Below are 72,089 nucleotides of genomic sequence, written 5' to 3'. Positions count from 1 at the left end.
CGAAAAAGGGTGATCCATCTTGATGACAAATTCCACGATAACAAGAAATAGAAATTAATCGTTCGATGTCTGCTCATTCTCCCCTCTTCAATTCCTGCCCTTGTGAGGAAGACCTTCAGAAAACCCCTCTAACTCGGGGAAATGAATTGAAGCCCTTATTAAAATGAGTCAAGTCTATGATAGGTACTGATAGTCTTTATGGTGCGCTTATACCCCTTATCAGCAAAGCACCAATGACTTCAGTCTTCTGAAGAAAGGGGCTTAGGGCATATCATCAAAGAAAGAATCCCGAGGAAGGGGGTGAAGCTGAGGTTAGAAAATGTTTCTTCCGCTGTTGCTAGTTCTTCTGTTGTTGGTAGTTCCTCAGGTCGCTTTGTTTCTTTTTCAGAGCCTTTTTATTCTTTCACAAAAGATTTGGCTCAGCGTGGGTAGGAGAAGAACCCGACCCGGTATTATTAAAATATAATAGAGGAAGCAGAACCAAGTCAAGATAATACGGATCGAGCCCTTAGAATCGTTACGTTGTTCGACTGAACTCGTTGGCTCGCTCTATTCGGTCGGAACCCGGTTCGTCGAGAACCTTCTCTCATAGATTCCCTTCATCAAGTCTCATTGCCAGCCTTACCGCTCTTATCCCTTGGTGTCAAAGGGCGAGTTCCTTTCTTGTCTTGCCCAAAAACTTTCTTTATTCTCATTGGAGAAAGACTCTCTCTCTACTTTATTTGACAGGGGCGGAGAATACCTCTATCAATAACAAGAAAAAAGTAGCAATTCCGTTTCAAATGGAGGGAGATCTTTCATATCTTTCGAGATCCACCTTACAATATGGGGTAAAAAGCCAAAATAAGTGATTTGCCCTTATACTTATATAAAAAGAAAACTGATTCTTGAGAACCTCACCCCCCCCCCTTTCACGCTCATGTCACGTCAAGGTATTGCAGAAGAAAAAACTACAAAATCCGATCTAATTTATCGTAATTCACCTCGTTTTCGTGTATGGATAGGGCTAGTTTTGTTAATTTAATTGGTGAACTTTTATTACAAAACATAAAATAAAAAGAGGGATATAAAAGTCGTCAACAAAAATCCACAACTTTGCACGACTCCCTTTGTGATGTTGCTCGCCCTTAATCCATGTCTCATACCATGCTTTTAAATGATGGCTTAATCAAACTAGATATTATTAAAAATAAAAGCTTTATATGACAACCGCATATCTAATGAATAATTTTGATTGGATTATTTTCAACGTAATTTAGAACAAGAGTCGGTGATTGATAATTATTTAAAAATTATGACATATTTGACATTTAGCATATAGACAACTCATAAACATAGCAAGGTCAAAAGAGTAATTAATAATTAAAAACTCTACCCCATAGAACCTTGACCCGTCTACTCGGGTCTTGCTTACATTCCTCAAGTAGGCCACATGGATTGGCCTTCTTCGGCTAGTCGTAGACTAGTGGCGTTACGGAACAACTACCCGACGAGTGGTAATAAGAACAACTAAAGTAGTAGAATTAAATTCTGATCCTTTCTGTATCAAAAAGAGGCCAACTGAGCTCTAAATAGTTAAACCTGCTTTGGTGGCCTTTTGCCCATAGCTAACTTGAGGTACCATGATAGTAAGGCCATAAAAGTTATGCTCTTACGAAATTCTTCTGTTTTTCAGTATGATCTCCATCATAAAAAAATGTTCACCAACTCTTCCATAGTAATCATCCAGTTTGTTCGGGAATGCGGTTTTTCTACAATTTGGCATTAAGAGCTACATATTCTTAGAGAAAGAACAAGGCATTTCACTAGAACAGCAGTAGTAAGACAATGATTTTCTCTCTGTAAATGTTCTGGAGCTACCACTCTATAAGATCAACAAAAACAAACCATTTCCTGAAGTGAACTAAAGCTGCTTCAATCCACCAATGTAAGCTGTTAGACTCTTGCTCAGGGAGTACTTTTTTCGTTGAGAATTTCTTTATCCATTTTATTCCATATTCATCGTGAGGGAGAGAGCGGTAGTCATCTAAGGTTCTCCAATCTCTATCAATCCCATAATGTCATGTCAATACTCTCCTCAACTATCCTAAATGCACTTAAATAATATACACACTTCTCTCAACTACCCCAACTCTCTCTCTCTCTCTCTCATCAGGTACTTGTCACCCATTTGTTTTTCTCTCTAAGGTTGTTCTCTATGGTGGGGGGCTCGAATCCCCTCCATGGTGCCACGTCATCACCACGTAGAAAACGGGGCTTCGAAGCCCTTCTCCATAATGGCCCGCTATGGTTTAAAGGCCCTTGGGCACCCCTATATATGTATGTATGTATGTATGTATGTATGTATGTATGTATGTATGTATGCCTGTGTGAGAGATGGAGAGAGAGAGAGCCCACCTTTACCTCTCTTCCGTGCCGGTCGTTCCAAAAGCGCCCCCATTCCGCGCCCCATAACGTGGAGTCTAACCATCCTTAAAGAATAAGGTGTCGCATACCTCAATGGGGATACCCTACCCGATTCATGGTAACTGAGGGCACCCTCTCCCCCTTATAACAATTTTAGATGCACATTAAATTTATTACATGTTAGAGTATTACCAATAGGTCCTCCATATCATTGTAAGTGAGTTCTCTATGCTATATAAAGTAGTTCTAAATGGTTGTGAGTGAAGAAGATAGAGAAATATTTGTTGTTGAGTAAATTTGGAGAAACACTATTCACTCTCTATAATTTTTTAATGCTTTTTTTAAAGTGATTGCGAGTGAAAGAGAGAGAAAAGAGCATCATAAAAGTATAAAAAAATATTATTTAATTAAAAAATAGAAAGAAAATGTAGTTTTTTAGTGTAATTATAAAAATGGAGATAGTGATTGTCATTTTTGGGTTACATAGTTTTATTTTTAACTAGTATGCTCCCTTCGTGCGTCGCTCGGGGAACTCGGTAATAGACCCAAATTTTTAAATGCGGATATATATACCAAATTTTTAAATGCGGATATCGACACAACAACAAAAGAAGTTTATCTAAATTAAATAGAATTTGGTCAGCATTGGTTTGGCTTATTACAGTATCGACGCGGTATTGACACTCGGCATATAGCTTAGAATACAAAAAAGATATTTTACTCAATATCGTAGCGATTATCATTTCGACACAACAAAAAAGCAATTTGGTTTGTTATGGTATGAGCACTGTACTCAGAGCCGGCTCTGAGAAATGAAAAAAAATTTTGGGCCGAAGGCGAAAACTATTTTGGACCTTAAGTAAAAAAGAGTATTTTGTTGGATTTAAACAATTTAATTTTTAAATTGGTTTACTTGGTTATGATTTGAGCTGTGTAAAAAAACATTAATGTATAAAAATAAGCTTAAACATGTCGAATGAGACTAGAACCCACAACCTTTTGGTTGGTAGTCACACTCCTTTTACCACTAGACCAAGTTAGTTGTTATGTAATTGGGTTTAAATATTAAGTATACATATACATATAGTTTTTCATAAAAATACATACAATTACAAAAAAAATCAGGCCTAACGAATAGTTGAGCCTATGGCCATTGACCACTCTGCCATATGCCATGGCCGGCCTTGACTGTACTGACACTCACCGAAAATAGGGACAAAAGTGAAACAACGTGAAACAAAGATCGAACCAAAACCTAGACACAAATAAAAGAAAAAAGGACCAAACCTGCACATCAACTAACTCTACTGTGGATTTAGATTCAATTATTATATATAGTATAATGGAAGAGATTTGCCCGACTCAGAATACTATTAATTTGATATGGGCTACATGAGTCCCAAATAATTTACTAGATAATTGATAAACGGATATTCTCAACCCACCAAGAGAAACAAGTGATTTCTTGGTCATGAGAATGCTCTTAACAATTTAAGAAAGCAAAATGCATTATATTTTGTTACATGCAATAAAAACAATATAATAATAATAATAATAATAATAATAATAATAATAATAATAATAATAATAATAATATATGAAACCGTAAACAAAGTGTTCCAACGGTAATCATAAACTACATTGTTCACTCCTGACCTTGTTAAACAATATTGGTTTCAAAGATTCAAATATCTTTTTTTTCTTTTGAACAACAATTATTTTATACACAAAATGTTTCACCTCGCTTGTGTATGGTTTTGAACTACTATTATTGAGTCCGCAACAGCAACCACTCTTCGCGTTTCGTCTGACTTTGCCACTTAATTGAATCAATTTGTCATATTTAACTCACCAACCGTTTGGGGATTTGACCATCTAAACAGGTTCTACCGATTTGGCTTCTCTTCTATATCCCAACCAAAGTCAACCCACATTATTAAATAATAAGTTAATAACCATTTTACGTTTGCAAACTGGAATATTTTGGTTCTTAGAATTTGGAAATCAATGGTATTAATAATAAAAAGTCAACCAGATAATTGAAAACGTCGATCCTTGTTTGGATTATAAAATGAAAATAAGATAATTATATTTTATGAGTTACAAAAGGATTATAAGTTTGGAATCTCTATATTTGGTAACAAACAATAAAGCCATTTGCTATAAACAACAATCACGATTGGTTGGTAACATAGATATAATATTAAATAGGTTTTATCTCTTGTATTACGGGATTGTTTTACATTTTTCGTTTTATAATATTTATTTTTTAGATTTAAATTTTCTTTATTGTAAGAAAGTTAATAATATACTTAGGGTTTGATGATAAAAGAGTTTCACAAATAACTGATATGCTATAAATGTTTTGGTCAAAGATTAGTCTAAGGATCAAATAACCAAATTCATATGTGAGGTTTGATGCTTGTATGAATGAAATGAACAAAGTAATCAATGTAAAGGATGAACAACGAGATTTATACGAGGAAAAGCCTTGGCAACTAGTATACCTCCGGCACAAAAACCTCGGGTAGTGAAAACTATCACTACCAATTATATTATACTTCAAAAACGATTACAATGATTGGAACTAAGGCTGAGTGTGAGTACAAAGTGTAAATGATCTTGCTGATAATTCTAAGTATGCTATACGTGTTGCGTGTGTTTAGCCATAGTTCAACATTAATATATACAAAGAGTCTACAATGGAAATAAACTAACTTCCTATAATCTAGGCCACGTTCGTCCACTAATCCTTCATAGCCGTTGCTTCGTGGTAGGCGAGCTGGAAAGACTAAGTAAATGCTTGTTCCGTGAAAATAGGGTAGTCGGTAGACGTATTCAAATACCTGCAAAAAAGATAAAAATATTCTCGAAGTCAACTATTGAGGATCTTTGAACCATATAGGATCCTTAGTTCTGGCAGCAGACGTTTGCGAGTGCTGAGGATAATTGATCTTCAAGGATCAAGGATCTTGGTCCCAACAATTCCCCCAAATATGATAGCTGTGAATGGATAACAACTGTAATGTTTATCCCGAGAGTTTGAATCATAACCGTTGGCGAGAGGATGACATGACCGTCGCCTGCAAATGCATCATTATCCCTATTTAATAGACTAGAGACGCCATATAACTTCCCCTTTCATCGGATTAAAAGTACTATTCCGGCGATAATCATCAGGTATTCTTCTTTTTCTCTCTCGATTTTTTCTTTCATTTTCTCACATCTTTTCTCGCAATCTTCAATTATACCAAAGAGGAACTCGAAAGCCTCCTTTAGTTCGAGTCCTAGGGAAATTGTTCCTGAACTTCGGACCCAAAATCTTCTCAAAGATCCAGCCTTCGAAATCTATAAGTTTACTAATGAGGAAATCGAGAGTATTTCCCGCTGCTTCCCCAATGGTACTGTGTTCAGACCTTATGACCCCAAATCAAAAGCGATCATATTTCTAGTGTCTGGGTTTGTTTTCCGGCACTTCCTTTCTTACTTGGCTTCTCTTATCCTTTTCCTAACCTAAGGTTTCCGTTCACCGGCATGAGCTATATTCAGGCCATGCTGATGATGTTGAGAACCCTACATACCATCGAGAAATTGATCGAAGAACAGAACCATGATTTCACCCTTTCAGCTTTGTCTTGCTTGTATACCCTAGTAACCCATGGTTCCAGCAGATTCGTCTTCAAGAGCAAACCGTTTCAGCCCTTCTAGTCAATAAAACCACTCACAATGATCAGAGCTGGAAGAATCAGTTTTTCTTTGTCCAGAGGGACTCCATCCCGAATGGGAACTCCTTACCCCATTCGCTGGATCCTTAAGGGTAGGATCATGAGAATATGTGATCCTTTGTTTATTGGTTAGAAATTTATTGTTTTTTATGCAGTCTCCAATTTCTCAAGCCTTGCTGCTGATCTCGAAGGAATCAAGAGAGCAAAAAGGTTCCTTGCTTTGGATCCTTTTGACAGAACTTTCAGGACCTTAGGTGAAGGATCATCATCCGACTAAAGTGAAGAAACCGCAAGTAAACAAAAAAGTGATTAAATAAATAGGAAAGTAATAGATTCAGAAGAACTTATCTTTCTCTTCTATGTTTATGTAGGTGTTCAGAAGTCAGGGTAATCGAGCGCTCCAAGCGAGGGTGTCAAAACCCTAAATTCACAGGATAAGGTGAAAACCTTATAAACCTGGAGACAAGCCTAATTAAACTTAGGAGAGCGTTGGCCAACCCGTTTTTTCCACTTGAGGGTCCTATTGCTCGGCATTTCTGCAAACTTGATATATTTGACAAAACATGGTTAATGTAAAAATAATTATAAAGTAAAGTTTTACCAAATAACGGGTTGATGGAACTGATTAGGATCCAGGATCCTTATTAACAAAAATACTTTTTGAGATGAATTGCATTCCAAGCCCTTGGGAGCATGTCACCTTCCATATTCAACAAACGATATGCCCCCTTTCCAGCCTCAGATTCAATCAAGTAGGGACCTTCTCACTTGGGTGCTAACTTTCCATCAGAAGGATTAGTTGTATTTTGGAATGCATTTCGCAGATTCAAATCCCCAACTTCAAATCTTCTGATTATGATATTCTTGTTGTATGCACCAACTATCTTTTGTTGGTAAGCAGCCATTCTGAACCTTGCTTTATCTCTAAGTTCTTCAACAGTATCTAAGTCTTGGGCAAGATTCTCATCATTCGTCTGAGGATCACAGATGCTTATTCTGGCAGTTGGATACACCATCTCAGTAGGGATTACTGCTTCAGTTCCAAAGACTAATGAGAATGGTGTTTGTCATGTGGCTTTCTTTGGAGTTGTTCTATCTGCCTAAAGCACATGGGGTAGCTCTTCAGCCCATTTGCCTTTCTTTGCTCCAAGCTTCTTTTTTAGGTTGTTGATGATGATTTTGTTGCTCGATTCTGCCTGGCCATTTGCTTGTGGGTGAACTGGTGTTGAAGTGATCATCTTAATTCCAAGCTGTCACAAAAGTTAGTAGTTCTTTACCCAATAAATTAGGAACCATTATCACAAATATTTTCAGAAGGAATACCAAATCTAGTAATAATATTTCGTTTATTAAAGGATATAACTTCCTTCTCCCTGACTTGAGGAAATGCTTCAGCTTCTATCCATTTGGAGAAGTAGTCGGTCATTGCTAGAATAAAGACTTTTCCTCCTAGAGCTGCGGGAGTTTGCCAACTATATCCATTCCCCACTTCATAAATGGCCATGAGGAGACAATGGGGTATAAGGGTTCTGCTGGCTGGTGCAGGATGTTGCCATGCCTTTGACAAGCATCTCATTTCCTTGAGTATTCAATAGCATCCTTTTTCATGGTAGGCTAGAAGTATCCAGTCCTTAGGATGCTGGAGAATAGTGCTCTGCCCCTTGTATAATCTCCTTCATGGAAATCCTTTAACACTTCCTGGATCTCGGGTTCTTCGATGCACCTTAAATATGGACCTGCAAGGGATTTCTTGTACAACATATTGTGTATAATAGTAAATTGAGATACCTTGGCTTTGAAAGCTTTGGGGTTTTCGCCTTTCGGGATTTCTCCATTTTGGATGTACTTCGTTATTGGAAGGATCCAAGATGAATGGTCATGAGGGTGATCCTCATGATCTGTAAGTAGATTCCCATCTACTTTCATTGCTTTGCATTCCTCAATTGAAGGAGACAAGACATGAATGATAGGAATTTTTACATCCCCGGGGAGCTTCAAGGCTGAAGCTAGGTTTGCTAAGGCATCAACCCCTGCATTTTCTTCTATTAGTACCTATGTAATGTTAAAATAATCGAAGGATCCTGCAAGATCCTTTACTATATCTAAATATTTAATTAATTTTTCTCCTTTGACGGCATACGAGCCGTTAAAGTGATTGGCAATCAATAATGAAGGCACGTAGATTTAAAGATACCTGATTCTCATACTTTTGGCTAGTTGTATACCTGCAATGACTGCTTCATATTCTGCTTCATTCTTAGTTGCTTGGAATTCACAAGCTATCGAGTGAGGCAGTATGTCCCCCTGTGGTGATTTTAGTAGTATTTCCAATCCTGTCCCTTTAACATTTGAGGCTCCGTCGGTGAAGAGTGTCCATGGATCCTTGGTTTCTTCAAGCTGCTGAACTTCAAGATTGGCTTGTTCCTTGATGTGCTAAAAGTAGTCTAATAAAAACACGTTAATCTAGACACTAAGTAATAAATTATAGACTCTTAACTTGACTAAAACTACTAACCGGCCAGTGAACCGGTCAACTCTAGTACAGCTAAGTAAGTCCGGATATCGAACCCACGAGACTCTTTAAATTATGTAAACTAGCTAATTAGACTCAACTAACACTAACACTGACACGCCTATTTGTTTATTAAAAGGGGGGTTTTACTAATAAACTAATTTTAAACTAATTTAAACTAATTAAGAAAACTAAAGACGACTAAACTTAGAACTTAGACTTAATTCAGATGATGATGAGATAATTACCTAGGCTAGAATCCCCTAAATTTCAGTTGTTAATTAATCGGGAAAATATTTAGTTATGGACTCGGATCGTAAAATAGACACCTAAGAGAAAACCCGAACAGGACCCCTGACCCTTCTGAAGAGACACCTATGGGCTTCTAATAAGTTTTAACGCACACCAGTATTAAAAATCAAGTTTCCTTACGGCCACCTAATTATTTATGACTTAGTTCCTTTATACGAATTCCTACCTTACGACGCGGAAATCAAAGGTAGTTTAATATATTTAATTGATTCAATAGACAATAATTAAATAATCAAGCCTAGACGGACTCCTTACGAAGAACTAAATCTAGCAAGATCAAATAATAAAGAACTATCAATAACCTAGCACTTTACAGATTTAGGTTAGCAGTACACTTAGATTTATTTAATTAATAATTATTATTCCTATGATCTAATCGCGAATCAATCATAATAGTCAAAAACACAAAGTAGATGACCTAATAGCAACCTATCATAATGACAAACAATATTCAAGGTAACTATGGAATAATAACAATTAATCAAACAATCCTAAATATCCATACGCATCAATTTAATATAATTAAACCTTTTACTAAATAATAAACCATAACGATAAATAAATCCCAAATCAAAACATAACGTCAAAGTAGGTTAATCATAAGCCTAGGCAGTCTATAATGTTTAGTCTAACATCATAAAATAAAACAAAACAATAATAAAGGAATTCATGGTGAAAATAAATAAGAACGGAAGATTAAAGGCAATAAAACCCATGGTCTTCGTCCTTGGATGATAAGCACTTCGCTGGCTGATTCCTTGCCTTCAAACCTCCAAAAGATCTCCTCTTGAGCTCCCAAATTCGTCCAAGTCGGCTAGGGTATTCAGGTTATGATTAGGGTTAAGTTTATGGATATTTGTATAGACTTTCAAGGCCCATAAACTTAAAATTAGAGAAGATTCTGGAAATCTAAGCCCATAGACTTAAAATTTGTAGAAGATTCTAGAAAACTGAGCCCAAAGTGCCGCGCGACGGGCCTTCTCCCATTTTGCTTGTTTTCGCTTGTTTTTCGCCCTCTTTTCGACATGATTGAAACCCGGAACCTAAAATATACAAATACGTTAGTAATATACAAATCTTACATAACACCGAACAAAACTAATAAAATATTATATAAAATAAACAAGGGATTTATATATATTTAGCCTTATATCATCCCTCTATGTCACTACTAAAATCGGCCACAAAGTTTGCTAGAGCTTGTGACTTGATCATGTTTCTAGGCTCATACTGAATATCATAAGTACTCAGTTTGACAGCCCACTTAGCCACTCTACCTGACATTTCTGGTTTTCTAAGGACATTCTTTATAGGATAATTAGTTTTTACAATAATAGTATGAGTTTCAAAATAATGTCTTAACTTAATGGAAGCCATAATTAAAGCAAGAATAAGTTTTTCTAGGTGTGAATACATGGATTCTGCATCAAGGAGACTTTTACTTACATAGTAGATAGGGTGTTGGTTACCTTCATGATCCTTTACTAAGACTGAACTTAAAGCAATTAGAGATACAACCATATAAAGGATCAATGGTTCTCCATATACTGGTTTCATCTAGGGCTGTAAACGAACTGAACGAATACGAACAAGACCTTGTTCATGTTCGTTCGTTAAGAAAATAATGTGTTCACGAACGGTTCACGAACACTTACCGAACGAGATTTTATGTCCGTGTTCGTTCATTAAGGAAATTAATGTGTTCACGAACGGTTCACGAACACAAACGAACACAAATAAAATCGGAAAATCCTAGAGATTGAGACTGATGTATTCATCAATGTGAATAATGAAAGCCTGTAAAGGAATCGATTGAACATGAAAAATGGCATGTTAGTGTTCTTTCATTTAACTTTAAAAGAACATAGACACTTAATTAAACAAATATTTATGTTCATGTTCGTTTATTTAAAAAGGGACATTTGTGTTCGTTTGTTTAAAATCTAAATGAACATAACTGAACAAATGTAAATGAACACAAACAACCATAAACGAACTTAAATGAAAACACCTAAATGAACACAAATTAACAAATCTAAAACCTTTAAGCAGATGACCTATCTAGACAATATTTAATTATTTTCTATTGATACATAAACTAACATAAATGAACATAAATAAACGAACGTTCATGAACATAAATGAACGAACAGAACATGTGTTCATGTTCGTTCGTTTAATTAAACGAACACAAGTTTTTTGTTCAAGTTCGTTCGTTTATTAAATAAACGAACATATACGAACTCCCCACCGAACGGTTCACGAATGTTCACCGAACGTTCGGTTTGTTTACAGGCCTAGTTTCATCAGAGCAGGGGCCGAGGATAAGTAGTTCTTCAGAGCGGTAAGGGCAGCTTCATGTTTCTCCATCCACTCAAATTTTTTGTTTTTCTTCAAAATGTTATTGAAATCTTTGCATTTCTCTGAGGACTTCGAGATGAACCTGTTTAAAGCTGCTACCCTTCCTGTTAATCTTTGAACCTCTTTGATGTTTGTTGGGGACTTGAGGTTTATGATAGCTTGGATCTGCTCCGGACTCGTTTCTATTCCCCTTTTGGTCACCAAATATCCAAGGAATTTTTTGGCCTTGACGCCAAATACACACTTAGAAGGATTCAGCTTCATATTATATTTTTCAAGGATGTCAAATGGTACTCCTAAATCCTTGAGGTGGTCTTCGGCCCTCTTCGATTTAACCACCATGTCATCAATATAGTCTTCCATGGTATCACCTAACTGATCCTTGAACATCATATTGACCAGTCTTTGATGCGTGGCACCTGCATTTCTAAGACCAAACGTCATAGCAATATAAAAATATATGCCCGCAGGGGTTATAAATGCTGTATCTTCTTAATCAGATGGTTCCATCTGAATTTGTTGAAATCCTGATGAAGCATCCAGAAAAGTCAGCATTTCATGACCTGCGGTAGCGTCCACCATAGAGTCAATGTGGGGAAGAGGGAAAGGATCCTAGGGACATGCCTTATTCAAATCAGTAAAGACGACACATACCCTCCACTTTCCATTTTTCTTTTGAACAACAACCATATTGGCTAACCAATTTGGATACTTTACCTTTCTAATCATACATGCTTTCAACAGTTTCTGTACCTCTTCTTGGATGATTGCATTTCTTTCTGGTGCAAACTTCCTTCTTTTTTGATGAACAGGCCTGAAAGAAGGATCAATTCCAAGTTTATGAGTTATAATGTTCTTAGAAATACCTGTCATATCCTCGTGTTTCCATGCAAAAGTTGATTTTCTTCGTTGTAAGAAGGATATTAGATCCTTTTTGATGGATCCTTCAATATCCACTCCAATTAGGACTTTATCATCACGATCCTCTGGGTCTAAGACTACTTCCTTAGAATCTTGTTCCCTAGTCTCCATGATGTTCCTCCTTGCTTTCTATAATTGCTAGGCTTCCCTTAGCATCTTTGTAGGCTTCATTGAAGAAGTAAAACAATCTTTGGCGTCTTGTTGGTCACTCTCAATTTTTGCTATTTCCCATGGAGTAGGCAACTTTACACACTGATGGTAAGTAGAGGGGACTACCTTCATTTCATGTATCCAAGGCCTGCCAAGAATAACATTGCAACAAGACAAAGTATCAATAACACAAAATTCTTGGATAGAGTTTACTCCTTCGATATAGATGGGAAGTTTGATGTCCCCCAACATGTTCTTTGTTTCTCCACTGAATCCTACAAGGACTGAGGATCTTGGGACAATTTCGGATTTTGGAATAGTCATATTTTTGAGCACTTCCAGCCGAATGATGTTGACGGAACTTCCACCGTCAATGAGGATCCAACAAACATAATGGTTAGAAATAAACAAAATAATGACCAAACCGTCATGATGAGAATCCTAGGTCCTGGACTTATTTCTTCCAAACAGCTCCTTTAGATAGCGTTTGTTGAGGAGGTAACTGATTTCCCTCCTCAAGGCAATACAATCTTTCGTCAAGTGACCGAAATCTTCATGAAAAACACACCATTTTGATTTATCTTTGGGGGCAGGTTCCTTCTCATTCTTTCTTGGCCATCTTGCTTTATCTCCCAAGCTTCTGACAGCCAACATTAATCCTCTCATATCCATAGAGAAGCAATAATCGGATATCCTTGGACAGTCTTCATCGTCCTCTTCTTCCTCCACAGCATTGATCTTTTGATTATTTGGTTTGGAACATGGTTTGGAATTGTTATTCCTGAAGTGGGATCCTTGTCTCTTGTCTTGAGATACATTTTTTGTTGGAGTGTTCAGTTGATCTTGTATCCTCTAATCTTCCTCTAACCTGATGAACCTTAGAGCTCTATTCCGAACTTCATCTAGGTTCCTACAAGGGGTCATAACAAGATCTTGATAAAATGGAGAGTCCTTTTGTAATCCCATTTTGAATGCATTAACAGCTGTCGGGGCATCCAGGTTGGGAATCTCCAAGGCCTCTCTCCCAAACCTTGTAAAGAATTGTCTAAGGGGTTCCCCACGAGGTTGGGCAATCCTATATAAATCACTAGTTAACTTTTCAAATGATCTACTACATGAAAACTGACTATTAAATAGGTTAATCAAATGTGAAAAAGAAGTAATCGAATAGGGAGGAAGACTTAGCAGCCATTTGAGGGCAGATCCTGTGAGTGTTGATCCAAAGCCTTTGCATAAGCAAGTTTCTTTCAGCTTATCCGGAATACGATTAATTTGCATCCTCTCTCGTTATAAGGCTATGTGTTCCTCAGGATCAGTGGACCCATCATACAATTTAATGCTAGGGGCGGTGAAGCGCTTTGGTATTTCAGCATCACAGATTGGAGGAGCGAATCTGGATATGTTATGGCTTCCTGTCGGTAACTTCGGGATGGGTTTGATAACTCCTGGTACACTGGATATCATGTCCTTGAGTTTCTTTAATTCTCGGGCTATGGCTTGATTGATTCCCGCGTCTTGCATACCACCATGATTAGTGCAAAAGGATAAGTTATTGTAAGTGTTGCCTCTTGTGTGATCAAAAGATCCCACTCCATAGCTGTGTCCGGGATATGCTGTTTTAGCGCCTGGAGCTGGTCTAGCAGGAGCATTGGTCTGCATGGGTATGAAGTCCCCTTCGTGGACCTCGGTTGGCCTTGATCGTGGCTCCTTCAAAGGTTCTTTTCCATAAGGGTTGTAGAATCCTAGGTGCTGATGAATGATGGATTCTGTCTGGAAGCCCAAGGATCCTGGTTGAAAGACAGAGGATCCTTGAAGCTGGTGGGTAGAAGATCCTTGATGGAAACCTGAAGGTCCAGACTGTAAGGTGGAGGATCCTTGTGAGAACTTGCTAGAGGATCTTAAGTATTGACTCGAGGATCCTTGCAGGATGGATGATCCTTGTGAATGTTGCGTAAAGTATCCTTTTTGGAAGAGATTCTAGGATCCCTGTTGAGGATAAGAGGATCCTGGGAACCTTTGACCTGGGAAATCTGGAGTGTTGAAGTCAAGTATCTTTGGGATGATAGGACTCGTGATTTTAGTAGTCTTCCTAGTTCTCTTGATCTCCTCAATCTCATGGAGGATCCTCTGGTTGGTCTTGTTCTATTCCTCCATATAGTTTTTCATCTGTGCACATAAAACAGAAACATCATTGTTAATAGTTACCGTTTGGGAGACAGTGGTGGATTTTAATCCAGAGAAAATGGCAGTCTCCTTCTTCTAAACAACAGTTATGGGCTTTTGTGGCTTCGTAGAGGAAGGTAGTGGCGACAAAGACATTTGAGCCGAAACACTTGAAGCAACGGTTGTAGAAACAACTTTTCCCTGAGAGGCCATTGAGTCATAAATTTGAGTATAGGAATTGAATAGAGGTAGAAAATTTTGGGACTAAAGCAGAAATGGCCCCAAGGTGGGCGCCAAATCGTTTTGGTCAAAAATCGGTTTAAGGATCAAGTAACCAAATTCGTTTGTGAGGATTAGTGCTTTTATTGATAAACTGATCATAGTCACAATTTTAAAGGGTGAACAATGAGATTTATACAAGGAAAAGCCCTTAGCAACTAGTATACCTCCGACACAAAAACCTCGGGTAGTGAAAACTATCACTACCAGTTTATATTATGCTAAAAAATGATTACAAAGGTTGGAATTACGACTGAGTATGAGTACAAAGTGTTCTTGTTGAGAATTCTAAGTATGCTAAATTGTTGTGTGCGATCAGCCATAACTCAATGTTTATATATACAAAAGTTTACAATGGATACTAACTAATTTCCTATAAACTCGACCACGTTTGTTTACCACTTCTTCATGACCGTTTGCGAGGGAGGATGAGCTGAGACGACTTGGTAAAATATATCTTCCATAAAAATAGGATTGTTGGTAAACACGTTTCAGTACCTGTAAAAAATAGATTAAAACATATTTGAAGTTAACTGTTGATGATCCTTGAACCATACATGATCCTTAGTCCTGGAAACGGATATTCGCAAACGCCGAGGATAGTTGATCTTCAAGGATCAAAGATCTTGGTCCCAACAGTTACGTCCTTTGTCACTAACTCAGTTAAATTTTTTTGTTAAATCTGGTCATGTGCCTTGCACATGAGGGTATTTTTGTAATTTTATATATAATTTATTTCATAATTAAAACTAACAAATAAAATACACAAAGTGACAAAACTCTTTCTATCTCCCTCTTTCTCTCTCTCATACGCTAATCTGTTTCACCCTCCCTAGCCACCGCCACCACCACCACCACCACCAGATTCAATTTCACGACGGCCATCGCCATTGTCTCCAACGCCCATCGCCATCTCGAACTAAGCCACCATAATTGCTACCACACGACCGCCACTTCGAACCACCACCATCTCTTCATCACAGGACCACCACACCAACCACCCACCTGCAATAACCTCTTACTGTTGCTGGTAATACGAAGTGGGAGAGGGGTTAGCCGGTGAGACAAAGCGGTCGATTCCTGCCTACACTCCCATATCTTTCGCATTTTCCATCGACCAACACACACCCAACCACCACCATCTCGTATCGCAGCCACCAGACCCTTTCGTTTTCCGGCGACCTCGAGAAGCCGCACAGCCACATAAAACCACCATCACCACCGTGCTCCCAACATCACCACAATCTGGAACCACTTACATATTTCCCCACCTCAATTTTCATCTCTGTCGGCAATTTTCATTGGAAATATCAGAGTTTCGTCGGAAAACCCAAATCGGAAAACCGATCATCGCGTAGCAGTAGAAGCCATCAGTTGTTGCCGGTTGTCTCAAAACCTATAAGTAAGATTGAATTAAGATCTAACTCAGATCCGGCTTCACTTCGATTTGGGGTTGATGGTTTGAATAGAATCGACCTCATCACCTCAAATCTCTCTTTATGACTTTAAACCCTAGTCCAGCGGTGGTGATGGTGGCGTCCGTTTGAAACGGTGGTGACGACGGCATTCGTTGTAGATGTTGGTGGTGGCGGGGTTCTTTTTAGTTGGTGGTGTGGTGGTGGTGGGTGATGGCGATGGAGGTCGAGGACGGTGGTGGCGATGGAGGGTAAAGACTGTGGCAAATGGGTATTTTGATGAAATCTGTTTATAAATATATTATGTGTATATAATATATTTATAAATATATTATATTTATAAATATTTTAATGAAATTTGTTTTTAAAGTAAAAGGTATTTTGGTTTTTAATCTTTTAAATAAATTTAGTTAATTATTAAAATATTTTTTAAACAAATGGGTAAAATGACCACACTGCTCTCATGTGCAAGGCACATGACCAGATTTAATAAAAAAATATTACTGAGTTAGTGACAAAGGACGAAACATGAAAGGAATTTGAAACATTAAATATGTCTTCTGCCATTTTTTTTGTTAAAGAACGTTTATTAAAAAAACGTTTAAATATAAAGTATGTGTTTTGCTATTTTGTAATATAATAAACTATGTGTTCAAAACGTAAGAAAGTTAAAAGAAAACGTATGTTTGGAGCAATAATATCGGAAGGAAATGTGGGAATCGATCTTGCTGACGTTGGCAGCGACCGCCGGCAATAATATCGGCAAAGTTATCCAGAAGAAAGCTACTCTCATTCTCCCTCCGCTCTCCATCAAACTCAACGTTCTCTTTCTTTCTTAATATTATTTCTTCTTAATTTACGAATCTCATGACGCAAATGCTTCTCAAATTTCAACTTACTCATGATTTGTTTTGTAGGTGGTAAGAGCATATGCATCTAACAAGCCTTGGCTGATAGGTTTTCTTATGGATATATTTGGGGCATTGCTCATGTTACGAGCATTATCTTTAGCTCCTGTAAGTGTTGTTCTTTATTGCTTTATATATATACTTATTATTATTATTATTATTATTATTGTTGTTGTTGTTGTTGTTGTAATGGTTAGATTTTGTAAACTTATAACTGAACATTTAAAAAGAACGGATTTTCTTGATTCGTGTTTGTTCGTTAAGAAAATGAGCATGCTTCTTTTGTTTATGTTCGCTCATTTATATTCTAACTGAACATAAACAAGCAGACATAAGCAAACGAAAAAATGAGCGTGTTCTTGTTTGTTTTGTTTGTCTATTACCCAAGGCTTGGCTCTAAAATTTGATTGGGCGATAGGTTGCTACTTGGCGGGCCAATTAGTATTGGTATAAATTTAAATTATTATGCAAACAAATATAAATAAATGAACAACGAATGAGCATGACATTCATGTTCGTTCATTTATGAACGGTTCACTGAACTTCAGTTCGTTTACCAGCCTACATTATGCTGTTTTTACAAGCATATGGATTGAGAACTTGTATCTTACTTTTTGATATGTTGTAGGTCTCTGTGATTCAACCGGTTTCTGGATGTGGGCTTGCTATTTTATCCATATTTTCTTATTTCTACTTGAAAGAAGCTATGAATGTTGTTGACTGGATGGGAATTACATTGACTGGATGGGAATTACATTGGCTGGCCTCGGTACCATAGGTAATGTGAGTTTCAAAAGCTGTCTTCTAAGAAAACTATATGTTTTTTATTATATTAAAATTAAGTTATTATTGAATATGCAGGCGTTGGTGCAGGAGGAGGAGCAAAAGGCGTCCACAATATCTATCTTACACTTACCATGGCTTGCGTGTGGTGTTGCATTTTTGTTTGTAGGTATCTTATTATCTTCAATAAATATTTACTTTTAGGTTTATGCTGTGTAATATGGTATATGTCGGTTGTGGGCTCAAACCGAACCAAGAACCGTAAATTTGTTTACTGAGTTTTTGAAAACCGTTCGCTTTTAGGTTCTTTTGGTTTACCATTTGGGCTTGAAATTTTTGGGCTAAAAAAATTAATCCTTTTTGTTAATTAATGATTAATAAATTATTATACATTTGAGCTAAAATATTTGGGTTCATTTTATTTTGATTCGGTTATTTCGTTTTTATCCGTTACGGATCGGTTTTTTTGTTTCATGCATAACCCTTCTCTCTTCCCTTTGGTGAATTTGTTGACTGTGTTAGTTAAACAATATGTTGTGAGTATACACGGTTAGTTTTGACGGTTCGTGTTTGTTCCACTTTTATTTTATTTCATTCTTTTGTGTATACATTTTGTTGTCTATATGTACACATGCACATTCTATATACATATTATTTGTGTATTTACATGTTATGTTAGGCTCTCCTAAACGGATGGCTTCGTGTTTACAGACGTCAAAGAAGAGAACAAGAGCTGGTATTTTAATTATTTCCTCCCCGTTTATTTATGCATTGAATGTCTATAAAAAAAGCTTATTTAGTGATTTATTGTTTTCATGGTTATAGATGCAATCTGAAGTTATTGAGGAGATCATATATGGCTTGGAGTCTGGCATTTTATTTGGGTATTACTTTAAAACTATGTGTGCTTCCGGCTTTGTTTATCAGGTCTTTTAGCACCTCACATTTACTCTCCTTGCTATATCTTAAACTAATTTAAATATATAGTGATTATTCTTATTATTATTATTATTATTAAGCAGACACGTGAGTTGAAACACGGGAGGGCGGTTGTAGTGTCCACGTGTGCTGCTAATTGTGACAGGTGTACTTGCTGGTATGTTTGCTCTCGGAGAACGGTTGCCTGAAAGTCCAACTTCTCGTTCTTGGTTTTTGCTTGGATGGTAAATTGGTAATATCAATTTCAACTCGTTTATAGATAAATGATTGATTTGGGTTATTTTTTTATATCTCAAACGGGTTGAATGGGTAGTGTTTACAAAGTTCTACGAGCCAAAAGTTGGCTGAATAGGGACGTGGCCGGTTTTGGGTTCAAACTGAACATTTGGTTTTTGGGTTTTGAAAACGGTTTTGTGTGTTTTTTGGGTTTTACCATTTTGGGTAGAAAAATATTGGCCCAGATAACGATTTTTGGCCTAAAACTTTGGGTCTAAATACTTTCGTTAGTTGATAATTAATTGATTGATTTTTGATTACTCTCTTTTGTTAACTTATAAATTACTTAATGTTAAACTTATAAATTAGTTAAGGTTGAAATTTACAAATGTAATCCGTAAATTTAACAGTACGGTTTCAATTGCATGCAAAACCGAAACTGAACCGGAAGTTTGGTTTTTATAAAGGGATATTGGTTTTTAATGCTACCAACTTTCACCCGTTGGTTGATAACACTCCCAACTTCGATTTGCTACCCATCACTCCCAACTTTCATCCTGTTTGTTTTTGTCCTCCCTCACTAATGGACAACCAACATTGTTAGTGGAATCATGATTTTCCGGCGAATCCCTATTTTCGGTGAAGCAAATGATCAGAAACAGATAGAGGGAGGCGGCGCGGCTAGGGTTTCCGGCGAATCCTGGTTTTTAGGTGAAGCAGATGACCTGAAATAGAGAAAAGGGAGGCTGCACGACTAGGGTTCCGCCGAAGCCAGTGGCTGACTCTGATTCAGGGTGGTTAAGACATCTACCGAAGGCACCTGCAGCAACTCCAAGGTCTAATTGACGCAAAGAGAGTACCAATTGATAAGACGCAAGGGCGTTCCGGCGGTTGTGAAGTGCATCCGACAATCTGGTGTTATTTCTGACGGGATTCCACTAACGGCGTTAGTCGTCCATTAGTGAGGAGTGACAAAAACAAATGGGGTGAAAGTTGGGAGTGATGGATAACGAATCAAAAGTTGGGAGTGCTATCAGCCAATGGGTGAAAGTTGGGATTATTAAAAACCAATATCCGAAAGTGGCAACCTATAGAGAGAAGACATGCTAGCTCTCTCAAAAGTCGAGATCCGAGCTCAAACCCGAGCACTATTATCCAAACAACAACTATCCATCATTTGGTAACATCTCCTTCAAAAGCTAAAGCTTGATTTATTTAGGCTAAAGGTCCTACTATTGTATTGACGTTGGTGAGTGATAAAAAATTATGTAGTCAAAGTATTACTTTTTGTGGTAAAGAGGTGTTCCAAATTCATATTCAAGGGTTTTTTTTATTCAACATTCTCCCCTTGGATTCTAAAGAGAGAAAGGAACTTGTTATTATTGAAATTGAATTAACAACAAGCAGCTTATTATGAATAATTATTGATATGGTTATCAACACCTAAAATAGACCGACTTATTCTCCAAGTTTCCTCATCCCTATATATATTCCATTGTATATTATTGTATGAATATCTAACGAATGAAATCTCTCTCTTTCTCTCTACATCTTCTTCTCTTATGTTATAGCTATTAGGCTTGTTTCACAACACATTATCAGCACGAAAGTGCTCTGACTAGAAACCTTATATAGCCGCCGAGATGGATTTTGCAGCCACCTATTAAAACAGCCTCTCGTTTCGTCTCACTATATGTGATAAGAATGAACCGTCTTGATAGCCCAGCAAGTCGTCATCTGTATTACAAATTCAGTGTAATGATTTTCTAACAATATTTTATTCTTTGCATATATTTTATTTTATTTTGAAAATTGAACATGAATCGTCTTTACTCTTTATCAACTTTACTCAAAACTATATATTATTTCTGCTTTAGTAAACGGATTTTCTAGGGAAACTGCCCCAATTGCTAAAACACTGCCTAATACGCTGCGTATAGAGCTATACGCGGCGTATTGGGCGGTGTTTTTGGAAAACACCGCCAATTTTGTCTTATTATGTTTTTCTTATTTATTTTTTGTTTTTTATTTTGTTATTATTGTTATTGTTATTTATCATTATTATCATTATATTAATTATTTATTTAATATTTAATATTATTTCGGTGAAAACAATTAACACATATATATACCAAAAATCATTGTTATATTGATAAACTGTACAAATAAAAGAAAATACGACAATTAGAACATAAAAATCTACGGCAGGAAGTCGTCCATGTTCATGACCAAGCCGTTGTCGTGGCCCCCTGTCACACCCCGACTAGCACAATGCGGAAGCGTAAAACGGGAATGTAACAGACACCTCTGGTATCAACACATTGTTTATAAAGAAACATTACAAACTAATTTACAATATATTACATTTCTTTGTTCTATCATTGTTTTACAGTCTAGGTGGTACAAACAAAACTAATTCGTTAACTAAACGTTCTTACTACCAACACCCTTGCTTCTATTCACATAGCATCGACCACACACTTCAGGCAAGTAACAGATCACCAAATTACTCCGATTTAGGTACACCTGAAAAGCAGTTTAAAACGGGTCAACTACTAGAGTTGGTGAGTTTCACGAGTTTCAAGAAAACAGTAATGAGTATTCACAAGTTAACACTTGTAATCATGAAATAAGTATGTATGTATGTAAATGATGTATGTGATGTAATTATGCTAAGCTACAGTGAAGCCTTGACTGTATGTGCTGCGTGCATCCATTTCCCACGCTCAATCAACCACTGTGGCTCCCCTATCGCCCAAAACATGCCCCGGTAGCTTTGTCTAACACTATATAGCCTGTTTGTATAAATATGGTCATGTGAAAACGGCGCTATGTGACACGGCAACCAGGCCGATTCAGTTTGGGTTTGTCAAACCAATAGTACTATTCACAAGCCACCGACTCGAAGTTAATCACTGTGATCGTGGGGACTTTCGTGTGTTAGCACTTAGATAATTCACATCAGTACATGTTTCAGGTATGTATATGTAATCAAACATGCTTTTCACCTAAAAAGTTCGTAAAACAGTTTAAAAGCGGGGTCATGAAACTCACAGTTTAGTAGATTATCAATACTGTATCAGCTCGTGTTTTGTTCGGTCCGCTATCAGTAGTTCCTATAATCAATATTATAATAATATTAATATTTTAATATTATTATAATCTCAATACTAAACTGGGCTGTATAACTCATCTGGGTGTAGCTGGAACGCCCAGAAAGTGGCAATAGGCTTAGGTTGTGATGTTGTTCAATGTCTAATACTTAAAACTGAACTTGGCTCAGATTCCCGTTTTCCCAGCTGGGCCAAGTTGTTCGTTTACACGTTCAGAAAACAGTTATGGGAAAATAAGCTTGGGTAAATGTATTGGTTAATAACATGATTAAGTTATAAATAAGGATCACCTATTAGGGTCCCGGATTAGCCACGAGGCCCGTTTCCGTTTATTCAGTTTGATTTAAGAAGAAACGCGCACAATCCACCCGGATTGTCCAGGTTTCTCATAGAAAAGTTCATTTTTATTTAATTAGTTCAAAAATATGATTTTTGATCACTCTTGGTGTTTTGATATTCCCACAGGTTCGCTAGTCGCAAACTTGCCGGTTTTTATAAAAACTGAATTTGTTTAATATTCAATTTAGCATAATTAATTAACCGTTAATCGTTAAATTATGAAAATTTAACCACTTATCAATTACAATATGTAGATTTTTATAAAAATATTTCTGGAATTTATTTACTGATTTATTAATTTATAAAAATTCATTTTATCAGCTATATTTCGCCTGAAAATCGTACGTTTACCACAAACAATTTCCAAAAATTCCAAAAAATTTCCTGAATACTCAAATCATTTCCCAAAACAACTTGTATCAATTCCAGAATGTAAAAAGCTCGTGCAATATTTATTTTCGGCCCAAATTCGGTTGTAAAATTCACACGAACGCAAATAAACAAAACATCTTTAAACTTCTCCAAATGATCCCAAAATTCATATGTAATCAAAATACATCAAATCTGAGTTCCCAGAAAATGTTCATAATTTTTGAAGTATTTTAGCTATTTTTCCCAAATAAACGTCCCAATTTGGTAATAAATTCGTCAAATATTCTCGGATGGTCGAAAAATTACCAAATTTGAAAAGTGACTCATTGACATGGTCCCTGATGTCCCTGCAAAATTTCAAGTCCTAACAATATGAACATCACAACCTTAACCTAAGTAGCCCATAAGCGAGTGTTTCGGCATTACCTTGGCGGGTTTGGCTCGTTTCCGACTTTTTAATCAAGTTTTCAGGTTCGTGTGCTTCTAAGCAAGCTAGGTACAAGTCCTATATCACAAACAAGCAATATTTCATCAACATAACAGCCCTTAACTTAGGGTTTCGGCTAGTGCACAAAAACGAACTTTTGAACTGTAAAAACGTCGTTTCAACCCTTTAATCCGTGTTTATGGCCAAAAAAATTATCAAAACAGGTTCCTTACCATGTGTATGATCAATACATGTTTATGGACCATTTTTAGGATTTTTACACGGTTAGGAATGATTTTTAGTAATCAAGACATGTTTTTATGGTATTAAACAAGTTTAAACAAGTATAAAAGCTACTTATTTAAGCTCCTTACCTTAGGGTTTGAAGGTTTTCTGTCTGGAGCAAAAGATGTGTCGAGAATTTTCAAGAAATGAGGTTGAAAATGGCTTGAATCTAGTTTATATGTGAAAAGAAAATGAAGGGGGTGGGGTGGCGGCTGCGGCCGGAGTCCATGGGCCCCTTTTTTTGGCCCATTTTGGCCCAAGTTTCTGATTTCTCAAGCCCAAATACGAAAAGCCCGGTCCAAATTTAGTTCGGGTTCGGTTTTTGGCGCGAAAAACTTATCGTGTGCGTTAAACAGCGCGAAAACAAGTGTTTTTCGGCTAGTTTTGTGTAAAATTATAAAAGCATACTATATATTTGTAAAAATCAAAAATATTTTCACGGATCGCTTAAAACATTTCAAATAAGTGTTTGGTAAGTCTTTTTCGGCTCAACGGATGATACAATGCTTGGTTTGTAACTATCTTTTGCTTTTAAATTTATAGCGGGTAGTTAAACGAGCATATTTTCGTTTAACTTATTTGCTATCAAACTAAGGCCATATTTCTAATGTTTTAGCTTGTATTAAACGTATATCACTTATAGATGGCCCCCCGAGGTATCTGGGTCATAACCCGACCCGTTCGGTTAATCGTTCGTTTGTTATGCAAAAAACATTTATTTGCTTAATCGGTAAATATGTACTGAGGTGTACCTTGTTTTGGCTCAAATGTCACACCCCCAAACACCGCGCCAACTGGAACGTGCTGCGTCGGCCCCTAACAAAAAAACCATAGAAATACGTTTAATACGAAGACGAATTAAAAGAAACGATAAAACGATAATATATTAAAACGTACCTGAGATGCGCCCGGATCTTCATGTCCGGCACGACCGTCGTCCGAATCCCCGCCGGGCCCCTCCAGTTGGCGTAAGGCACACTTGCCCCCGCCCCGGCCACCAGTCGGTCGTATGGGCGATTGGGCCCGGGGAACGAACACACAATGTGCATGCCGCCGCAACGGATGCGGTCCAGCTCGCTCGGAGGGGTCGGATCGATACGTAGGCCGTCCACTAGGGCTCCATGGCCCAGAGATATCGCGAGCTGGGTGACGTACCCGGCACCCATCAAGGACCCTCGTCCCTGCCTGAATTGGTAGTCGACAAAAGAGTCTGCAAACCCCCTAGCGAGGTTGCAGTGCATGTGAGTCAGCAGACACCTAAAAAAAAACAGGTCGCGTAGGCTGCAGTGCTCCGCGACCTGATTGCGACCCGCGATGGACGTCGCAATCAGCCTGTGTTGGTACGTGTGTAATATAATATAATATAATATAATATAATATAATATAATATAATATAATATAATATAATATAATATAATATAATATAATATAATATAATATAATATAATATAATATATATTACGTTATATTAACCAATACAATACATTTTAAGAACGTACCTGTGTAGCGGGTCCCTAATAGCCAAGACCTTGGACTTGGTGTCCAAGGGCCTATCCCCTAAGTCCTGATCGCTGATGGCCCTCCACCATACCTGTAGGTCGTCCTCCGGCATTTGGTTGATGCTCTCCGTGTATATCAGGCTGGTCACCTCCTGCTCGGTGTCTAAGCCCAGAACAACCGCGAACTGCTCCATGGAGAGATGGACGTCCTGCCCGAACATGCGGAAGGAAACCTCCGACTGTGTCGTATCGACGTCTGGCACCCTCATCCGAGTCTCGGGCGTACCAGACGCACGGGGCCTGCAATAATATAATATAATATAATAAATATATTAAAAACATAACAACGTGGAGTAAACTTACGTAACGTGTATCGTGGAGTAAACCTCCAGTGTGAGCGTCACAGGACTCCAAAAACGACCAGGATATAACCGTGTTGGGAAACGGGTACATCTGGCGTAGGTGAGTGTATCGTGTGTGGGCGTCAGAACCCTCCTCGAACTGCACATGAGGGTAGGTGATCAACACGTCGTCACCCGGTGGGGGTCCCAGCCCCGACTGCTGCTCGAGCTCCCCCTCAATCTCGTCGTCCCCAAACTATAATAATAACAAATAATAATAGTAATAATAATAACAATAACAATTACAATAATAACAACAACAACAATACTACTACTACTACTACTACTAATAATAATAAATAATAACAATAATAATAATAATATTAATATTAATAAATACTAATAATAAATATTAATAATAATATTTATAATAAAATAGATAATGTTAATAATAAAAAATAAATAATAACAATACTAATAATAAATTACATAAAAATATATATATATCAGAGGCAGCGTATAGGGTTATACGCCGCCGCTGATAGTCCCTGCAAACCGACGGCCGGACTCCGGCCATATTAAGGCGGGACTTCGGCCGCCGGTTTTATCCATCCACACAACAGCATCATCATCATCACATCATCAACAATACATCATCATCATCATCATCTTAACATAATCATCATCATCATCATCAACATAATATTAAAAAATTACGTCCATGTCGTGTCGGTGTCGGGTTAAATCTTCTCGGCTCGTGTCGTAATCCGGTCGGTGTCGGTCCAATATAGACTCGTGTTTGGATGCTCGGATGCTCGGGCGGGAGTTTGAAATTTGAAATAAAGTGGCAGTTAAGCAGTCGGCGTTCAATATAAGGGGCACAAATTATAACATCCTAGAAAATCCCATAATTTTTTTGGACTAAAAATGTCAACTTTGAAAGTTGAGTGATTAAAAATATTCACAAGACAAGTAATGGGAAAAAATGAGATAAGGAAAATAAAGATATATCAGAAAATAAGGAAATTCAATCCCACATGGAAAGATGGAAGAAAATGGAAGCATTCTACATGGTATAGATAAGGAAGATAACTTTCATCCCACATGAAAACAAGAAAAGAAATGGAAGCTCTTTATAAGGAAGCAAGTTTCCATAGAAATGTTTTAATGTGGCTAACCACTCTCCATAGTCCTAGCGGAGGGTGCGAAGCACCCGACGTGCACGCGCATGGACTTGGATTCGGACTTGGACTCAGGCAATGGGCGTAATGTGGCGTTTTCATGGCGCACTTTGCATTTCGCACGCTCGCATCGGCGCGAGCCGCATAAGGGCCGCTTTATTATTTTTGTAAAATGGAAGTGTGACCAAGAAGTGGCAAGTTATCAAAGATGAAGGACCAAAAGTGAAAAATCTGATTTCAGGAACCATCGCGCTACGCGATGAGCCCAGGAACAACACCATCGCGCTACGCAATGGGGTTGTATGAGTCACCAAACACGTGTCGCATTGGGGGGGGGGGGACACGTGGCAGACGCTAGGGCTGAGTCAGCATAACACGTGCCTGACATCGTGCTACGCGATGCCCAAGTAGAAGGGACCTTCGCGCTACGAGATGGTACCCAATTTCGGCTATAAAAGGGGATGCTCATGACATTTCCATTCTCACACCAAACACCACTACTTTCACATAGTTAGCCTCGTTTTGCGTACCACGCCTCGTAGTACGTTCCAAGCCTAGAAGTTCCGACGATTTGAACCTCAATACGCGATAGAGAGTAGAAGTACTGCCCGTACAAGCTTAAGCATATAAACTCCGAATAACCGTGTAAGGTAGGGGTTCTGCCTAAATATTCTTTTATTGTTATTATATTATATGGCTTAGACCATAGTCAGGGGTATAGCCCAAACCTTGATCATAGTTATGTTTACAAAAGCTTTATACATGCAAAGGTTATAGCTAAAATAATGTTTTTTCATGATTAAGAAACATAAGCTTTTACATATAAAAGGATATAGTCAGAAATAGTTTCTTCATAATTAGGAAACATTATATGCAAGAGATATAGTTTTCTTCATAACTAAGAATCACAAGATTTTACATACCAAGGTTATAGTCATTCAATGTTTCTTCTTGAAGAAGAAACCTATCAATAGATGTTTCTTCATTAAGAAGAAACTCAACTCATGATTTGTAAACAAATGAAAAGAATATGGATCTAAATATTTTATTCAAACAAATGATCAATCAAGGTTTAAAGCTATAAAACCAGACTAAAGGTCTGTAGCTGGATCAAGAGATGATCCGGGTATTTATATAAACATATTTTATTATAGGTCAATCATCATTCATTCACAAAGGTTTTCAAACGAGATCACCACATCATTCAGACAGTCAATCACACGTGAATACATTAAACGTTTATAAACAGTCAAAACTATTTATACTTTATAAGATAGACAGGTTGTTTGTCTTATAAAGTCAGTCAAAACATTTGCATGAGATTACGTGATCTCTAAAACGTTGTAATACAAATGAGAGAATAAGAACAACTCAGACCGAATACACATGTGTCTGGATCCAAACATAACTGTTCAGCCTAACAGTCAAAGGCTACGTGGTCGCGGGCTAACGGTTATAACTTGTCCTCTGGAATGGGCTTTGTGGCTCGGAGACTTGTGTGTGTGTAGGGCAGTATTCCAAATACCGGAAGTAGAAATATTTCTGCTGAAATGTGTTAAGAAATCTATATTTGTATTATAATTGTTATTTTAATACTTTTAGAGTCTACGATTCACCAGCAAATCACTGTATTTTTCCCCACATTACAGGAAAACAAGCATAGTATAGATAGCAAGGCATAAGAATCATTTATGGAGTTAGATGCTCGCAGGTGGAGATGGCTCAGTTTTAAATAATTAAAATATTGTAAACAAAAATAAATAAGATTTGTAAACCAAATACTTGGATATTTATTATTCAAGAGATTTATAAAATAAATTTATATTTTATTATAATCAAATACTTCCGCTCAATAACCGCAATTCTGATGTATTTACAAAACAGGTACCAACTACGGGTGTCACACCTAGGCCCTAGTTGGGGTGTGACACAAATACGCCGCATATAGACCTATACGCGGCGTATTCAGCCTATTTTTATTATTTATTAGAATTATTAGTATTTATTATTTATTAGTTATTAATATTAATATTAATTTGTTATTTAATTATTATTTATTATTATTATTATTTTTATTATTATTCTTATTTTTATTTTATATTATTCAGTTATTAATATTATTATTATATATTCATTTATTATTATTTATGTATGTATATATGTGTGTGTGTGAGTCTATATACATCCATTGATACATTGTATTTTATAAGCTGTCTAGATCTACGTTAGAGGGTTTCCTTTGCCAACCCTGGCATATCTCTTCGTACTCCTTCAAACGCTGTCCAAACCGTGTTTTCCATTCGAGCACCTCCGGTACGGCGCTTCTTGCCCAATTAGGGTTTGGCGTAGGCATTGGGAAATCCCCTACCAGATATATATCCAGTGATCACCTCCCCAGTTAGCGATGCCTATGACTAGTGGATCCGGGATCAAGTCAGGACCGATTCTCAATAGGAAGTAAGATTCGGTTTGATTGCCAGCTAGGTTGACTAATACACACGCGTATGTTTGAGCAGCCATGTGCCCGTGACCGGGTAAGCTGAACCAACGACTCGGCGGCGCCGGTTTGACCGTGTTGGAGTACGGAATGCTGGAATGAACCCAGCTGTACAATCTTTCATCCGCTTTCCTGAACATCGCCCTCCACCACCCTTCGTTCGTTTCCAGCTCCACCACCGTTCATACCCGACATACTCCTAACAAAACGTAATGTAGTAGCATGTGTTAGTAAAAAAAACTACCAAATTCATACTAAATAAATATATAACGAAACCTGGTTCAAGTCGGGTAACCACGATGTGCCAGGCTGATTGTTAGCGGCGAAACCCGGCTCCTCCTCCGGAAGTAAATGGTTAAACCAAGACATTCTAGGTATATATAGTACAAATGTTGTGTTGTTTTTTGGTTGAACATCCAGAGGCATATGATCCGCTTTATAATAGAGAAAGGAAAGGAGGGGAAGGGAGGGGAGCCAGGCTCCTCAATAATTCAGCAAAAGCAATAAGCCGCGTATAGATCTATACGCGGTGTATAAGGTACGAGTTGACAATCTAGCCCAGCTTTTGCAGGGCAGGTTGTCATCAAACTAATACGCTGCGTATATGTCTATACGAGGCGTATTAGGGAGCTTTTCTAGAAAAACCCACCAGCTTGTCTTATTATGTTTTTATTTTTTTTTCTTTTCTTTTTTTTTGTTATTTATTGTTATTTATAATAATTATTATTAATTTTATTTTATTTATGAATAACATATTATTATTCACAATTCGGCAAAGGGTGTTCAGTAGCAGGGCTTATATGGGAAAATTGATATTGCGAAACGACCTTTCAATTTATTGGCTCCTGTCGTTATGGAAAACTTGAATCAGTTACAGTGATTACCTTGGAAAAAACTGACATTGCCAAACGAACCCTTTCTTGGCTGCTTTCGTTATCGGCATCTCAAATCCGCCTATTCGATATCTTCAAACTCCAACGGTCTTGACCTTCGGCCACCACCGGCAACCGTAGTTGTGTTCACTCAACACATATCCGTCGTCACTAAGCTTAAGCTTAGGCTTGTTATTAGTTTTATTTTTAGTTGGGGGTATTCTAAGTTGATCATCTTGCGTATATTAAAGAATTATCGGCGTATATATATACACGTATATATACGTATATAATATATACGTACGTATATACGTATATACGTATATACGTACGTATATATTATATACGTATATATACGTATATACGTATATACACGTATATATATAGTAGATGTGCGGTATAAGAATTCATTGCGCCTACATAACCAGCACCAGATCGAGATGCTAGTTTGATAAGTTTAAATCTCTTTGATCCGCGGTATCCATTAACGGCAGCAAGAACGTGAGCCCATACTTTGGACAGATAAGTGGAAATTCGGTCATTGCTCCAGTTTAACGAGCACCAGACTAAGATATTAGCCCGGACTTACCTGAACCGGTTGACACGTATGCTGACGTAGATTTAGGCTCAGTGTTGACGCTGATATTAACACGTTTGCTAATACACAATGAAAGCACAAACTCAAACAACAATCCATACAATAGCAATTCTCTTCAACGACCAGTCAAACAAGAAGAAGAGAAAAATAATGAAGACAATTGCTATTGTATGGATTGTTGTTTGAGTTTGTGCTTTTATTGTGTATTATGCCGGTGATAACGAAAGCTGTAAACAAACGTGTTAATATCTGCGTCAACACCGAACCTAAATCCACGTCTACATACGTGTGAACCGGTTCAGCTAAGTCCGAACTAATATCTCAATCTGGTGCTCGTTATGTTGGAGCAATGACCGAATTTCCACCTATCTCTCCAAAGTAGGGGCTCCCATTCTCGCTGTCGTTAGCGGATACCGCAGATTCGAGAGATTCAAACTCATCAAACTAGTATCTCAATCTGGTGCTGGTTATGTCGGCGCAATGAATTCTTTTACCGCACATCTACTATATATATACGTATATATATATATACGCCGATAATTCTTTAATATACGCAAGATGATCAACTTAGAATACCCCCAATTAAAAATAAAACTAATAACAAGCCTAAGTTTAAGCTTAGTGATGACGGATATGTGTTTGAGTGAACACAACTACGGTTGCCGGTGGTGACCAACGGTCAAGACAGTTGGAGTTCGAAGAAATCGAAGAGCCAGATTTGAGATGTCGATAACGAAAGCAGCCAAGAAATTGAAAGTTCGTTTGGAAATGACAGTTTTCCCAAGTAAGCCACTATAACTGATTTAAGATGCCCATAACGAAACCATCCAATAAATTAATAGTTCGTTTCGCACTGTCAATTTTCCCAAATAAGTCCTGCTACTGAACGCCCTTTATCGAATTTCGAATAATAATATGTTATTGATAAGTAAATAATTTAATATTAATAATAATCATAAATAACATTAATAATAACAAAAGAAAAGAAAACAAATAAAAAAAAGAAAAAAAACCATAATAAGACAACACTAGTGGGCTTTTCTAGAAAAACTCCCTAACATAACCAGCACCCGTTTGATATAATACAATATAACATAATATAATATAATAATAAAATAATTATATTATATTATATTATACAATACGCTATACGAACGTACCTCTGAACGTCTTGCGTCGCCACTTAACTCCGGCATCTGAATCTTTGGCGTATATCAGGTACCTAATAATAATAATATTTTAGTACTAATTATAATATAAAAATTAATGCTTTAATACTAATAATTATATGTTTAGAATAATAATAATATAATAATAATAAATATTTTAATAGTATTTTAATATTATTATTTTAATAAGATTTTAATAATAATAATAATAATATAATAATTTATATTTTATTAGTATTTTAATATTTTTATTTTAATAATAATAATACTATTTTAATAAATACAATAATAGTATTTTATTTTATTAACAATAATATTTTCATAACAACAATATCTTAATAATAATATTAATATTTTAATAGTAATAATATAATAAAAATTTTAACAATAACGGTAACAGTACGGGAAATCTATTTTAAGTTTGGGAGGCCCGATGAAATAGGGTTACCATAAAACAGTTTAGGCTCATATAGGTGGTGTCTATATAGTAGGCATGGTGTAGTATAACGGTCGGTGCCTTGACAAATTTCAAAAGTAAAGCATTCACCAAATATCTGTCCTAACATCTACAACTATGTCCTAACATGTACTAAATAAATATAAAACGAAACCTGGTTTAACTCCGACTGACCGTTAGCGCCGTCCGGCATCTTCTTGTCCGACTCCGGAAATATATGGTTGTTGGTGTTGGTTGAATGAAGAGGGTGAGGGTGAGGGTGAGGGTGAGGTAAAAAAAAAGGAAAAGAGAAATGGTGGAGAGGGAGGGGAGGGAGCCGGGCTCCAATAATATACAAAACCCAATACGCCGCGTATAGGCCTATACGCGGCATATTAGGGTACGATCCGACAACCCTATGACAGAGCCAGGCTAGGACGTCAAATCGTATCCTAATACGGCCTATAGGCGGCGTATTCATGGGTGTGGTGAGTGTCCCTAGCAGGACCCTTAGTAAATTACTAAACCAAGGTAAATTCAATTAACGATTTTTCCTTTTTATAAATCTTTTGATATTTATTAAATCTTCTAATTAGTTTAAGTAATAAAAGAAACTTATTTGTTTTACTACATATCATAACAATTACAAATATATTTTTACAAATAAGGTATGAGATTTAACTACATATAAGGATCGATTTCTTTATGAAAAGATTCATAGTGATTTTTTTATAAGTCTTCCTGAATCCTAAAAATTAATCGCTCGTATGAATATGGTAAAAAGAAAATTATGTTAAACACATGATTTGTATCATGACTTGCATTTAAATGCGTTGTTCGGATTGCGAGAATTTTGGTATATTCCGTATGTTAAACAATTATTGAAGAGCCTACCCATAAGACGGGCTCATGGGCATGCCTCAGCCTAGTAACCCACGCAAGGCCCAACAAGGTTGGGCCCAATAGCACAAAAGGTTCTAGAAGATGGCTTGGAGGGAAAATGGTTTGCGAGGGAAACTCATGCAACATGTCCAATCCAGTGTGTGGCCCGAGACACGCATGATCCGGGATAAGGGATAGTAACCAGGAGATAAAGATCTTCGAAGGAAGCAAGGCCCATGGGAAAGAAGAGCGGACCAAAGGACCCAGCCGGAAGTAATAGAACGTAGGTCTTTGTATGTACTCGTTCTCCTTTATAAATAAAGAGGAGATGACATTTGTAATATTCATTCACCCCATATACCAATCACACCACACACTCTTGCATTGATCCCATTCTTGTAAATCGTTAGGAGCCCTCCCCGGTCAGCCGAAATAGGATCCAGCAATTATGTTAACCATATGATTTGTATTATGAGTATTATCCACAACTAGAATTAAGGTTATTAACTTGTTCATTATGATTTTAATTTATTGTCTTTTGTTTTATTTAAAAGGAGTCACTATTTTTGTGTTATTTATAAATATAAAAGTTAAATTAAAAGAAAAAAACTCTTAACGTGGAAGTTATTGGAACAATTGTTATGACTCTGTTTTTTTTTATTTGTTCTTCCACGATCGTAACCGTTATTATTTTAAAAGTTTTAAATTATTGTTTAAGTTATATAGGGGTGAGATCCAGTAAAAACATATCTTAAAGAGAAAACATAAAACTTCTGAAAACTATTTTTAACTTTTTTTTAAATTTTTTTTGAAGTTTATTTTATTTTCCATTATTCTTATATGTTGTTATTGGTTGAAAAAAAAAAAAACTCTTGTCGGTAACCTCGTTGGTGTAGCGCATGTGTAATGGTATGCATTGCATATATGCAAAAGTGTTTGTATTGTATAGAATACAACACTATTGCACATATTTGATACACACTATTGTATATATGCAATATAAGATTAATATGCACATCGAATACACATTAGTACATATGTGTAATACAACATTAACGCACATGCGCACTACATCGACTTTTATTTTATTATCATTTTTATCCATACAATACAACACTACACAACATATACAATACACAAATATTGAATATATGCAATTAAACACTATTAAACTTAAAAATACATAGTAATACACATGTTTAAGATATGTTTAATACGTATGTGCAATACAACGGATTTTTTTATTTTATTTTATTTTATTTTTTTCGAGCAAATGGTAAGAAATTATAAGAATAATGGCAAAAACAGAATTTTGAAAATATTTTTTTATTTTTAATTAAAAATAATTCTTTAGGAGTTTTTAAGTTTTGTCTCTAAAGATGAGTTTTCTCTTGATTCTCTCCCTATATATTTCTACCTATTCTAATAAAAGAAAATAATTGTGCCACATGTCATCACTATATTTCATCTAACAATTTTTTCCCACTAAAACGCCTTTACTTTTATATCTTATAGATATTTAATTATAATAAATATATATTTTCTATGTATAAGTTAATCATAATAGCTAGGTTATTAGGTTATATCTTGATAAATTTTATATTTAAATTCAAATTCAGTTATAAGTTTATATATCATCTCCAAATTTAAGTCGTTTTTATTTGATATAAAATCAATTTGTTTAACTAATATAATTTATTTCAATGAAAAAAAGATCAGTTTGTTAATAATATATACAATAATCATATTACAATAGTAAAAAAAATGAAAACATTATATTAAACAATATTTGATTTAAATAGTTTCATTTTGGATTCTCACAGTGTTCCTTGGAATTTAACAATATTTGTTTGATTTTATTTTCATTGCTTTGATTTTGAATTTGTTTTGACAAGTTTGCTTATTATTTGATTTATATGATTATTAAGGGGTTTTTTATATTTCGCTGAATTGATTCGTACTTAATTCTCATCTTGAATGTGTTTTTATCTTAATTGAATGACTTTATTGTTGTTTTCATGATGTGAATTTGGGTTATGTTTCATTCTTAATGCATAGAATAAGCTAAGCTACATTTTTAACTAAAAGGAAACAAGTCAAAAATACCCCAAAATATGTGTTTAAGTGTACAAGTACCTTTTAATGTTTTCTATGAAAAAAAAAGATATTACTTTGTAGTGTTATAGATTGTGATCCTATTTAGCATATTATTTACGGACATTATGGTATTTTTAAAATTTATCTGGTAGGTTCCACAATTTTGATTTCAATGACATAGTTGGTATTTAGTTTTAAAATTTCAGTAATAAGATTAAGAAATATATATGTAATATATTTTATTCACATATATTATGTACTTATTGATTAACTTTATTTATAATTTTACTATTTGGATCATCCCGTGTAACACACGGGGTCTAAAACTAGTATATATATATTGATGCTCATAAATTGAGTGACATATATATGGATTTTGTTACTCCAAGAGTTTGATGTGGAGATCCGTGACAAGAAGGGGAGCGAGAATGTTGCGGATCACTTGTCCAGATTGGTGGGAAAAGAAGAGGAGGAAGATGAGAGAGCCATAAACGTATCGGTTCTGGATGAGCAATTGTTTTCTGTTTCAACTTTACCATGGTATGCTGATATTATTAACTTTCTTGTTGCATATACAATTCCAGAGTTTTGGCCGAGGAAGAAGTTGCGGCATTTCCTCTTTCAGGTAAAGCATTACGTGTGGGAAGATCTGGATTTGTTCAAGGTTGGCGCAGATCAAGAGATGAGGCGTTGTATACGGAGGAAGAGCTTATAAATGTGTTGCGTCATGCTCATTCATCAGATTGTGGAAGTCATTTTAGCGGTCAAAAGTCGGGGCACCGAGTGCTTGCATGTGGATTTTATTGGCATACCATTTTTAAGGATGCGGCAGCGTTTGTGAGAAATTGTGTTAGATGCCTACAAATGGGTGGCATCTCAAAGAGGGGCGAGATGCCCATGCAACCGATCCTAGTTGTTGACATTTTTGATGTTTGGGGGATTGATTTCATGGGCCCGTTTCCTAATTTGTGGTAAGTTGTACATCTTGGTGGCGGTCGATTATATGTCTAAGTCGGTAGAAGCAATCGCCACCAAGACAAACGACCATACCGTTGTTCGTAAATTTGTCCAATCCAATATATTTTCACAATTTGGTGTTCCTCGCATCATCATTAGTGATGGGGGTTCACATTTCAAAATTTTAAATTTTGGCAAATTACTTAAACAATACGGTGTAAACCACCGAATTGCCACTCCATATCACCCTCAAATGAGTGGGCAAGTGGAGGTTTCCAATAGGCAGATAAAAGAGATTTTACAAAAAACAGTATGACCCGATCGTAAAGATTTGTTAAACAAACTAAATGATGCTTTATGGGCTTACCGCACTGCTTATAAACTGCCTATTGTAACCACCCCTTATCAATTGGTTTATGGGAAAGGGTGTCATTTACATGTTGAACTAGCCCATCGTGTGTTATGGGCGGTTAAGAATATTAGTCTAGATTATGAGTGTGCAGGTAAACAGATAAAGTTGAACTGGAAGAGTTGGAAGAATTGAGAGATTAAAAATAAGAGTATGCATCCGCTTACAAAGATAAGATGAAAAGGGTTCATGATGCCAAGTTGCGAAGAAAGACATTTGAAGAGAGGCAACGAGTTTGGCTCTATAACTCGTGATTGAAACTTTTCCCGGGAAAGCTGAAGAGCAAATGGACGGGACCATATCAAGTTAAGCGAGCTGGCAAGTTTGGAGAGGTCGAGATCGAGGATTTCGATGATCATCTGAAGCAAGTCGTCAACGGGCATCGTTTGAAACAATACTTGGAAGATGCGGATTTGAACAAGGAGATACATGAGTTGGAAGTTTGCTTCATGGCGGACGAACCGACTTATTCGGTTAACTGAAAGAACCAAGGAATGCAGAGCTGTAAACATTCAATTCAGCACTAACCGGGAGGCAACCCGGTATTTTGTAAGTTGTATTTTTTGCATTGAGTCTTGTTAGTTTAATTGTTTTCCTTGAATGCGCAGTGTTAAGCAAAGATCGAGTGTGGGGACGCGGCATTGTTGATTGTCCTAAAGAGCTTTTGGTAAGCGATATTGTTGCCAGAGGGAGCCCCAGGTAAGTGTTTGATGGGTACTTGTTGACCAAATTGGTGGCGGGGGAAGATAACCAAGAAAACGTAAAAGATAGAAAATTTTTTATCACTAAAAATCATCGTTTTTCCTCTGTGAAAAGTATGGTTCGCACTGGGCGAACCAGTTTTCTAAGGTGTCCTTCGCGTAACATTTCAACAGTATTCATTTTCTTCGCGCGACGCTAAGAAAATTAATTTTGGTTTTTCTCGCGACGCGAAGTAGAAAAACCCTAGAACTTTCTTTTTGTCTTTCGTGATACGCGAATTGCACTCTTTAAACCTCCTTCGCGCCGCCTGAAGGAAAGTAAATTTGCAAAAAAAAAAAATATATTGTATTCGAAACCGTCATTTATCCCTACACTGCGTAAGATCAGATTTCCTTATCACATAACCGCATCACCAATCCACCGCCATCACTCACGTACCCATCGCCGTCACCATCACCGGCCGTCACCGACACCACTAGCTTACCTATTTCATCACCTAATTCTATTTCCGATCCAAGGTACATTGGTTATTTTAATTAGAATTGGTTATTGGTTATGGTAAGTTTTGATTTCAGTTTGATTATGCTTGTTTGACTGTTTGATTTCGGTTGTCGGTTTGTTGATGTGTGATAATTTGAAAGTTTTAGTGCGGGTTGACGGGTTTGGTTTGTTAAAAATGGGTATTTTAAAGACGGGATTATCCAAGTTTTAGGTTGTTTATCATGAGCTTTTTCCCAATTTTGATCAAATGGGTGGCTGAGTTTTACGTTTCGGATCGCTGGAATTATTTTCAGCCAATGTTTTTGAGATTGTTGAAAACTTGGGTGCATGCTTTTTTATGTTGGTTTGTCAGGTCGTTAAAAGCTAGTTGAACTCGGTTTTGGGTTTGGTTGTAGTAAGATAGTGATAAACCGATAAAGTTTAAACAAAAGTTTCTAAATTGTGGGTTGAAGTTCTTCAAAAGTGACTGGTTTGGGTTAAACATGGGACCGGGGTTAGTTGTGTTTGTTTGAAATGGTCTTTTCATGATTAAAATGCTTTACATGTGTATTTTCGAGGAACGTTGAAGTTATTGAGTCTTTTATTATTAAGTCATGATTGTTCAAATTAAAAAAAAAACTTGAAAAATTACAAAAATATTTTTATTGTTCGTTTTTGTTTCATTTTTGAGTGTATATTTTATTAATATTTTATTAGTGGGGACAGTCGCGACCGGAATGCTATACGGTTGTCACCCAAAGTTTGTAGTGACAAAAACTGATTATCTTAATTTAATTGCAGATGCCACATGAAATGGGAGGAACAGGAGCTGCTAAGAGGAAGAGGTCGAAGAGACAGCAGGGTTTCGACTATACGACACAGCAGTACTCGAGGCCAGCTGTTCACTACGAGGTGGATGAGATACCTGTTGATGGAGCAGCAGCTGAGACTATCACTAGTGGAGAGGATTTTCCATAATATCATTGAGGTTCAGCATGAATGCACTAGAGAGGGAGATTTACTAGGATTTCTGATGTGGGGTTGTTACGTCACCGGACATTTGATTGGGATGTATTGGCCACACTCGGACATGTTGAGTGGGTTAGAGGTTATTTGGACCCTCGTTGGTTGAATGGGTTGAGGTTTGAGCAGATCCAATACGAGGAGTTGGTATATGAGTTATATGCGACGTTTCGGTATAAAATTGGAGACTTCAATGAGTCACCTGCAGTTTCTTTTTCTCTGGAGACAGATATTTGAGATGATTGTGCCTCGATTTGCTGTGGTGGCTGGGTTGTATAGTGAGGCGGCTGTGCAGACTCAGGCTTTTAGAGAGAGTATACGAGGAGTTACCTCTAGTACCCGTAGTTACTGGATGTCGACTGTTGATTTGAGAGCTTTTTGTAGTACTATTGCTGAGGGGTCACATTCGAGTAGTGTTGTTTCATTTTCCATTCGTGATCCCGTACACAGTTACATTCATCGTGTTATCGCATCCACTATCCTTAACCGTCAGTCAGGCCACAATAAGTGTAGTAATCTTGATCTTTTGTGTTTGCTTAGGACTGTTGGAGGTGTTGAGGTGAATATGGCTACATTGTTGTTGACATCGTTGGGTCGAGGAGGTCGCAAGGCTAATACAGCTGCGACGAGGTTGGCTTTGGGGCTGATTATTACGGGAGTGGCCCGGTTTTTAGGTGTGTTTGGGAAATATCCGGTGGAGTATTTGAAAGAGGGGCCAAATACAGGTGTGGTCGGTGTTGAGGATACCTAAAAGGAGGGCATATTTACATATGATGAACCACCGCAGTGGGTTGCGGTGAGGGATGTTGGACAGGCTGCTGGTTCTCATAGGAAGTGTGTGGAGAGGCCACCTGCTAAGCCACGTCTGCATCAGCCATGCCAGCCGAGACAACCACCACCACAGCAGCATCGACAGCCTGTGACTTTGGATTATGTGTTTGAGAGGCAGTTGCAGATGCATGACGAGTTGAGGGGTTAACATGATGAGTTTCGTGGTTATCAGGATGAGAACATAGGGTATTTTAGGACCATGTTTTACCACTGGCAGATTCCATTGCCGGGTTCGTTGCAGCAGCCATTGTCTGGTTCTGGTGGTTACGGAGATGTTGACGGAGGATACTATGAGGCTGGAGGGTCTGGATCTGGCAAGGCCGGTGATGATGATGAGTAGATGATGACGGTAGCAGCCGCCACAACCGATATTTTGGGTTTATCTTTCAATTTTATTATCGTATGGTCTGTACTGATATTATTATTATTATTCTGCTGCTAAAGGGAAAATGAATGGGAGGTTCGGTTGGGTAATAAATATGGACTTTTATATTTGGTTGGTTTCTTGTATATTTTTGTTGTAGTTGAACTTTGTGGGTGTAGTTCACTATAAACCTTCACGAGACCATAATCGCCACTCGGGCTAACGGGGGGTTTAAAGAGCTTGTTGCATACGCTAAATGCAATCGTGATTCCTACAAAAGTGAGTTAGGTCTTTTAACATTTTTACTCGTTTAACAAATTTGATTATGAGATTTATTTAAACTCGGTTGGTAACTAAAAATTAACAGTTTTGCAAACAGTTTAAAAGACCTATTTTAATACTTGTGAGAAGCGTGCTTCTACATTTTTTTGAGTTTGCAGATATCGTTTTGAGTGTTAAGGAAAGAGGTTCACCGAGAGCACGAGAGTCATACATGAGCGTTTTATTTCTTATCAGGTGATTTCGTTTTCATTCTCTTCTTTGTTTTGCTAGTTTTTGTGTTAAGAGTGTAATTGTATTCGTGTATAATTAGTAAGAACCATCACATTAAGCCTGGTTTTAAAATTGCCCAAGAAATGAATTTTAACCCCGTCCCTATTGATGTTCTTTTGAATTGTTAAATTTTAAACATTGAGGATAATGTTTGCCTCAAGTGTGGGGATATGGGAGAAATTGAAATTTTATAAAGTATCAATGTTCCTTGAATTAAGAGTTTTTGCAAAATAAATGGAAAATGATAGAAAATTGGGGTTTGTTTTTCAAAAATATTATATATACGAGATAATAAAAATGAGGAATGCACTTAATTTGGGATGTGTCGGTAGGCTCAGCTTTAAGAATGAAAGGATATTTTTGTTGTTGACTTAACGGAACCTTTAAATTGCTTGTTTTTTAGTCAAAAACACCATCTGTTTGTTTAGCTAACCCTGTGTAAGGACTGGAATGAAAGATTGGGCCATACTCAATCATTTTGTTAGATTTGATCACCAAAATAAATTTTAAAATATGAATAGACTATTGAACAATGCTTGGATAGGCTTAATGTTAGAGTATGCTAGATGGCTTGTGATATAAACATAAATAAAAATACTACTAGTTTAAGTGGTTAACACTTCATAAGCGTATGGTTTTATAGGCTTAACTCCTATATTGAAGAGATGCTCCGGGGTTCGGAGACCATGGGTCTATATGCGGTATGTCATCTGGGTATGCATATTTCCAAAGTGGATTTATGGATATTAAAAAGCTAAAAAGAGCAAACCCGCAGTTTTCTACCAATTATAAGTCATTAAACATGATCACTACGTGCTTTAAAAGTATAAATACATTACTGACTTTATCATCCATGTTGTTAGTCATATGGGGTCTTCGTGCTCGTGTCTCATTACCATTAAGAAATGGACCTCATGGGACACGTCATATGTAAGCCCTACAGATGAATTCATGCATACTCACCTATGGAGATGGATCATGGTACATATATGGACCTACACACGATAAAATATACACATACACAATTCGAAATACCACCTACACAGTACATATATGACCCTACATAAGATATAATTTATACATACACAATTCAAAATACCACCTACACAGTACATATATTAACCTACACACTACAAAATAATTTTTTTTACATTAAACTACATATAATAAATAACATATCATGCTAATAACCTACACTTGTAAAATTTTCAAATACACATTCGTGATATCACCCACACAGTACATATATGAACTTACACAATATTATTTGTATAAAATAGTTTGTAAAATAATTTCATGAATCACATTATTTATTATTTGAAACAAATGAAAAAAAAAAAGAAAAAACAAGTTGAAGTTATATCGTGATGTATTTCAATATTTGTCTATTTGAAACAAAAGAAAAAAAATGTAGTCAAACCTTGGTATTAAATTCGGATAGGAATATTATGTTAATATTAATCATTAAATGAATTATTAGCAAATGTTTAGGGAATTTATTGATTGTAAGCATTTGTTATGGTAGAATAAAACCAAAGTACTCATTTTCTAATAAAAGCCTCATAAATGAATCCATATTTATTACAAGAATGCCATTATGATTATGAACCATAGATCAAAATATCAATGACCCAGATTTATTTCTCGCACTTCTCGCTATAATATCACTTCTCGCAAGATCCATCCCCTATACATACATATATATATATACATATATATATATACATATATATATATACATATATATATATACATATATATATATATATATATATATATATATATATATATATGTATATAAATTAAAACTAATGAATGGATCTTTTTAAATTGTAGCTTTTGTCAGAGTTTCTTTTGGAGCCTCCGAGCTCTCATATTATGAAAAAGTATATTGCAGAAGTTCAGCACATCAAGGTCATGATGACATTGCTAACGGTATTACATACATACATAGATACATATATACATACCTACATGCATATACACTTATGCTCTTTATTTGTGACTATGGTTTGTGACAGGATACAAGCAAAAACATCCAGATCTCCGCATTTCACATTTTTAAGGTAGGAAAACGCACTCCTATAATGCATTTAATCACTTACATTTGGATTCATATTCTGTTGGTTTGTATATGTAGATATTTGTGGCTAACCCAAATAAGCCTCGAGAAATAAAAGTTATATTAGCCAAGAACCATGAAAGATTGCTGGAATTGCTAAACAATCTATCTGCTGGAAAAGGTAATATTTTCTTAACGTATGATAGAAGTTTTATTATTTCATTAATAATCTAGTTTTCTGAATAAAATTATATAAGAGAATTTGTGCATAAGCCCATCAATAGTATACTTTAGAACATCTTCTATTAAAAAATAGTAAACTTTTTAATAAAAATTTAGCAAATGAAATATGATAACAAAAGTTATATTATTTCTATAATAATCCAGTTTTCTGAATAAAATGGTTTAAGAGAATTTATGCATAAGTAACACACTTTGTTTGACTTTGAACCTTTTTCTTTGTAGCCATTTTTAGTCTGTCTGTTTGACATATAACATATATGCTTTAGGTGGCGATGATGATCAATTTGAAGAGGAAAAGGAACTTATTATCAAAGAAATAGAAAGAGTATCTCAACTCTCAGATCTTGATCTTTAGGTAACAATTCTCATGTGCCACATTTATGTTTATGAAGATCACAACCGAGGTTTTGTCCATTTTAAACCATTTTTAAATTATTAGCATGCTAAGCCAATATTAAACAGTCTTTGCACAAATTACAAGAAATTAATTATTGGCCACTTTCAACTTGTTTGACTGATTACCCTTTTAGCTAAACCTTTTGATTTGACCCTCAATGAATCAAGATTACCGCTTCTGATAAATATAAACAGTGCATCTCGGTTTTCAATTTACAGTTAAAGAAATACACACTAAAAGATATTGATAAACTTGGTTACGAATTCAAATGGCTACATGAAATTGAAGGCAGCTTAACCTTTTTTGTAGCTTGTTTTCAGATACAAAAGCAGCAGTTGACCATTTTTGGTCAAAATAATAGCCACCGCCTGTGTTGGGTTTTTATCTGGTTACGTGCATCAGTTATTGAATATGAATCTAGTGATCTTTTGGAGGATTGGTTCTGCGAGCTCACATGTATGTAACTATGATGCATTACCTTGTATTTCCTTTATAGCCATAACAAGTTGGGGAATTGACTTTTTGTGGTCAAACAAAGCATTTTTTATCAAGAGAGTGCGTATTAAGGTGTTAGCATAGTTAATGTTTTGAACCTTTTTGTTGCATTAAGATACTACCAACATTGTTCGGATTCTGAAGACAAATGCCGCCGGTGAACCTGCTCAGGCCCACTCTGTTTTGACCCGACTCAGCTTGCCCTGTAATTTAAAATCTGCCCGTTTTGACCAAACCCGTCGCAACAGTTTTGCGGCTCGACCCGTTCCTTTTGCCAGTCTGAGTTGAAACCAATCAAACCGTTTTTTTTTCCTAGTTGTATGTCTTAACTTATATAACATATATAACATAATTACTAGAAACTAAAAGATATTAAAAGCTTGAGTGGGTGTTGAATAATTTTTCTTGATTTAAGAATGCAATACCTATGAGTCTATGACCTGTTGGCCTAGCTGTAAAGGTGGAATTTAAGTTGGTAAGAAAAATTGCCATTCAAAATGACAAAAGAATGCTAATTAAGCTATTTTATAGTAATAATATTAAATGCAAGAAGTAAAGGGTTTAAAGAATGAAGATGGCACAACTGATTTATAAATGTTCAAATATGTTAACGAATCTATTTTAGATTTTTTCTTGATTCTTTGACTCTTTAGATGGTAGGGATCATCAATTAGACATTTCACTTTTTAGAGGAAATGATCACCTTTTTCAATGCACTACGTCAAGATGGTGTATCTTTATAAGTCTTTTAACTGTTCATTTTTTGTTGCTCTTTCTTAGTGGAAATCTTGTCTCATGGAATGGTAAAAAGAACTCACTTAGATCATGGTCGAGTTATGAATTTGAATACCGAGCTATGGTTAATGTGTGCTTATATTGTGTCTATCACATAGCTTTGCTAGGAACTCTATGTTTTGCCATCAAGTTGACTTACGATTATTTGTGGCAATCTTAGTGTGATCTTTATCAGTCAATAGCGTCTTTCTCACAAGTGGGCTAAACATATTGATATTGACTATCGTTTTGTTACAGAACTAGTTTTCCCCCGAGCCATTACCCATTAAGTTTGTCAAGTTTTTTTTCTCTAAAAAAGTGTAGTTGGTAAAATTATTTACCAAAATGTACATTGAGAAACATTTACCAAAATTCTGTTGTTTGAAAACTTTTTGTTCCTTACTCCTAATCTTATTAGATAATACCAAGATATGCCATGTCATGTCTATTTTTTCTTTCTATTTTAAAATAATAATGTTAAATTTATCCATTATATCCTTATCTACAGTTGAAACACATAATGTGATTTTAATTGTTGATTTCTTGATTAATGCATTACAATATATCCCTATATATAGAATAGAATATTACATTCAACTACCATCTAAAATCAAGATTGTAACTACAATATCTAACATAATATATTGTCTAATATTCCCTCGCAAGTTGAGGGTGGGGAACAACCTGCAACTTGGACCTTAGAAGTAGAAATCTTTGTGACGGTAGCGGCTTTGTGAACACATCAGCGATTTGATCATTTGTAGATATGAATTGAACTTTAAGTTTGCCTCGAGCCACCTTTTCTCTGACAAAATGGAAATCAACTTCAACATGTTTTGTGCGAGCATGAAACACGGGATTAGCAGATAGATAGGTGGCACCTAGATTGTCACACTATAGCATAGGTGAAGACTTGGTGACAATACCGAGTTCATTCAAGAGAGCCTCCAACCAAGTTATTTCAGCAACCGTGTCAGCAAGAGCTTTATACTCAGATTCAATTGATGAACGAGAAACCGTAAGCTGTTTATGAGCATTCCATGAGACAAGATTGGACCCTAAATAGACAGCAAACCCCCAGGTGGATCAACGATCATCTGGACATCCTGCTCGGTCAGCATCAGAGTATGCTTTGAGATTGTTGTGCCAATGAGCATCGGTAAAAGCATGAAGAGTAGATCCAGAGTCATGTCGAACGAGCAACCCAAAATGAGATGTGCCCTTCAAATAGCGCAGAATCCATTTAACAGCTAACCAATGGTTATCGGTTGGGGCATGCATAAACTGGCAAACTTTATTCACAGCAAAAGTGATATCGGGACACGAGAGGGACACATATTGAAGACCCCCCACAATTTGACGATATTTGGTAGGATCAGTAAGTGGAGGGCTGTCACCAAGAGATAAAATTTGAGAACTACTCATCGGTGAAGAAATCGATTTACAATCAGTAAGCCCAGCACGCGTAATTGAGTCACGGATATACTTTTGCTGAGACAAAATAAGACTTTTTCCATGAGGAATGATCTCAATGCCCAAGAAATAGTGAAGATTGCCCAAATCTTTTACAGCGAACGAGTTGCTTAACCTGGTAATAACATCATCAATAGCTTTCGGATTGTCCCCTGTGACAATAATGTCATCAACATAAACAAGCACATACACAATAGTGCCCTAAGACTTCAGAATAAAGAGTGTCGGGTCAGTTTTGGAACCCAAGAAACTGAGTTGGTGTAGAGCAGCAGATAGGCGTTCAAACCAGGCCCGTGGAGCCTGCTTCAAGCCGTATAAAGACTTATGAAGAAGACACACATGATTTGGATGAATCTTGTCAACAAAACCAGGTGGTTGATGAAGGTAGACGGTTTCTTTCAAGTCACCATGGAGAAAAGCATTTTGGACATCTACTTGGCGAAGTGACCATTGATTGGTGACCGCAAGTGATAGTACGACCCGAATGGTAGTAGCCTTGATAACGGGACTAAAAGTCTCTTGAAAATCAACACCAGTTGGCGAAAACCTTTAGCCACAAGTCGCCGCTTTGTAACGAGTGACATTACCGTGCCGATCCCGCTTTAACCTGTAAACCTACTTGGAATCAATAACATTAGTATTTTTAGCATAAGGAACAAGAGACCATGTGCCATTCTTAACAAGAGCACCAAACTCTTCACGCCATGGCTTGATGCCACTCCGGGAATTTGTTAGCGACGGTAAATGAGGATGGTTCAAGAGAAGGAGTTTGACTAGTGGATGTATGGTAGGAAGAGGGATTATAGCGAGTGGTGGGTTTGGGATTAGGGCGAAGATTAGCTAGACGAGTGTGAGATGGTATGGTAGGTGTTCGAATGGGAATGGGCTGAAGTTCAGGTTGTGGAGTGGTGGGTTGGTTAGAAATAGGGACTGGTGCAGGTGGTGTAGTAGAGGTTGTTTCAGTAACAAGGGCTGGTTCGGTAATAGGGGCTGGCTCGGTAGCAGGGACTGGCTCGGTAACAGGGACTGTTTCGGTAACGGGGGTTGGTTCGGGCCGGTTCGGAGTGGGCGATGTGGTGTTAACGTGTGTTGGAAAGGTGGAAAAATAAGGGGCGGGATTGGTGGTAGGCTCGGTTAAAGGAACTGGTGTAAATGGAAAAAGATGCTCGTTAAATCGAACGTGACGTGCAATATACACACGATCAGTAGTCAAGTCCAAACACCGATACCCATGATGAATAGGACTATATCTGAAAAATACACAAGGTGTTGACCGAAAATCTAATTTATGTCGATTATATGGACGGAGGTAGGGAAAACATTGACATCCAAAAAACACGAAAAAAAGAGTAATTTGGTGTTAGTTTGAAGAGATGCTCAAAAGGGGATTTGTTTGAGTAGGTTTGGGAGGGTAGTCGGTTGATTAAGTAAGTGGCTGTTTCAAATGCAAAATTCCAAAAACGTAGTGGAGTGTTAGAATGAGCAAGGAGAGAGAGGCCCGTTTCAACAACGTGTCGATTTCGACGTTCAACGATACCATTCTGTTCACTCGTGTGAGGAAAAGAACGATGATGAATAATACCGAGTGAGGAGAAGAAGGGTGTGAGATTGCGAAACTCTCCCCCCAGTCAGTTTGCAAATTTTTAAGTTTGATATTAAACTGCCGTTCGGCCATTGTCACAAATGATTTAAAAGTGGAATAAACATCAGATTTTTGTGCTAATGGATAATACCACATATATCTTGAATGGTGGTCAACACATAACATAAAATATCTATATCCATCAAAAGAAAGAGATGAAGCAGGGCCCCAAACATCACAATAAACCAAATCCAAAATACTATTACTACGAAAATTCGAATTATTCAAAGATAACTTAGAAGATTTTCCCATTTGACAAGCAGAACATAAAGCTGGAAATAGTTTTGTAGAAACAAGTAAAGAACAACTAGAAACAATAGTTTGTAAAACACGAGCATGAGGATGTCCGAGACGTTGGTGCCAAATGGTTGAAGAAGCTCTAGTGGCGGTGAAGGAAAGACGTGGAAGAGACTTCAATTGGGGAAGATGGATCGAGTACAAACCACCATTACTTGGACCCGTGAGTAGGATGGACCGTGTAACTCGTCCTTCACAACAAAAAAAGACAAGTGAAACTCAAAGAAAACATCATTATCGATACAAAATTGTTGAACCGATAAGAGGTTCTTTGTAACATTTGGTACGTGAAGAATATTAGAAAGATTAAAAATTTTGTTTTTGGAAGAGCCAATATGAAGAATGGGTAAAGGGTTACCGTCGCCAACATGGATTTTTTCGTTACCATAATATGCCTTGGAGTTATCCAAACTTGTGAAATCCGGTGTGACGTGACTGTTGGACCCTGTGTCGGGAATCCAGGTAGAACCAGATTGTGACCCAACTTCAGAAGATTGCATAGTTTGCTTGAGGTGATGCACGAGCAGCAGAGGTACTTGACTGATTAGGGCATTGGGAAGGCAAATGATGGATGCCACAACGGTTATAGTGGCCAAAAACTGTGTTCTGAGTGGAAGCCCATGCAAACTGCTGCTGTCGGTTTTGGCTGCTGCCGTGTCCACGAGAATCATCATGAGTTCTGTAGGAATGATTACCATGTGTATTGCCATGTGAATTGCCACGCCTATTGCAACGGTAATTGTTTGACGGGCGATTTGCATAGAATGCTTGAGGTTGAGGGTTTTGAGAGACGGTGGGTTGAAGTTGATACCCTAGTTGGGATGCTAGCTGATGCCAAACAGTTAATTGAGATGGCGGGAATTGCAGCAGGGGATTGGTAGTGGAGGCCATGAAAGCTTGTGGAGAGGGTTTTATGGTTTTGTTTACCAGAAAGTCATAATCAGAAATAAGGCCATGCAATTCGTTAAATTTTACCGGTGGGTATCGGCCTAGAAGATTTACCTTGAGGCCATTGTATTCATCACGAAGACCGGAGATGGCAAGCATAACCAAGTCTTTGTCTTTGGTTGGTTTGCCAATGTTGGCTAGGGCATTGGCATATTTTTGGGCGCGGTTGAGATAGGAGATTGGAGTTTCATCTCCTTTCATCTCAAGCTTTAAAAGTTGAGTTTTGAGAGTGTATTCCCGGGAAGAATTTTGTGGTGCATATGCCCCCTCAAGCGAAAGCCAGAGATCTCTAGATGTTATTCCTTGAACATGTTGAAAAGAGGCTTCAGATATTGTAGAGATGGCAATCATTCGTACGTGTGCATCATTTGAGATCCAATGATGATAGCTAGGGTTATCAACTGATACAACATCAGTTGTGGAAGCTGTTTTAGGCAGTGGGCATGGGATTGTCCCATCTATGCAGCCAAATAAATTGTTAGTGACTAAGAAGGGATGGATCATGGCTTTCCAATACCCATAAATGGTGGGTGATAGTTTGAAAGCGAATTTATGGGAGTTATGTGCTGTTTTCTCCTTGGTTGTAAAGGTAGTAATCATGGCCATGATGAATTAGGATAGGGTTGTTGATCGACTGAAAAAAAATGATGTAGGCTACAATTGGTTGTTGACGGCAGCTAGGGTTTGAATACCTTGGCTCTGATACCAAGTTGAAACACGTAATGTGATTTTAATTATTGATTTCTTGATTAATGCATTACAATATATCCCTATATATAAGATAGAATATTACATTCAACTACCATCTAAAATCAAGATTGTAACTACAAGATCTAACATAATATATTGTCTAACATCTACACATCATCATAACTGGAGATGAGATTTTCACAAACCCACATGGTAAGAGAGTCGTGCCCAGATAAAGAAGAGAAATTTATATATTGAATACTATGTTAGTGTCCCCTGTAACACATGGTGAAAAATATAAAAAAAACATTAAATATACATATATGATAAACTTGGAGAATTCGATGAAAGATGCTTTAATTTTTTTAACTGAAATGATATTGTTAATCATTTAAAACATTAATAACACGTATCATATTTCTTAAAATACATAGATTAATAAAAATAATTTGTATTTGTATTTTAAAATAAATCAAAATGGGAAGTTGTGAATTTATACATATTAAGGAAAATAGAAATTTAGCATCAATTCATCATAGTTGAGTTGGTAAGTTGCAAACATTTTAAAAGTAAAGTAGTGAGTTTGATTTCAACTAAAATGTTTTTCATTTTATCATTCCAGTTCAAAACCATATAAAGTGGAACGCTTTTAATTAAACCAAAATAGATAATTAAGTGAATTTTTTTAAATTAGAAACTTGTACACATAACAATTGATGTGTTGTAAAACACACTTATTTTTCGCACCTTTTATCTAAGTTTGTATATTATATTTAATGTATTTTAACTTATTTTATCTAGTTTTTACATAGTTTTATTTATCTTGTAGGTTACGGGTTAAAGGAAGAAAAACTGGACTTCTCGAGGAGCTTACGGGCCTTGTACGCATACGATTTCAAGAAACAACTCAAAGCCCGGCCCATATGCATATTGGACAAGCCCAAGACCTTCTTTTTATATTATAATAACAAACATAAAAAAACCCTAGCCCCCTAGACCATTTCCGATCGGGATTTTGGGCAGCAAGAAAAAGAAGAAAAAAGTTTTGGTGGTTAGGGTTTGGAGCTTGTGTAGTCTAAGGAAGAAGGAGGCAAGAACAAAGGCTCGAGACGGTTTTTCATCAATTATTTCAGCCACAATCAGCCTCGAAACATTGCATATCCTTTCTCTTATAACATTGTTCATCATCTTTAATTTTCTTGTTCAATTGCTAAGTAGTTTTGCAATTACTTTGAAGGTTGAATTGTTTTTGATTATTATTGATTGGTGAATGATTGAATTGATGATTGAGATGAGTTACATAATGTTTTTATTGAGTATTCATGGCTGTCCAAAAATGATTGTAGGCTAAACTTGTCGGTTCTACCTAGGAATGATGATTATTGTTATTGTTTGGTGAGTTTATTGGATTGCTTGATTGATAGACTTGAATTGTTATTGGAAAGTTTGGTTTAGACATGAAATAGGTTGTGTTTGATGGTTGGAAATTTTGTTAATTCATTGCTTAAACACCTTGCGTTGGTTAATTAGTTTTGTATTGATTGATCGGTGCTTGTTTGATTCTAGACTTTGTGTTTAGGGTTTGTTTGCGGTAGGTACAACCGTAGTGTTTTGTTGCTTGAATTATTGGTTAAAGTACAGCGGTTAGGCACCTTCTTAGAGACCGAGAGGTGATAAGAAGTAGGGTTGTCTCATTACCTTTGCATGCTAGAATAAGGATTGCGCGAGAGCGGGTTCGTTTCTTGTCCGGTTTAGGTGTTTTGAGCGACTAATTGATCTATTTTGGTTTAAATTAAATTGTTCCTCTATCCTTGGTTGTGTAGTATTCATTACCATTAGGGTCGAGTGTTGGTGAGACCGAGAGGTGAGTCAACATTAGAACACGTTAACAATTGTTTTCCGGTTGGGTCGTTTTAGCCGATTAGAGTAGTTTAGGTTTGTTGAGTGAGATCGAGAGGTAATCCAGTGAGCCTGAGCGATCCTTAGTCGTGTCATCTTTAGGAACCGGTGTCTTGATATCATCCAATCCATTTGTTTGTTAGACCTACAGTTTGATTCAGACCTAGGTAGACGTTTTTCTCCATCCAAAGTCAGCATAGTTAGTTCTCCGTTAAGTATTCTATTTTTGGTAACTTTTGTCAGCCAGTCCAGTTAGTCCAGTTAATTAATTTAAAAAAAGAAAAACTAAAATTAAAATCAATTAAATATTATTCTTAGGTAAGTCTTGTTTAGGGTTAGTGATCATTAGCGTTTTTACGTGTCCTCGTGTTCGATACTCGGACCTCCTAGGTCTATACTACTTGTGACCGGTACACTTGCCGGTTGTGTGTGGTTAGGATTTTCATTTTAATTTTAAAGCTTAGTTGTGAGGGTCATTCATTGTTATAGACATATCTGACGCACATCAACAACCTATGTGGATGACCTAATTGAATGGCATGTGGACAATACATCTTCTTTTAGTAGTATAAGTTAGAAGATTTAAACTATTCGTATAAGGAAAATTTACGAGAATAGCCTTGTTGACCCTATCTTAATTAGACTGTCTGTTGCGGGCTACTAATGGCTGCCACAAACGGGTGGCACGAGCCACCTGGATGGCGAACACCGCACCGGGATGGCACATGCGGAGCAGCAAACAGCACACGTAAGCCAGCTAGTGGTCGCGATAGGCAAAAAGTGAAGGGGTCGGTGGCACGAATGGCTATCGGACCACAACAGGCTCAAGCGAACGATGACGCAAACGACAAGCGGTGAAGGGTTAGAACATCTTAGCGCCATGTGACACTATATGATAGGATGAATCTTAGTGATGAGTGATGACTTCAACCACCACATGTAGCCTTAAGAAAAAGATATGACATTTTGAGTATAATAAAATAGCCATTTGGCTTTATTTTCAAATTTTTTTTTAATAAAATCTACCAATCTCAATTAGGCACTCGTCACATATGTTGCGTCAACTCAATTTGCGCCGCCTATTTAACTGCGACAATTCTGTTTCACCGACGTGTTCTACTACGCAATGTTTTAAAAACCGGTTTTTTACTCGTACCGGATTAGGCTAAAAAGCTGTACAACCGGTTGAACCGGGTTATACCGGGATGTACAACCGGTTGAACATTTTACCTTATAATTTCCTATAAATATAACTTTAACTCCAAAAATAACCAAAAGTAAATGATTTCATAACAAAAGATAATCCAAAAGTTAATCCATATTAAAAAAATAATATAAAAGCACTCAATTTTAAAAAAACAGTCTTAAAGTTTACACGTTAAAATATTAATTGTTAGGTTAAAAGTAATTATGATAAAATATGAGCCATAAATATCAAAAATTTCTTGGACATAAAACCAGTTTGCCGGTAAAAACCGGTATTTTAGAAAAAACCGCCGGTACAATGTTCTAGCAAACCGGCCAAAAATACCGGGCTCAAAATACCGGTTTGCTATGTGAAATCCGGTTTAACCGGTTCAACCGGCCGGTTTTAACCGGTTTTTAAAACACTGCTACTACGCCAAGGTGACCTGTTGCGACAAGGTGAACAGATGCGCCGCATTGATCTGCTACACTAAAATTATACATTTTCCTTTGGACACATTCTTACAACAAATCTTGACAGTTATATCTAGAATTTAGGTCAAAAACACACTTTATTTTATTGAATTTCAACTCTTACGAGTTGTCACAAGAAAAACATTACAAAAGAACTGAAAAGAAAAAAAAAAAGAAATCATTAAATCACAAGGAATCAAGTCTTAATGATGGTTATAATCATTGGCTATATATTATTAATCACACGACAATTTTTCCTTACTTCTCCTTGACCACCTGTAAGAACTTCAACAGCCCCCATTTTCACCATAGATCTAGCAAACTGAGCGAAGAACACCAAAGGGTTTTCTAAAACCTTTGCCACCCCAGCCGATTGCCGGTTTGTGAGTAATTCTGCATCGGATACAAAAAGACCCTTGTGATTGTTTAAAGCACGATAGTAATCCGAATCGAATGCGAGGGAGCTGTTAGGATCCATTTCAAGAGCAGTGGCCGGGTTAATAGGGTTCGGGCATAGTTTCCTCAATGTTTGTGCGTAATCCTTGTTAAGAGACGGATCAGCGTCCCCTTTTCCTGTGAAGTTGTAGAGTCTTCTCGAGACTAAGGTACAATGTGAGATCCCAATTGTATGCGCCCCTAGTAATTAATCGCACAAAAACTTTAGTTACATGATATATAGATGCATGCATGCATATATAAAAGATGGTCTGAAAGATATAATCTGTTTAAATATCTTTTTTTTAACTATATCCATGTATGTAGTTGATTAATAATACATAATATCTTATGAGGTTTTAATTATGTGGTTGTGTGTATGTATATCTAATCATCTATATAAGATTGTATACCTGAAAGTGTTACAAGATCGTTAAGGTCAAGGCTTTTGTTTGCAAATTGGGCTAGGAGGGTCGTAAAGTTGGCGTTTGCAGATGGTAAATTTCCACCGACTTCAGACGCCAACGAGACTCTTCCGTCTTTCCTTCCCGTAAAAACCGGCCACATTTCCCTCTTAAACTGTGATTTTCGATGACGATGAAACCATGAGTTAGACAAATAAAATAAGTTTAGAAGTCGAGTTCTTTAAACCATTAATACAGTAATATTACAAGTACTAATTGTGTAAAACTGTAAATCACTTACTTGGAAGGAAACGGCATCTCTAGCTGCCAATGCAACAATGTCAGCACATGAAACAGTTCCCGGACAAGCAGTTTCCAACTTTGTCTTTATCTCATCAATTACCTCGTACCCTGAAATAGATCTGTTTGGCCCAGCTGTCTTTTCCGTTGTCGTGTTTTGAGTAGGATCCAATAGAATTGATCCATCACATCCCTGCAAGCTCAAAACAATACAACCAATTATAAGCTGCTAACCAATAAGATCAGGCGCGTTTCATAAAATACCCGTAATATAATATACGTACTTACCCTCACAAAACAGTCATGATAATGAAGCCTTAGAAGCTTGGCAGCCATGGAAGGATCCGCAGCAACTTTGCTCCATACAATATCCTTTACAGTCTTTTCAACCCAACCAACCGAACCACATCGGTTCTGGTAATAATCCACCTGCAAACCCCCGCCAACACCATGGGCATTGCCATGTCCATGGACCTTATCATGACCATGGCCCTGACCATGACCATGATCATTACCACCCATGCACCCAACCACCAAAATGGAAGCAACCAAACATGCAAGAATGTTTTTCATCATGCTTCCTTTTCTTAGTTTTCTAGGTTCTTTCACTTGATGTTTTGTTGTGTTTGAACCTTCTATTTTTAGCTCTATATATAGACATGCCTATGCCAAACATGACTTGGCTGGTAATGGTGATAATATTTTACTAAACCATTATAAAATGATATTTGAATCGACTGTCATCTATTATAAATTCTAATAAGAATAATAATTGGTTCAATACTTGGTGTTAATATGAATGCATATTTCTTTATCTTAAAAAACATGGCCATCGGATCATGGAATACATATATAAGTTATTTTATTGAAAGTTGAGTAAAATGAATGATTGAAGAAACGATTCAATCACCCGTAATAAGGGATGAGATCGGTATCTTATTGGTATCAAAAGTATTGGTATTGAATATCTGAAAATAAGGGTAACGAATACCGTAGCAAATTTATCAGTATGATACTGATTATGGCCAGATACCGATGTTAGTAAATAATACCAAATGTTCATCCTTACCCATAACAGCAATGATGGGTTTTTAAATTATATTTATCTGATTAAGAGAAACAAAATATTGTCTAGAATTTTTAATTTTATACAGTCAAATGTCTTTATTTGTTTGTTTGTTTTTTCAAATTAAGGGTTAACATATATTATGGTCATCCAAGCATCAAACTTTTATTTTCTTTTAAGACAACATATCACCACTACTAATAACTAAGGAATATTATCGACGATGACAATCAGTCATCGATTGAACATATAAGACACTGAAAGTTTTTTCAACATTTTTTTATAAAACCAATGAAAATGCAAAAACTTCATATAAACTCAAAAAAAAGAGGGAACATAATCACACTTCCTTTCTTTCAGTGACATATCTAATCAGACTGAGTAGGATTTTAAGAGCTGTCATGATCATTCACATCCCTTTCAGTAGGCAGGAAGGGCGCAGAAGCTACCGTTTCTAGAATAGAATGCAAGCTAGCTAGCGACTCTCCTAGTAAGTAGCGAAGGAATGGGACATTCGGAGCGACTAGTCGCTTCTGGCGAAGCTTATAGAAGGCCGCCGATCTCTACAATATTATAAATACCAGTCATGAGCGATAGCGAAGCCTAGCCTAGAGAGGCGCAGGGTAGGATCCAAGAGCTTCTTCTAGGACGAAGCCGAGCCACTAGTGGAGTGGCCATATATATCGATATTGGATTAGTTTGTACCGGTGAAATCCCCAATAAAATTTCAGTGAACTATTATGAAGCTATCAGTGTGATTGATCAGACAAGTACCAAGGCTATCTGTCTACTTCTTTCATTTATGAATTTGCACAAGCGACAAGTCCTAGCATTAGTATGAGTTCGTTGACCGAAAAAGGGTGATCCATCTTGATGACAAATTCCACGATAACAAGAAATAGAAATTAATCGTTCGATGTCTGCTCATTCTCCCCTCTTCAATTCCTGCCCTTGTGAGGAAGACCTTCAGAAAACCCCTCTAACTCGGGAAAAGGAATTGAAGCCCTTATTAAAATGAGTCAAGTCTATGATAGGTACCGATAGTCTTTATGGTGCGCTTATACCCCTTATCAGCAAAGCACCAATGACTTCAGTCTTCTGAAGAAAGGGGCTTTGGGCATATCATCAAAGAAAGAATCCCGAGGAAGGGGGTGAAGCTGAGGTTAGAAAATGTTTCTCCCGCTGTTGCTAGTTCTTCTGTTGTTGGTAGTTCCTCAGGTCGCTTTGTTTCTTTTTCAGAGCCTTTTTATTCTTTCACAAAAGATTTGGCTCAGCGTGGGTAGGAGAAGAACCCGACCCGGTATTATTAAAATATAATAGAGGAAGCAGAACCAAGTCAAGATAATACGGATCGAGCCCTTAGAATCGTTACGTTGTTCGACTGAACTCGTTGGCTCGCTCTATTCGGTCGGAACCCGGTTCGTCGAGAACCTTCTCTCATAGATTCCCTTCATCAAGTCTCATTGCCAGCCTTACCGCTCTTATCCCCTGGTGTCAAAGGGCGAGTTCCTTTCTTGTCTTGCCCAAAAACTTTCTTTATTCTCATTGGAGAAAGACTCTCTCTCTACTTTATTTGACAGGGGCGGAGAATACCTCTATCAATAACAAGAAAAAAGTAGCAATTCCGTTTCAAATGGAGGGAGATCTTTCATATCTTTCGAGATCCACCTTACAATATGGGGTAAAAAGCCAAAATAAGTGATTTGCCCTTATACTTATATAAAAAGAAAACTGATTCTTGAGAACCTCACCCCCCCCCTTTCACGCTCATGTCACGTCAAGGTATTGCAGAAGAAAAAACTACAAAATCCGATCTAATTTATCGTAATTCACCTCGTTTTCGTGTATGGATAGGGCTAGTTTTGTTAATTTAATTGGTGAACTTTTATTACAAAACATAAAATAAAAAGAGGGATATAAAAGTCGTCAACAAAAATCCACAACTTTGCACGACTCCCTTTGTGATGTTGCTCGCCCTTAATCCATGTCTCATACCATGCTTTTAAATGATGGCTTAATCAAACTAGATATTATTAAAAATAAAAGCTTTATATGACAACCGCATATCTAATGAATAATTTTGATTGGATTATTTTCAACGTAATTTAGAACAAGAGTCGGTGATTGATAATTATTTAAAAATTATGACATATTTGACATTTAGCATATACACAACTCATAAACATAGCAAGGTCAAAAGAGTAATTAATAATTAAAAACTCTACCCCATAGAACCTTGACCCGTCTACTCGGGTCTTGCTTACATTCCTCAAGTAGGCCACATGGATTGGCCTTCTTCGGCTAGTCGTAGACTAGTGGCGTTACGGAACAACTACCCGACGAGTGGTAATAAGAACAACTAAAGTAGTAGAATTAAATTCTGATCCTTTCTGTATCAAAAAACGGCCAACTGAGCTCTAAATAGTTAAACCTGCTTTGGTGGCCTTTTGCCCATAGCTAACTTGAGATACCATGATAGTAAGGCCATAAAAGTTATGCTCTTACGAAATTCTTCTGTTTTTCAGTATGATCTCCATCATAAAAAAATGTTCACCAACTCTTCCATAGTAATCATCCAGTTTGTTCGGGAATGCGGTTTTTCTACAATTTGGCATTAAGAGCTACATATTCTTAGAGAAAGAACAAGGCATTTCACTAGGACAGCAGTAGTAAGACAATGATTTTCTCTCTGTAAATGTTCTGGAGCTACCACTCTATAAGATCAACAAAAACAAACCATTGCCTGAAGTGAACTAAAGCTGCTTCAATCCACCAATGTAAGCTGTTAGACTCTTGCTCAGGGAGTACTTTTTTCGTTGAGAATTTCTTTATCCATTTTATTCCATATTCATCGTGAGGGAGAGAGCGGTAGTCATCTAAGGTTCTACAATCTCTATCAATCCCATAATGTCATGTCAATACTCTCCTCAACTATCCTAAATGCACTTAAATAATATACACACTTCTCTCAACTACCCCAACTCTCTCTCTCTCTCTCTCTCTCTCATCAGGTACTTGTCACCCATTTGTTTTTCTCTCTAAGGTTGTTCTCTATTGTGGGGGGCTCGAATCCCCTCCATGGTGCCACGTCATCACCACGTAGAAACCGGGGCTTCGAAGCCCTTCTCCATAATGCCCCGCTATGGTTTAAAGGCCCTTGGGCACCCCTATATATATGTATGTATGTATGTATGCGTGTGTGAGAGATGGAGAGAGAGAGAGCCCACCTTTACCTCTCTTCCGCGCCGGTCGTTCCAAAAGCGCCCCCATTCCGCGCCCCATAACGTGGAGTCTAACTATCCTTAAAGAATAAGGTGTCGCATACCTCAATGGGGATACCCTACCCGATTCATGGTAACTGAGGGCACCCTCTCCCCCTTATAACAATTTTAGATGCACATTAAATTTATTACATGTTAGAGTATTACCAATAGGTCCTCCATATCATTGTAAGTGAGTTCTCTATGCTATATAAAGTAGTTCTAAATGGTTGTGAGTGAAGAAGATAGAGAAATATTTGCTGTTGAGTAAATTTGGAGAAACACTATTCACTCTCTATAATTTTTTAATGCTTTTTTAAAGTGATTGCGAGTGAAAGAGAGAGAAAAGAGCATGATAAAAGTATAAAAAAATATTATTTAATTAAAAAATAGAAAGAAAATGTAGTTTTTAGTGTAATTATAAAAATGGAGATAGTGATTGTCATTTTTGGGTTACATAGTTTTATTTTTAACTAGTATGCTCCCTTCGCGCGTCGCTCGGGGAACTCGGTAATAGACCCAAATTTTTAAATGCGGATATATATACCAAATTTTTAAATGCGGATATCGACACAACAACAAAAGAAGTTTATCTAAATTAAATAGAATTTGGTCAGCATTGGTTTGACTTATTACGGTATCGACGCGGTATTGACACTCGGCATATAGCTTAGAATACAAAAAAGATATTTTACTCTATCGTAGCGATTATCATTTCGACACAACAAAAAAGCAATTTGGTTTGTTATGGTATGAGCACCGTACTCAGAGCCGGCTCTGAGAAATGAAAAAAAATTTTGGGCCGAAGGCGAAAACTATTTTGGACCTTAAGTAAAAAAGAGTATTTTGTTGGGTTTAAACAATTTAATTTTTAAATTGGTTTACTTGGTTATGATTTGAGCTGTGTAAAAAAACATTAATGTATGAAAATAAGCTTAAACATGTCGAATGAGACTAAAACCCACAACCTTTTGGTTGGTAGTCACACTCCCTTTACCACTAGACCAAGTTAGTTGTTATGTAATTGGGTTTAAATATTAAGTATACATATACATATAGTTTTTCATAAAAATACATACAATTACAAAAAAAATCAGGCCTAACGAATAGTTGAGCCTATGGCCATTGACCACTCTGCCATATGCCATGGCCGGCCTTGACTGTACTGACACTCACCGAAAATAGGGACAAAAGTGAAACAACGTGAAACAAAGATCGAACCAAAACCTAGACACAAATAAAAGAAAAAAGGACCAAACCTGCACATCAACTAACTCTACTGTGGATTTAGATTCAATTATTATATATAGTATAATGGAAGAGATTTGCCCGACTCAGAATACTATTAATTTGATATGGGCTACATGAGTCCCAAATAATTTACTAGATAATTGATAAACGGATATTCTCAACCCACCAAGAGAAACAAGTGATTTCTTGGTCATGAGAATGCTCTTAACAATTTAAGAAAGCAAAATGCATTATATTTTGTTACATGCAATAAAAACAATATAATAATAATAATAATAATAATAATAATAATAATAATAATAATAATAATAATAATAGTAATATATGAAACCGTAAACAAAGTGTTCCAACGGTAATCATAAACTACATTGTTCACTCCTGACCTTGTTAAACAATATTGGTTTCAAAGATTCAAATATCTTTTTTTTCTTTTGAACAACAATTATTTTATACACAAAATGTTTCACCTCGCTTGTGTATGGTTTTGAACTACTATTATTGAGTCCGCAACAGCAACCACTCTTCGCGTTTCGTCTGACTTTGCCACTTAATTGAATCAATTTGTCATATTTAACTCACCAACCGTTTGGGGATTTGACCATCTAAACAGGTTCTACCGATTTGGCTTCTCTTCTATATCCCAACCAAAGTCAACCCACATTATTAAATAATAAGTTAATAACCATTTTACGTTTGCAAACTGGAATATTTTGGTTCTTAGAATTTGGAAATCAATGGTATTAATAATAAAAAGTCAACCAGATAATTGAAAACGTCGATCCTTGTTTGGATTATAAAATGAAAATAAGATAATTATATTTTATGAGTTACAAAAGGATTATAAGTTTGGAATCTCTATATTTGGTAACAAACAATAAAGCCATTTGCTATAAACAACAATCACGATTGGTTGGTAACATAGATATAATATTAAATAGGTTTTATCTCTTGTATTACGGGATTGTTTTACATTTTTCGTTTTATAATATTTATTTTTTAGATTTAAATTTTCTTTATTGTAAGAAAGTTAATAATATACTTAGGGTTTGATGATAAAAGGGTTTCACAAATAACTGATATGCTATAAATGTTTTGGTCAAAAATCAGTCTAAGGATCAAATAACCAAATTCGTATGTGAGGTTTGATGCTTGTATGAATGAAATGAACAAAGTAATCAATGTAAAGGATGAACAACGAGATTTATATGAGGAAAAGCCTTGGCAACTAGTATACCTCCGGCACAAAAACCTCGGGTAGTGAAAACTATCACTACCAATTATATTATACTTCAAAAACGATTACAATGATTGGAACTAAGGCTGAGTGTGAGTACAAAGTGTAAATGATCTTGCTGATAATTCTAAGTATGCTATACGTGTTGCGTGTGTTCAGCCATAGTTCAACATTAATATATACAAAGAGTCTACAACGGAAATAAACTAACTTCCTATAATCTAGGCCACGTTCGTCCACTAATCCTTCATAGCCGTTGCTTCGTGGTAGGCGAGCTGGAAAGACTAAGTAAAAGCTTGTTCCGTGAAAATAGGATAGTCGGTAGACGTATTCAAATACCTGCAAAAAAGATAAAAATATTCTCGAAGTCAACTATTGAGGATCTTTGAACCATATAGGATCCTTAGTTCTGGCAGCAGACGTTTGCGAGTGCTGAGGATAATTGATCTTCAAGGATCAAGGATCTTGGTCCCAACAATTCCCCCAAATATGATAGCTGTGAATGGATAACAACTGTAATGTTTATCCCGAGAATTTGAATCATAACCGTTGGCGAGAGGATGACATGACCGTCGCCTGCAAATGCATCATTATCCCTATTTAATAGACTAGAGACGCCATATAACTTCCCCTTTCATCGGATTAAAAGTACTATTCCGGCGATAATCCTCAGGTATTCTTCTTTTTCTCTCTCGATTTTTTCTTTCATTTTCTCACATCTTTTCTCGCAATCTTCAATTATACCAAAGAGGAACTCGAAAGCCTCCTTTAGTTCGAGTCCTAGGGAAATTGTTCCTGAACTTCGGACCCAAAATCTTCTCAAAGATCCAGCCTTCGAAATCTATAAGTTTACTAATGAGGAAATCGAGAGTATTTCCCGCTGCTTCCCCAATGGTACTGTGTTCAGACCTTATGACCCCCAAATCAAAAGCGATCATATTTCTAGTGTCTGGGTTTGTTTTCCGGCACTTCCTTTCTTACTTGGCTTCTCTTATCCTTTTCCTAACCTAAGGTTTCCGTTCACCGGCATGAGCTATATTCAGGCAATGCTGATGATGTTGAGAACCCTACATACCATCAAGAAATTGATCGAAGAACAGAACCATGATTTCACCCTTTCAGCTTTGTCTTGCTTGTATACCCTAGTAACCCATGGTTCCAGCAGATTCGTCTTCAAGAGCAAACCGTTTCAGCCCTTCTAGTCAATAAAACCACTCACAATGATCAGAGCTGGAAGAATCAGTTTTTCTTTGTCCAGAGGGACTCCATCCCGAATGGGAACTCCTTACCCCATTCGCTGGATCCTTAAGGGTAGGATCATGAGAATATGTGATCCTTTGTTTATTGGTTAGAAATTTATTGTTTTTTATGCAGTCTCCAATTTCTCAAGCCTTGCTGCTGATCTCGAAGGAATCAAGAGAGCAAAAAGGTTCCTTGCTTTGGATCCTTTTGACAGAACTTTCAGGACCTTAGGTGAAGGATCATCATCCGACTCAAGTGAAGAAACCGCAAGTAAACAAAAAAGTGATTAAATAAATAGGAAAGTAATAGATTCAGAAGAACTTATCTTTCTCTTCTATGTTTATGTAGGTGTTCAGAAGTCAGGGTACAAGCCTTCAAGTAATCTCATTGGTCAATTCCAGTTGGAAGATGTGGACAACTTGAAATCCTCTCGTTCCGTTGAGAAGAAGCCTGCAAAAACCTCCAACCTCGTTCCACCAAAGACTGTGATGACTCACTCCAAAGCAGGAGGGAAGAGAAAGAGGGACCATGAAGCTGACGTCCATGGTGCCCAGTAGGTGTTCGACCAACTCTCTGAGGTAAGGATCCTTTATCCTTTGGTGTAGGTGTTTGGTCATATCTTAAATTGGTAATATTTTTACAGCCTGTGGCTAGTGTCAAAGCCCTTCATGAAGAAAGTATGGCTAAAATGGAGAAGGAGCTAGCCAAGTATCGCACCGGCATAGTCTTGAAGGACAACCTGATTGCTGAGCTTCAAGTGTAAAAGGATACTCTGGAGGATCTGGTGGCCCTTGCTGACGTTCGAACTCAGGAACAGGTGATGGAGATGACTGAACAGGCCAGCAAGGCAGTGTTAATGGCCAAGATCAAAATTGCTGAGGAGGCTGAAGATACCAGCTTTGATAGGTCCAACTGGAACGTGGCCATCTAGAAGAAGACACTTGCTGGGTTCGGGGATGAGGGTGAGGATGCTGGAGATGAGAAGAAGAGTGATGATGCTGGGACAAGTGGGGCTCAGGACGACGTGGTGGAGATCAAGGATGCTCCACATGGTGGTGATGGTGGCGTGGTGAAGGAGTGAGCGGGGTAATGGGCGATGATGAATATTAAAGACAAGGCCGGAGCACATTTTTTAAAAGGTTTAGGGTGGTGTTTGTTGGTGGTTTTTGTGTGAACAATTGTTATTGTAATTCTCAGGATCTATGATCCTTAAGACAATTATAAATGGTGGTTATGGTGGAGGGATCCTCTGTTTTAGGGATGAAGCCTTAGCCATCTTTCTCTTTTATTTTCTGCATGAACATATGGTAACGTTGACATGGTTTGATCCGGGTGGATGGTCCACATGTTGCTGGTAAAGCCCGGATCAACTTATTTATCTTGCTAGTAATGGCATAACTCTTTTGGCTTTTGAATTATCATCTGTATGCTAGAATAGAGGATCCTCGATCCTTATAGCTTTTATATTGAATTGATTACCTGCTAGAATAGATAACCAAAAGAAAATATAACAGTTAGACAAGTTGGATTTAAGTCCAACCATCTTAGGGACAAGCCCAATAAAACATGGGGACTAGCCCAATAAAACGAGGGGACAAGCCCAATAAAACGTGGGTACTAGCTAAACAAAACGTGGGGACAATCCCAATAAAACTTGGTGACAAGCCCAACAAATACGGGCCACGAGCCGATCCTTGGCATTGGCCCAATTAAGCGCGGTGACAAGCCTAACCCAGCGTTGACCTTAACTTGTGTATATGGTACGTCTACCATTCAATTCGTAGGATCCAAGATATGATTTTTAGCCATGAATTTGTCAGCCACGTATAGTGCACTAGTCCCACATCCTCCAACCATACTTGGATAATCGTGCGCTCCAAGCGAGGGTGTCAAAACCCTAAATTCACAGGATAAGGTGAAAACCTTATAAACCTGGAGACAAGCCTAATTAAACTTAGGAGAGCGTTGGCCAACCCGTTTTTTCCACTTGAGGGTCCTATTGCTCGGCATTTCTGCAAACTTGATATATTTGACAAAACATGGTTAATGTAAAAATAATTATAAAGTAAAGTTTTACCAAATAACGGGTTGATGGAACTGATTAGGATCCAGGATCCTTATTAACAAAAATACTTTTTGAGATGAATTGCATTCCAAGCCCTTGGGAGCATGTCACCTTCCATATTCAACAAACGATATGCCCCCTTTCCAGCCTCAGATTCAATCAAGTAGGGACCTTCTCACTTGGGTGCTAACTTTCCATCAGAAGGATTAGTTGTATTTTGGAATGCATTTCGCAGAACCAAATCCCCAACTTCAAATCTTCTGATTATGATATTCTTGTTGTATGCACCAGCTATCTTTTGTTGGTAAGCAGCCATTCTGAACCTTGCTTTATCTCTAAGTTCTTCAACAGTATCTAAGTCTTGGGCAAGATTCTCATCATTCGTCTGAGGATCACAGATGCTTATTCTGGCAGTTGGATACACCATCTCAGTAGGGATTACTGCTTCAGTTCCAAAGACTAATGAGAATGGTGTTTGTCATGTGGCTTTCTTTGGAGTTGTTCTATCTGCCTAAAGCACATAGGGTAGCTCTTCAGCCCATTTGCCTTTCTTTGCTCCAAGCTTCTTTTTTAGGTTGTTGATGATGATTTTGTTGCTCGATTCTGCCTGGCCATTTGCTTGTGGGTGAACTGGTGTTGAAGTGATCATCTTAATTCCCAGCTGTCACAAAAGTTAGTAGTTCTTTACCCAATAAATTAGGAACCATTATCACAAATATTTTCAGAAGGAATACCAAATCTAGTAATAATATTTCGTTTATTAAAGGATATAACTTCCTTCTCCCTGACTTGAGGAAATGCTTCAGCTTCTATCCATTTGGAGAAGTAGTCGGTCATTGCTAGAATAAAGACTTTTCCTCCTAGAGCTGTGGGGAGTTTGCCAACTATATCCATTCCCCACTTCATAAACGGCCATGAGGAGACAATGGGGTATAAGGGTTCTGCTGGCTGGTGCAGGAGGTTGCCATGCCTTTGACAAGCATCTCATTTCCTTGAGTATTCAATAGCATCCTTTTTCATGGTAGGCTAGAAGTATCCAGTCCTTAGGATGCTGGAGAATAGTGCTCTGCCCCTTGTATAATCTCCTTCATGGAAATCCTTTAACACTTCCTGGATCTCGGGTTCTTCGATGCACCTTAAATATGGACCTGCAAGGGATTTCTTGTACGACATATTGTGTATAATAGTAAATTGAGATACCTTGGCTTTGAAAGCTTTGGGGTTTTCGCCTTTCGGGATTTCTCCATTTTGGATGTACTTCGTTATTGGAAGGATCCAAGATGAATGGTCATGAGGGTGATCCTCATGATCTGTAAGTAGATTCCCATCTACTTTCATTGCTTTGCATTCCTCAATTGAAGGAGACAAGACATGAATGATAGGAATTTTTACATCCCTGGGGAGCTTCAAGGCTGAAGCTAGGTTTGCAAAGGCATCAACCCCTGCATTTTCTTCTATTAGTACCTATGTAATGTTAAAATAATCGAAGGATCCTGCAAGATCCTTTACTATATCTAAATATTTAATTAATTTTTCTCCTTTGACGGCATACGAGCCGTTAAAGTGATTGGCAATCAATAATGAAGGCACGTAGATTTAAAGATACCTGATTCTCATACTTTTGGCTAGTTGTATACCTGCAATGACTGCTTCATATTCTGCTTCATTCTTAGTTGCTTGGAATTCACAAGCTATCGAGTGAGGCAGTATGTCCCCCTGTGGTGATTTTAGTAGTATTTCCAATCCTGTCCCTTTAACATTTGAGGCTCTGTCGGTGAAGAGTGTCCATGGATCCTTGGTTTCTTCAAGCTGCTGAACTTCAAGATTGGCTTGTTCCTTGATGTGCTAAAAGTAGTCTAATAAAAACACGTTAATCTAGACACTAAGTAATAAATTATAGACTCTTAACTCGACTAAAACTACTAACCGGCTAGTGAACCGGTCGACTCTAGTACAGCTAAGTAAGTCCGGATATCGAACCCACGAGACTCTTTAAATTATGTAAACTAGCTAATTAGACTCAACTAACACTAACACTGACACGCCTATTTGTTTATTAAAAGGGGGGTTTTACTAATAAACTAATTTAAACTAATTAAGAAAACTAAAGACGACTAAACTTAGAACTTAGACTTAATTCAGATGATGATGAGATAATTACCTAGGCTAGAATCCCCTAAATTTCAGTTGTTAATTAATCGGGAAAATATTTAGTTATGGACTCGGATCGTAAAATAGACACCTAAGAGAAAACCCGAACAGGACCCCTGACCCTTCTGAAGAGACACCTATGGGCTTCTAATAAGTTTTAACGCACACCAGTATTAAAAATCAAGTTTCCTTACGGCCACCTAATTATTTATGACTTAGTTCCTTTATACGAATTCCTACCTTACGACGCGGAAATCAAAGGTAGTTTAATATATTTAATTGATTCAATAGACAATAATTAAATAATCAAGCCTAGACGGACTCCTTACGAAGAACTAAATCTAGCAAGATCAAATAATAAAGAACTATCAATAACCTAGCACTTTACAGATTTAGGTTAGCAGTACACTTAGATTTATTTAATTAATAATTATTATTCCTATGATCTAATCGCGAATCAATCATAATAGTCAAAAACACAAAGTAGATGACCTAATAGCAACCTATCATAATGACAAACAATATTCAAGGTAACTATGGAATAATAACAATTAATCAAACAATCCTAAATATCCATACGCATCAATTTAATATAATTAAACCTTTTACTAAATAATAAACCATAACGATAAATAAATCCCAAATCAAAACATAACGTCAAAGTAGGTTAATCATAAGCCTAGGCAGTCTATAATGTTTAGTCTAACATCATAAAATAAAACAAAACAATAATAAAGGAATTCATGGTGAAAATAAATAAGAACGGAAGATTAAAGGCAATAAAACCCATGGTCTTCGTCCTTGGATGATAAGCACTTCGTTGGCTGATTCCTTGCCTTCAAACCTCCAAAAGATCTCCTCTTGAGCTCCCAAATTCGTCCAAGTCGGCTAGGGTATTCAGGTTATGATTAGGGTTAAGTTTATGGATATTTGTATAGACTTTCAAGGCCCATAAACTTAAAATTAGAGAAGATACTGGAAATCTAAGCCCATAGACTTAAAATTTGTAGAAGATTCTAGAAAACTGAGCCCAAAGTGCCGCGCGACGGGCCTTCTCCCATTTTGCTTGTTTTCGCTTATTTTTCGCCCTCTTTTCGACATGATTGAAACCCGGAACCTAAAATATACAAATACGTTAGTAATATACAAATCTTACATAAAACCGAACAAAACTAATAAAATATTATATAAAATAAACAAGGGATTTATATATATTTAGCCTTATATCATCCCTCTATGTCACTACTAAAATCGGCCACAAAGTTTGCTAGAGCTTGTGACTTGATCATGTTTCTAGGCTCATACTGAATATCATAAGTACTCAGTTTGACAGCCCACTTAGCCACTCTACCTGACATTTCTGGTTTTCTAAGGACATTCTTTATAGGATAATTAGTTTTTACAATAATAGTATGAGTTTCAAAATAATGTCTTAACTTAATGGAAGCCATAATTAAAGCAAGAATAAGTTTTTCTAGGTGTGAATACATGGATTCTGCATCAAGGAGACTTTTACTTACATAGTAGATAGGGTGTTGGTTACCTTCATGATCCTTTACTAAGACTGAACTTAAAGCAATTAGAGATACAACCATATAAAGGATCAATGGTTCTCCATATACTGGTTTCATCTAGGGCTGTAAACGAACTGAACGAATACGAACAAGACCTTGTTCATGTTCGTTCGTTAAGAAAATAATGTGTTCACGAACGGTTCACGAACACTTACCGAACGAGATTTTATGTCCGTGTTCGTTCATTAAGGAAATTAATGTGTTCACGAACGGTTCACGAACACAAACGAACACAAATAAAATCGGAAAATCCTAGAGATTGAGACTGATGTATTCATCAATGTGAATAATGAAAGCCTGTAAAGGAATCGATTGAACATGAAAAATGGCATGTTAGTGTTCTTTCATTTAACTTTAAAAGAACATAGACACTTAATTAAACAAATATTTATGTTCATGTTCGTTTATTTAAAAAGGGACATTTGTGTTCGTTTGTTTAAAATCTAAATGAACATAACTGAACAAATGTAAATGAACACAAACAACCATAAACGAACTTAAATGAAAACACCTAAATGAACACAAATTAACAAATCTAAAACCTTTAAGCAGATGACCTATCTAGACAATATTTAATTATTTTCTATTGATACATAAACTAACATAAATGAACATAAATAAACGAACGTTCATGAACATAAATGAACGAACAGAACATGTGTTCATGTTCGTTCGTTTAATTAAACGAACACAAGTTTTTTGTTCAAGTTCGTTCGTTTATTAAATAAACGAACATAAACGAACTCCCCACCGAACGGTTCACGAATGTTCACCGAACGTTCGGTTCGTTTACAGGCCTAGTTTCATCAGAGCAGGGGCCGAGGATAAGTAGTTCTTCAGAGCGGTAAGGGCAGCTTCATGTTTCTCCATCCACTCAAATTTTTTGTTTTTCCTCAAAATGTCATTGAAATCTTTGCATTTCTCTGAGGACTTCGAGATGAACCTGTTTAAAGCTGCTACCCTTCCTGTTAATCTTTGAACCTCTTTGATGTTTGTTGGGGACTTGAGGTTTATGATAGCTTGGATCTGCTCCGGACTCGTTTCTATTCCCCTTTTGGTCACCAAATATCCAAGGAATTTTTTGGCCTTGACGCCAAATACACACTTAGAAGGATTCAGCTTCATATTATATTTTTCAAGGATGTCAAATGGTACTCCTAAATCCTTGAGGTGGTCTTCGGCCCTCTTCGATTTAACCACCATGTCATCAATATAGTCTTCCATGGTATCACCTAACTGATCCTTGAACATCATATTGACCAGTCTTTGATACGTGGCACCTGCATTTCTAAGACCAAACGTCATAGCAATATAAAAATATATGCCCGCAGGGGTTATAAATGCTGTATCCTCTTAATCAGATGGTTCCATCTGGATTTGTTGAAATCCTGATGAAGCATCCAGAAAAGTCAGCATTTCATGACCTGCGGTAGCGTCCACCATAGAGTCAATGTGGGGAAGAGGGAAAGGATCCTAGGGACATGCCTTATTCAAATCAGTAAAGACGACACATACCCTCCACTTTCCATTTTTCTTTTGAACAACAACCATATTGGCTAACCAATTTGGATACTTTACCTTTCTAATCATACCTGCTTTCAACAGTTTCTGTACCTCTTCTTGGATGATTGCATTTCTTTCTGGTGCAAACTTCCTTCTTTTTTGATGAACAGGCCTGAAAGAAGGATCAATTCCAAGTTTATGAGTTATAATGTTCTTAGAAATACCTGTCATATCCTCGTGTTTCCATGCAAAAGTTGATTTTCTTCGTTGTAAGAAGGATATTAGATCCTTTTTGATGGATCCTTCAATATCCACTCCAATTAGGACTTTATCATCACGATCCTCTGGGTCTAAGAGTACTTCCTTAGAATCTTGTTCCCTAGTCTCCATGATGTTCCTCCTTGCTTTCTATAATTGCTAGGCTTCCCTTAGCATCTTTGTAGGCTTCATTGAAGAAGTAAAACAATCTTTGGCGTCTTGTTGGTCACTCTCAATTTTTGCTATTTCCCATGGAGTGGGCAACTTTACACACTGATGGTAAGTAGAGGGGACTACCTTCATTTCATGTATCCAAGGCCTGCCAAGAATAACATTGCAACAAGACAAAGTATCAATAACACAAAATTTTTGGATAGAGTTTACTCCTTCGATATAGATGGGAAGTTTGATGTCCCCCAACATGTTCTTTGTTTCTCCGCTGAATCCTACAAGGACTGAGGATCTTGGGACAATTTCGGATTTTGGGAGTAGTCATATTTTTTAGCACTTCCAGCCGAATGATGTTGACGGAACTTCCACCGTCAATGAGGATCCAACGAACATAATGGTTAGAAATAAACAAAATAATGACCAAACCGTCATGATGAGAATCCTAGGTCCTGGACTTATTTCTTCCAAACAGCTCCTTTAGATAGCGTTTGTTGAGGAGGTAACTGATTTCCCTCCTCAAGGCAATACAATCTTTCGTCAAGTGACCGAAATCTTCATGAAAAGCACACCATTTTGATTTATCTTTGGGGGCAGGTTCCTTCTCATTCTTTCTTGGCCATCTTGCTTTATCTCCCAAGCTTCTGACAGCCAACATTAATCCTCCCATATCCATAGAGAAGCAATAATCGGATATCCTTCGACAGTCTTCATCGTCCTCTTCTTCCTCCACAGCATTGATCTTTTGATTATTTGGTTTGGAACATGGTTTGGAATTGTTATTCCTGAAGTGGGATCCTTGTCTCTTGTCTTGAGATACATTTTTTGTTGGAGTGTTCAGTTGATCTTGTATCCTCTAATCTTCCTCTAACCTGATGAACCTTAGAGCTCTATTCCGAACTTCATCTAGGTTCCTACAAGGGGTCATAACAAGATCTTGATAAAATGGAGAGTCCTTTTGTAATCCCATTTTGAATGCATCAACAGCTGTCGGGGCATCCAGGTTGGGAATCTCCAAGGCCTCTCTCCCAAACCTTGTAAAGAATTGTCTAAGGGGTTCCCCACGAGGTTGGGCAATCCTATATAAATCACTAGTTAACTTTTCAAATGATCTACTACATGAAAACTGACTATTAAATAGGTTAATCAAATGAGAAAAAGAAGTAATCGAATAGGGAGGAAGACTTAGCAGCCATTTGAGGGCAGATCCTGTGAGTGTTGATCCAAAGCCTTTGCATAAGCAAGTTTCTTTCAGCTTATCCGGAATAGGATTAATTTGCATCCTCTCTCGTTATAAGGCTATGTGTTCCTCAGGATCAGTGGACCCATCATACAATTTAATGCTAGGGGCGGTGAAGCGCTTTGGTATTTCAGCATCACAGATTGGAGGAGCGAATCTGGATATGTTATGGCTTCCTGTCGGTAACTTCGGGATGGGTTTGATAACTCCTGGTACACTGGATATCATGTCCTTGAGTTTCTTTAATTCTCAGGCTATGGCTTGATTGATTCCCGCGTCTTGCATACCACCATGATTAGTGCAAAAGGATAAGTTATTATAAGTGTTGCCTCTTGTGTGATCAAAAGATCCCACTCCATAGCTGTGTCCGGGATATGCTGTTTTAGCGCCTGGAGCTGGTCTAGCAGGAGCATTGGTCTGCATGGGTATGAAGTCCCCTTCGTGGACCTCGGTTGGCCTTGATCGTGGCTCCTTCAAAGGTTCTTTTCCATAAGGGTTGTAGGATCCTAGGTGCTGATGAATGATGGATTCTGTCTGGAAGCCCAAGGATCCTGGTTGAAAGACAGAGGATCCTTGAAGCTGGTGGGTAGAAGATCCTTGATGGAAACCTGAAGGTCCAGACTGTAAGGTGGAGGATCCTTGTGAGAACTTGCTAGAGGATCTTAAGTATTGACTCGAGGATCCTTGCAGGATGGATGATCCTTGTGAATGTTGCGTAAAGTATCCTTTTTGGAAGAGATTCTAGGATCCCTGTTGAGGATAAGAGGATCCTGGGAACCTTTGACCTGGGAAATCTGGAGTGTTGAAGTCAAGTATCTTTGGGATGATAGGACTCGTGATTTT

General features: G+C 37.0%; 2 protein-coding genes and 1 pseudogene across 2 annotated transcripts; 2 read left to right on the top strand and 1 right to left on the bottom strand.

The window, feature by feature from the left end:
- The first annotated feature begins 16,954 nt into the window (after positions 1-16,954).
- Positions 16,955-18,771, top strand: LOC143594575 (putative magnesium transporter NIPA9; annotated as a pseudogene).
- Positions 18,772-42,352: 23,581 nt separating this feature from the next.
- Positions 42,353-43,768, top strand: LOC143594078 (uncharacterized). Its single transcript, XM_077073484.1, has 5 exons — positions 42,353-42,451; positions 42,538-42,582; positions 42,657-42,759; positions 43,088-43,176; positions 43,539-43,768. Exons 1-4 carry the CDS (start codon positions 42,395-42,397, stop codon positions 43,174-43,176), a joined length of 294 nt encoding a protein of 97 aa, XP_076929599.1. The 5' UTR covers positions 42,353-42,394; the 3' UTR covers positions 43,539-43,768.
- Positions 43,769-53,321: 9,553 nt separating this feature from the next.
- Positions 53,322-54,861, bottom strand: LOC143594565 (peroxidase 24-like). Its single transcript, XM_077073841.1, has 4 exons — positions 54,523-54,861; positions 54,236-54,427; positions 53,944-54,109; positions 53,322-53,731 (listed from the first exon to the last, which is right to left on the bottom strand). Exons 1-4 carry the CDS (start codon positions 54,808-54,810, stop codon positions 53,322-53,324), a joined length of 1,056 nt encoding a protein of 351 aa, XP_076929956.1. The 5' UTR covers positions 54,811-54,861.
- Between the last annotated feature and the right edge of the window lie 17,228 nt (positions 54,862-72,089).

Source organism: Bidens hawaiensis, unplaced genomic scaffold (assembly GCF_021521415.1).
Source record: "Bidens hawaiensis isolate Kalapana, Puna unplaced genomic scaffold, B.hawaiensis_p1.1 tig00001692_1, whole genome shotgun sequence".
Lineage (NCBI taxonomy): Eukaryota > Viridiplantae > Streptophyta > Magnoliopsida > Asterales > Asteraceae > Bidens > Bidens hawaiensis.
This window is presented reverse-complemented; position numbering and strand designations above follow the sequence as displayed.

Excerpts from the sequence above, each read along its gene's own strand:
- LOC143594078 (XM_077073484.1), top strand. The coding sequence starts at position 42,395 with ATGAAAAAGTATATTGCAGAAGTTCAGCACATCAAGGTCATGATGACA. Across the intron at positions 42,583-42,656 it reads CCGCATTTCACATTTTTAAG|ATATTTGTGGCTAACCCAAA; the intron begins GTAGGAAAACGC and ends TTGTATATGTAG. Across the intron at positions 42,760-43,087 it reads CAATCTATCTGCTGGAAAAG|GTGGCGATGATGATCAATTT; the intron begins GTAATATTTTCT and ends TATATGCTTTAG.
- LOC143594565 (XM_077073841.1), bottom strand. The coding sequence starts at position 54,810 with ATGATGAAAAACATTCTTGCATGTTTGGTTGCTTCCATTTTGGTGGTT. Across the intron at positions 54,110-54,235 it reads GAGATGCCGTTTCCTTCCAA|TTTAAGAGGGAAATGTGGCC; the intron begins GTAAGTGATTTA and ends CGAAAATCACAG. Across the intron at positions 53,732-53,943 it reads CGATCTTGTAACACTTTCAG|GGGCGCATACAATTGGGATC; the intron begins GTATACAATCTT and ends ATTAATTACTAG.